General features: G+C 40.6%; 3 protein-coding genes across 5 annotated transcripts; 1 reads left to right on the plus strand and 2 right to left on the minus strand.

Annotated features, from left to right (window-relative positions):
• Positions 1–26,274: 26,274 nt before the first annotated feature.
• On the plus strand, positions 26,275–30,483 carry LOC122019925 (probably inactive leucine-rich repeat receptor-like protein kinase At3g28040). The gene is made up of 3 exons (XM_042577566.1): positions 26,275–27,927; positions 27,995–29,495; positions 29,940–30,483. The coding sequence occupies exons 1-2, from the start codon at positions 26,372–26,374 to the stop codon at positions 29,460–29,462; spliced, it is 3,024 nt and encodes a 1,007-aa protein (XP_042433500.1). The 5' UTR covers positions 26,275–26,371; the 3' UTR covers positions 29,463–29,495; positions 29,940–30,483.
• Positions 30,484–34,483: 4,000 nt separating this feature from the next.
• On the minus strand, positions 34,484–48,435 carry LOC122020913 (adenylyltransferase and sulfurtransferase MOCS3-2-like). Its single transcript, XM_042578954.1, has 11 exons — positions 47,993–48,435; positions 46,512–46,604; positions 46,191–46,246; positions 41,394–41,458; positions 41,175–41,249; positions 40,999–41,077; positions 37,962–38,000; positions 37,742–37,850; positions 36,295–36,413; positions 35,572–35,691; positions 34,484–35,044 (listed from the first exon to the last, which is right to left on the minus strand). Exons 1-11 carry the CDS (start codon positions 48,267–48,269, stop codon positions 34,664–34,666), a joined length of 1,413 nt encoding a protein of 470 aa, XP_042434888.1. The 5' UTR covers positions 48,270–48,435; the 3' UTR covers positions 34,484–34,663.
• Positions 48,436–48,620: 185 nt separating this feature from the next.
• On the minus strand, positions 48,621–53,870 carry LOC122020914 (probable sodium/metabolite cotransporter BASS3, chloroplastic). 3 transcript variants are annotated; one of them, XM_042578955.1, is made up of 5 exons: positions 53,393–53,869; positions 52,231–52,326; positions 51,844–52,150; positions 50,531–50,778; positions 48,621–49,224 (listed from the first exon to the last, which is right to left on the minus strand). In XM_042578955.1, the coding sequence occupies exons 1-5, from the start codon at positions 53,785–53,787 to the stop codon at positions 49,005–49,007; spliced, it is 1,266 nt and encodes a 421-aa protein (XP_042434889.1). In that variant the 5' UTR covers positions 53,788–53,869; the 3' UTR covers positions 48,621–49,004. The 3 variants fall into 3 exon arrangements, with proteins under 3 accessions (XP_042434889.1, XP_042434891.1, XP_042434890.1); XM_042578957.1 differs by lacking the exon at positions 52,231–52,326 and having other exon boundaries at positions 53,393–53,870; XM_042578956.1 differs by lacking the exon at positions 50,531–50,778.
• Between the last annotated feature and the right edge of the window lie 1,727 nt (positions 53,871–55,597).

Below are 55,597 nucleotides of genomic sequence, written 5' to 3' on the forward strand. Positions count from 1 at the left end.
CAGGCTTTTCCAGCCAAAATCATACTTAATCGATTAAAGTTTGGACTCAATCGATTGAAATCACTTCAATCGATCCATTGATCGATTCCGCAAGTTACTGCTCGTAGAAATTCCCTCTGAATCGATCGACTGATCGATCCAGACTGGGTCAATCGATCGGTTGATCGATTCACTACCCTTCTGTTCGCGGGAATTGACTTTCCAATCGATCGGCTGATCGATTGAACCCAATCCAATCGATCGGCTGATCAATTGGATTTCTGATTTCCTGAAATTCAATTTCAACGAACTTCAGAAACTCCCTAAAAATTCTACAAAAATCTAAAAATCATGAAAATTCATGTAGACACTACTTAGGGTATATACTATCAAGGAAAAATAGTTTTCTATGAAAATACTTCCTATTTTCAAAAATTGACATAAACTTTGAAACTTGTAAAAACTCTAGTGTTTTCTTCCAAGTTTGTGCTCAACTATTCAATGATGATTACTATCAAAGGATAACCTTCATCAAGGTTTTCTAAAGTACATTTAAAATCATTTTTAAAACCAATATCCAACCATGTTCTTTGGGCTCAATGCACATAACTTGTACATTAGCTTTCCCAATGATTGGAAGACACATAACTATGTATTTTGATGAACCTAAAACTCAACAAGATGCACTAAATCAACATCTTAAGTTTTGTTCACCATCCTAACATCTTACTTATATCTAATGCGTACTAAAGCACATACAAGTCACCTTATGATTCTTTGTGAGATGTATATTGTTGGAATGTATACTGAAATCCTAAGCTTTGTAAACATTTATTATGAATAAAGAATCACATTTGGTCTAATTGTCTACATTTGTTTGTAGTTGTTCATTTAATTTATATTGTAGATAACATAGTATGTGGTGTCACATACAGAAGATGATGTTATCAGTACCTTATAAATTATAAACAGTAGCTCACGACCAAAATGAAAAAGGAACAAACCATTAGAAGGTCGTAGTGTAATTAGATATTAGTTTATCTTGACTATATAATTACACTAGTACACTCAGAGTGTATTGAGTAGGACCATTTGAGGTCGTTTCTTTTATACTGACTTTATAAAGGAACAAAGACCTCAGTTATTATGGAAGTGTGTGCTCTTAATCCTAATATAATAACAAGCACATATATTTGATATTTATTTCTTTAATTTATCAATGGGTGAGATTTAGTTCGTTGAATCAATAAACCCGATAAGTTGGGAAATGGTATTACTTATAGTGTGTGTTGTTGATTATAGAAGGAAACTGTGTCCTAGAGATACTAGGTTGATAATGTCCTCAAGAGGAGCTCATAAAGATTGTCATGTTAAACCCTGCAGGTGGACTTAGTCCGACATGACAATAAGGTTGAGTGGTACTACTCTTGGACTTAGATATTAATTAAATGAGTTGTCAGTAACTCACTTAATTAGTGGACATTCGATATCTTAAACACAGGGAGACTAACACACTCATAATAAGAAGGAGCCCAAAAATGTAATTTGGGATTGGTGCGGTAGTTCAATGATAGTTCTCTAGTGGAATGAATTATCATTGATAAAATTAAGTTGTGTGTTCGGGGCGAACATGGGATGCTTAATTTTATCGGGAGACCAAAACTAATTCCTCCTCTCGGTCCCTATCGTAGCCTCTTATTTATAGAGTACTATACCCACATATACCCACCTTCTATACCCACCTAAAGGGGGCCGGCCAAGCTAGCTTGGGAACCAAGCTAGGGCCGGCCTAAGCTTGGGTTTAAGGTGGCCGGCCCTAGCTTGAACCCAAGCTAGTAGGGCCGGCCATAATTAATTAAAAAGAAAATTTAATTTTAATGTTTATAATTATGTGGAAGATTTAATTTAAAAGAGAATTAAAATTAAAATATCTCTCTTGTAAAAGATTTACAAAAGATTAAAGAAAGAGATTAGATCTCTTTCCTTATTTGTAGATTGGAGAGATGTTTTATTTTCTCTTTAAAATTATTCACATGTTAATAAAATTAAAATTATAGATATTTCCTTTTTTTAACCATGAAGAGATTTTAAAGAGAAATTTTATTTTTTAAAATTTTCGGAAACAAATAAGGAAAGTTTTAATTGTTGATTGAAACTTGTCCAATTTGCTTCCTATTGATTTGGCCGGCCATCATTGTTTAATTGGGGAAATATTATTTTATTTTTATCAATTAAATCATGTCAAGGAAATTAAGGAAAATTTATTGTAATTAAATTTCCTAATTTACCTAGGCCAAGGAATATAAAAGAAGGGGTGAGGGTGCCTTCACAAGACACAACATCTATTATTTCTCTCCCTCTTTTGTTACTTGGTGTGGCCGGCCATCATCTCCTTCTCTTCCTCTTGTGGTGGCCGAACCTCTCCCTCTCCCTTGGAGTTCTTGTGGTGGCCGGATACTACTCGGAGAAGAAGAAGAAGAAGGAGAAAGCTAGCATCTCTTGGAGCTTGGTTAGTATTTTGGTTTTTCTCCTTGGTAAAGCTTTTCTTTTGTGGCCGAACCTTGCTTGGAGGAGAAGAAGGTGGTTGGTGGTTTCTCATCTTGGAAGATCGTTGCCCACACAACGTCCGAGGTTAGAAGAGGAATACGGTAGAAGATCAAGAGGTTTTTTTCTACAAGGTATAACTAGTAATTTCTATTTCCGCATCATGCTAGTTATTTATGGAAATAATACCAAATACAAGAGGCTTACGTTCTAGTATTTCGAATATGTTTTTTCGAAGTTGTGTTCTTTTGTTTCTTTCTTTTCATTGTGATTTGATTGTTCTCTTTGGTTAACCTAAAGTTATTTTAGGAAATTAAATATTAGCTTTCTATTAAAGGTTTTGTCTAGTCGGTGGTGGTTGCTCCCATATCCAAGAAGGCCATGTGCCTCGCCACGTCAGTACTGGGAACCTTTTATAGAAATTAATATTTAATGGAATTAATAACTTAAGGAGACTTGGGTCGAACGTGTTAAGTTCCGCAGGAGATCCAAGTCAAAACCTAAAAGAACAAATAGATTAAGTTTTGGATCAAACGTGTTAAGTTCCGCAGGCGATCCAAAATTTAATTTAAAAGAACACATGGTAGCTAGGAAAAGGTTCAGACCTTTGTACAAAATTTTTGTACAGTGGAACCTATAGGTTTTCCGAGTAGCAACCAACATATATTTGGTTTTGCCCTAAACTAAGGAATCATGCATATCTATCTAGGCATTAAGAGACTTATGGTCATCCACCTAGGATGTCATTTGGTATAATCCCACTTGTTGGGATATTTACCATTCTTAATAAATGTCTTTTATCCTTAATTACAAGGAAATTAACTTAATGCATGATGTTACATGGCATACATCAAAATAAGTAATTTTCAAAAGAAAACCATGCTATAACTACATGATGTATGTATGACATGACATGATATTTTTATATTTTTCATAATAAACATGAATGCAACACATGTCATGACATATGAAGAGCAATCAATCATGGTATTTTAGCATAAATAAAATACACCTAAATAATCTATCTAAGTATCCTTAAACCTTAGCTAAGCCTTAAACTTTAATCCTAGATTGCCTATGCCTTCCTTAAGAGAATGTCAAAACCAACTTGACATTTCTTTTGCCTTTATTCTATTTGTGTCAATTGAAATTAAGGCTTCAATACTCAAGTATTTGTTTGGCACATATTACTCATTTTAAGGATTAAATGTTTAGATTGAGACTTAAATTTACTCTTAATCCCTTAAGAACATACTAATATCTCAACTAGACAATTCCTTATCCTATTTCCAAGTGTGCCAACTTACATTAGATGTGATTCCTCAAAGTTTGGCACAACTTACTCTTTCTAAGAGTGACAACTTGGATTAAGGTTTACATTTCCCTTAATTCCATAAGAAAATGTCAAATTCCCATTTGACATTTCTTTTGCTTCTCTCAAGTGTGTCAAATTAAATTAAAATCAACTCCTCAAATCTTTGACACATTTTACTCTTTCAAAGAGTAAAACTAATAATCCATTTCATTTTCAAAGGTTAACAATAACCTTGAAAATGCTCTCAAGTGTCAACTTTACCAAGGTTGGGTGACCTACCCTTCTAATTGAAGTTGACACTCTCTACACTCATCTAGTGTGTAGAGAATATGCTCCTAGGAACTCAAAATCTATTGGTGCTCCTTGGATGCTCTAGGTACTCACTAGGAATGATTTCCCTAGATACCTTTCTAAGGACCTTTCTAAGCTTCTTAGAAGCCTTGGTCACTTCTACTAGGTCACTTCTAGGGATAACTTCCCTTGTAACCTTCTTTGTGACTTTGTTTGACCTTTTTAGAGTCTTAGTCACCTTTACTAGGTCAACTTTAGGGATGACCTCCCTTGTGACCTTCTTTGTGGTTTGGTTAGACTTCTTAGAAGTCTTAGTCACATTGGTCTTGCCAGAAGTACTTTTAGGGATTCCTTCCCTAGTCTCTTTGACTTGATCTCTAAACCTAGGATTGGTCACATAACTATATGGAACCTTATGAAAGGAGGTCACATTCTCCTTAGCCTTAGACTTATATCCCAAACCTCTATGGCCATTGAATGACTCTTGCCTAGTTCTCCCTAATTTTTGCTCATTTTGACCCTTAAAAATATTATCCATTCTTGCTATGGTCCTTTCTAAATTATCAAGTCTTGACCTTAAGACTTGATTTTCTCTTATCAAATCCCTAGATTTCGGTTTCTCATTGAAACCTTGAGCATTTCTATTTTGGGACTTATATCTAAAGTCCTTACAGTTATTTCCTAAGTAGTTATCTACCTTATTAACCTTAGGCATGGTAGTTCTAGCATGAGGAGATATATATTTATCCCTAGTTTGATTATGCTTTCTATTTTCATTGTAAATAGCATTTGAATGATTTATCTTGTAACTAGCATGCTTTTTACCATTACTAGGAGGAATTGCACTGTTAAATATTACCTTGGGTTTGCTCTTCCAAGCTCCCCCTTGATTTGTGCTTCCTCTTATCACTTTGGTTGTCTTCTTCCCTTTAGGACATTGACTTCTATAATGTCTGTTGGTGCAACCTTAGGTCAAGGTTGACCTGGTTGACCCGACTCGAGTTGACGTGACTCGAGTTGTATTTTGATGTTTGACTTGGGGAGATTGTCGGTGCAACCTTAGGTCAAGGTTGACCTAGTTGTGTTGCATGTTGATGTTTGACACTCGTGAGAGAGTTCTATTCTTGATGTGGGACAAGAATAGATGTTTGGGAGATTATTGGTGCAACCGTAGGTCAGGGTTGACCTGGTTGACCTGATTCGGGAAAAGTCCAAGTATGGAGACTTGGCACGGAAAAGTCCAAGTAGGGAGCTTGGCACTGGAAAAGTCCAAGTATGGAGACTTGGCACGGAAAAGTCCAAGCAGGGAGCTTGGCACGCGAAAAGTCCAAGTATGGAGACTTGGGAAAAGTCCAAGTATGGAGACTTGGGAAAAGTCCAAGTATGGAGACTTGGCACGGGAAAGTCCTGGTGAGTGAAGCCAGCGGTGGGAAAGTCCTAACTGGGATGTTAGGCGGTTGGAAAGTCCCGTGAGTGAAGCGGTAGTGGGAAAGTCCTAACGGGATGTTAGGCGGTGTGGAAATCTGGTGAGTGAAGCCGGGAAAGTCCCGTGAGTAAAGCCGGCAAGGAAAATCCAGATGGATCGGGATGATCGGACTTGGTGTTGGAAAGTCCAAGTAGGTCAAAGGATTGACCGGACACTTGGAGTAGCAGTCAAGGAGTGACCGATGCTAGGGATGAAGTACCAATAGGTCAAGGTTGACCGGATATTGGTTGGAAGTCTTGGGACTTGGTTTGGGCAAAAACCAAGCTCGGATCGGTCACCGACCGATCCGGATGTCTATTTACTCGATCGGTCGGTGACCGATCGATCAACGAAAACTCTGTTGATTCTTGTCGATCGGTGACCGATCGCCAACGAGGCGAAAAGAAGGCGGTGATCGGTCCACGCCGATCGGTATCTGATCGATGCGGGGACCGATCAGAGACGATGTCGCGAAGCACGGCCAGAGTTGGGATCGGTGCGTGGACCGATCCAGTTGATCGGTCCACGCATCGATCAGTACGCATGTAAGGTTTGTGCACTAAGCGATCGGTGCGGGGACCGATCAAGACTGATCGGTCCGTGAACCGATCGAGTTCTAGCTGCTGCGCAGCGGCTAGTTTCTTCTTCTTCGCAGGTATAAAGGGGTCGAGGGCTGCTGCTGCGCGACAACTTCTTCTTCTTCCTTCCTGTTGCGAAGTGCTGTTGTGCTTGAGCTTTGTTGAGCTCCTCCTTGTCGAAGCTTCGCGTGAGCTTCATTCCACGACTGGATCAGCTGCTGCTGAGTTGCTTGTTGCATCTGTCCGTGAAGTTGCTACTTCATCCAGGACCCCAGTCGACGAGAAGGCAAGCTACTGTGTTTGCATTCCTGTTGTATTTTGTTCTTGCTATTCTCTTGTACTCTTAGCTTGCTGTTGCAAGTGATTGTGGCAAGGTTTCTCCACCCACAAGGAGTTTGATTTAGCCGGTTTTCTGGGGACTCATCCACCGACGGATTGATAGGCTTCGTCCACCTTACGGACACGCCGAGGAGTAGGAGTTTCATCTCCGAACCTCGTTACATCCTTGCGTAGAGGTTTGTCTTTCTTCTCCTGTTTTCTTTCTACGTTGTATTTCCGCTGCACTAACCTAATCGTAGGAAGAAACACGAAAGATTGGGGTCGTCTATTCACACCCCCCTCTCTAGCCGTACGAAGAGATCCCAACAAGTGGTATCAGAGCAAGGTTGCTCTTCATCGGATTCACACCCGTGGGAGCAAAGCTAGAGAATGGATCTCTATGGAGAAGACGTCACCATTCTACCCTTCTACGAATGCGGCGACTTCGCGTATTGGAAGGTAAGGATGAAGTACTTTCTTATGACTAACATAATGAATTGGTTTTGTGTACAAGAAGGTTTTACTCCTCCGGTGGATAAGGAAGGAAAACCACTTGAGAAGAAGGAGTGGACAAGAGAACAAATTCACAAATCCGAAATCAACGAAGAGGTAACGAGAATAATTGAATTTTCATTGCCTACTAACATCTTGTGTAAGATAGGTTACAACAATGCCAAGGAATTATGGGATAACTTGGCCAAGTTCCATGAGGGAAGCTCAAATTCAAGCCATGAAGAGGAGCTAAGTGAGCCAAGTAGCTCACATCATGGAGGAGAAGATTTAGAAGTTGAGGGCCACTCAACATCTAAAGAAGAAGAGGAGGTGAGTTCTTCTTCAAGATCGGAGCACGAAGAAGAAGCTTCTACCTCCGGGAGGGATGAAGAAGAGAGCATCCATCCATCCTCGACCCTAGGTAACTCAAACACTTTAAGTTCAAGTAAATTGCATATAATGTGTTTTGAGTGTAGGGAATTTGGACATTACAAGAGTAAATGTCCAAAGAAGACTAAGAAGACTCCACCGGCGCCAAAGATCAAGGAAGTCGGAGTCCCAAAACGCAAGGGCAAGGAGCACGTGGTGTGCTTCCAATGCAAGCAACGGGGACACTATAGGAGTCAATGTCCAAGGGGGAGGCAATCTCACAAGGACAAAAGATCAAGCACGTGTAAAGGGGGAGCGAAGGCAAACCCTAAGGTATCCTCTAAGGCTCATTCGTGCAATTCTAGTAGGATGCATGCTAGTAGTCTTATTGCCATTGTCAATAATGATAAGCATGTTAACACTAGAAATCGATACATGTGCTTAGGAGCCAAGCATGTTAGCCTAGATAAGAACAATTCTAGAAATGCTAACCCTAGAATTAACTCATCTAAGACTAAGGAAAATCTAGATAGAAATCCCAAATCATCTAGACACATGCCTAGGAATACCTCAAAGAAAAATGATAAATCAAAACTTGAGGTATTAGAGAAAGAAAATCAAGTCTTGAGGTCAAGACTTGACTCTCTAGAAAAGGCTCTTAAGGATTTGACTCTAGGGTCTAGGGGTCAAAAACCCAAGTCCAAGGACAAGAAAGGTTTGGGTCACAAACCTAAGTCCCAATTGGTCAAGCCCTCTTATCATAATGTTTCATTCGATTATGGAACAAAACCTAGGGCTAGGAAAACCACCACCAAGGTCACAAGGGGAGTCACCCCTAGAGTTGATCTTGATGAGTCTCAAATGACCAAGGCTTCAAAGCCTAAGAGGGTCATTAGGAGGGTTGCTAGGGAAGTTATCCCTAGTGAATATTTAGTGAACCCAATGAGCTCAAATAGGTATTGGGTTCCTAGGAGCATCTTCTCTACCCCATAGATGGGTTAGAGAGTGTCAACTCCGATAAGAAGGGTAGTTAACCCAACTTTGAGGAAATTGACACTCAAGGAGCATTTTCAAGGTTTTGTGAACCTTTGAAAATGAAATGGAATTATCATTTACTCCTTGGAAGAGTAAAATGTGTCATTATGAAAAAAAATGATTTTAATTGGCACAATTTGGGAAAATCTAGAGAACTCTCGAGGAAAAATGGAACATGCCAAGTTTTAAGGATAAACTTGATCTTTAAGTGGCATGAATCAATCTAGAGTTCAAGAAGTGTCAAAATTAGGATTTTGGCATTTTAGGGCAATCAAGGGTTAAATTTTAGGTTAGCAAAGTGGTTAAGGATACTTAGATAGGTAATCTAGGTATATTTATTTATGCTAAATCTTGACATGATTGTTTGCCCTCACATGTCATGACATCATGTTTAGTTTTATTATCATTTGAAATGTCATGATAATGCTTAGGCTAGTTTATATGTCATGTTTTATTTAAGTTTTCAAACTTTATGCCATGACATCATGACATTGGCACATGTTTTTACTTATGATATCATTATATGCCATGTCATCATCTCTTGCATTATAATCAATGAAATTGATTTAAGGACAAACATATAATTTGATATTGAGATCAAATTGGTGTTTAAAAAATGCATGAGAACTTAGCCTAAGTTGACCTTAACCCATATCTCACATCAAATTGACTTGAATGTGGTTTGATACACCTTAGATGTGTGTGAGATATTAGGATCATGAGTTAGGATCAAGGTGCATTGTCCTTGTACCTAGATGACTCTAATTCAAGAAATTAAGGATCATAGGGAAAGCTTGTGTACAAGTCATGTACATCTAGCCCTAAGATTATGGTCCTAAATTCAAATGGTTTTAAAAGCATTTTAAAATTGATTTGAAAAACCTTGATGAAGCTTTCCTAGTGATAGCATTCATCATTGAACATTGTGATACAAAGTTGAGTTAAACTTGAACTATTTCAAAGTTTTAGAACTTTGTATCAAGATTGAAAAATGGAAGTTATTTTCATAGAAAACTATTTTTCCATGATAGTATATGTTATGAGGAATGTATCCTCAAAATTTCACAATTTTTCGAATTTTCTGGAATTTTCTAGGAGTTTCTGAATTTCGGAAGGAAATTCTGAAATTCTGATATCAGAATTGTGGACCGATCCGGAGGTTGCCTGATCGATCCAGGGGTGCCTGGATCGGTCACCGTGACCGATCCAGGGAATCCCTGATCGGTCTGGTGATCGATCAGGGCGTGCGATTGGTGAAGGCCTGATCGGTCCGGGGACCGATCCATGGGGTTTCTGATCGGTCCCGAGACCGATCAGGGCGTGCCGAATTTCTGATTTTTCAGCTGTTGTCTGAAATTTCAGTTATGGAAATGGTGTTGTTTGTGGATCCCTAAAGGTTTGGAACTCACAAAGACATTGTTGGTGCAATGGTCAAGGGGAGTTAACCTTTAGGGGAGTTTTACCTAATGAGGAGTTGACTTTTAGGGGAGTTTGTACTCCTTAAGACTCTTGAGGATTAGTGATATGGGATTATCACTAAGTTGATTGTTGAGTTTAGTATCAAGGGGGAAATTAAGAGTTTCAATGAAAGGTATGAGACTTTCATTAGGAAGAAACTCTTGACCTTGATACTCTTTTTGATCTTTGATGTGTGTCAAAAAGGGAGAGTATTCATTGGAGAATTATTGGAGAACCCAAGTTAGGTTATCGGGTTAACCTAAGCTAGGGAAAGAATGTCAAGGAATGTTCAAGGAAGAACATTGGAATTCTTTTTGATGTGTGTCAAAAAGGGGGAGAATTATTGGAGAGCCCAAGTTAGGTTATTGGGTTAACCTAAGGGGAGAATGTCCAGAGAATGTTCAAGGAAAGAACATTGGACATTGGAAGATGATTGAAAACCTAAGTTAGGTTATCGGGTTAACCTAACTTGATTATGGTTTTGTCAAACATCAAAAAGGGGGAGATTGTTGGTGCAACCTTAGGTCAAGGTTGACCTGGTTGACCCGACTCGAGTTGACGTGACTCGAGTTGTATTTTGATGTTTGACTTGGGGAGATTGTCGGTGCAACCTTAGGTCAAGGTTGACCTAGTTGTGTTGCATGTTGATGTTTGACACTCGTGAGAGTTCTATTCTTGATGTGGGACAAGAATAGATGTTTGGGAGATTATTGGTGCAACCGTAGGTCGAGGTTGACTGGTGAACTGATTCGGAAAAGTCCAAGTATGGAGACTTGGCACGGAAAAGTCCAAGTAGGGAGCTTGGCATCGAAAAGTCCAAGTATGAAGACTTGGCGGAAAAGTCCAAGCGAGGAGCTTGGCGAAAAGTCCAAGTATGGAGACTTGGCTGGAAAAGTCAAGTATGGAGACTTGGCTGGAAAAGTCCAAGTATGGAGACTTGGCACGGGAAAGTCTGGTGAGTGAAGCCAGTGGGAAAGTCCTAACTGGGATGTTAGGCGGTTGGAAAGTCCCGTGAGTGAAGCGTAGTGGGAAAGTCCTAACTGGATGTTAGGCGGTGTGGAAATCTGGTGAGTGAAGCGGTGGAAAGTCCCGTGAGTAAAGCGGGCAAGGAAAATCCGATGGATCGGGGATGATCGGACTGGTGTTGGAAAGTCCAAGTAGGTCAAAGGATTGACCGGACACTGGTGGGGAGTTCTAGCAGTCGAGGGAGTGACCGGATGCTAGGATGAAGTACCAATAGGTCAAGGTTGACGGATATTGGGTTGGAAGTCTTGGGACTTGGTTTGGGCAAAAACCAAGCTCGATCGGTCCACGGACCGATCCGGTGTCTATGTTGCTCGATCGGTGCGGTGACCGATCGGATCAAACTCTGTTGATTCTTGATCGATCGGTGACCGATCAGCAACGAAAAAGGCGGTGATCGGTCCACGCATCGGGCCATCTGATCGATGCGGGACCGATCGAGAGACGATCGCGGAAGCACGGCGGAGTTGGGATCGATGCATGGACCGATCCGATCGGTCCAGACCGATCGAATGCACGAAGGTTACGTGCACTAACGGTCGATGCGGGGACCGATCGGCCTGATCGGTCCGTAGACCGATCGGGCTCGTTGCGACGCAACGGCTAGTTTCTTCGCTGTCTTCTTCGCAGGTATAAAGGGGTCGAGGGCTGCTGCTGCGCGACAACTTCTTCTTCTTCCTTCCTGTTGCGAAGTGCTGTTGTGCTTGAGCTTTGTTGAGCTCCTCCTTGTCGAAGCTTCGCGTGAGCTTCATTCCACGACTGGATCAGCTGCTGCTGAGTTGCTTGTTGCATCTGTCCGTGAAGTTGCTACTTCATCCAGGACCCCAGTCGACGAGAAGGCAAGCTACTGTGTTTGCATTCCTGTTGTATTTTGTTCTTGCTATTCTCTTGTACTCTTAGCTTGCTGTTGCAAGTGATTGTGGCGAGGTTTCTCCACCCACAAGGAGTTTGATTTAGCCGGTTTTCCGGGGACTCATCCACCGACGGATTGATAGGCTTCGTCCACCTTACGGACACGCCGAGGAGTAGGAGTTTCATCTCCGAACCTCGTTACATCCTTGCGTAGAGGTTTGTCTTTCTTCTCCTGTTTTCTTTCTACGTTGTATTTCCGCTGCACTAACCTAATCGTAGGAAGAAACGCGAAAGATTGGGGTCGGCTATTCACACCCCCCTCTCTAGCCGTACGAAGAGATCCCAACAATGTCCTCTTTGATTGCTCAAGAAACACACAATGTATTCCTTGCTCTTCTTTGTAGTGGGAATTATCTCTTTAGACTTCTCCTTGCCTTTGGATACTACTTGGCTCTTCTTCTTGGCCAATTTTGGACACTTGTTCTTATAGTGTCCATGCTCCCTACACTCAAAGCAAATGATATGGATTTTATTATTTACAATTGAATTTTCTATACCTTTGCTTGTAGGGATGATGTTTGATTCTCCATTTGATTTTTCTTGCAATGTAAAGATGACATCATCTTCTATTTCTTTCTCTTCACTTGAGGATGTGGACTCTTCCACTTCTTCATCTCTTGAGGATGTGGAAGATCTCTCCTCTTCCACTTCTTCCTTCTCTTTCTCTTCCTCCTCTTCCTTTTCCTCCTCGAATGTCTCTTCTTGGACCAATGAGCCCTTCTCCTTGGGCTCTTCCACTCCTTGGATTTGTGTAGGGTCTTCATGATAGGCAATGATCTTTTTCCAAAGATCACTTGCATTTGTGGTTTCACCTACACTCAACAAAATATTAGAAGGTAGTAAATTATGTAAAATTCTCGTTACCTCCTTGTCCGCCTCCGATTGCTCTCGTTGCTCTTCGGTCCAATGCTGAGGTTGGAGGCATTTACCCTTCTTGTCCGTAGGAGCTTCAAATGGGTCACTCAAGACAACCCATTGGTTCCAATCCATTTGGAACCATATCTCCAATCGCTTCCTCCAATAATTGAAGTCTTCTTTGTCGTACAGAGGTGGAATTCGGATATCTCATCCGAGAGGTCCTTCGGACTCCTTCTTCTTCTTCCTCTAGCTTCTTGCTCTCTTGGCGGTTAGTCCGTAGAAGAGCGACCTCGCTCTGATACCAATTGTAGGGACCTTGATGTCCGCTAGAGGGGGGGTGAATAGCATTTCGTCGTGCTTGTCGGCTGCTTCGTCTTGATAATATGCAGCGGAAATAAACACAAGACACACACAACGCTAACACTAAGGATTTACTTGGTATCCACCTCAAGAAGAGGTGACTAATCCAAGGATCCACACGACACGCTCACTCCACTAATGAAAACCTCCTTCTTGGTCGCAGCCGGAGGCGGAGAAGCCTCGTACAGTACTCACACACAAACACAAACACGAACACAAGAAGAAGAGACAAAAATACAATGTAATACACCCTTCTTCTTGCTTACTTGTGCTTGTCGTCGCCTCTTGAACCTTGGAGAAACTCCCCAAGTGCCTTCAAGAACTGGTGTGAGTAGATCAGAGAAGCTCGCTGTGAATCGCTGAAGAATGGCGCAAAAGATCGCAAGAGTTCTGCTGAGAAAAAGCTCCGCCTGGCTTTATACAGTAACTCCAATCGATTGAATTCATCCCCAATCGATCGTCACGTCACATCCGGACAATCTCAGCCGTCCACCACCTGCATCCTGCGCAACGGTCAAATCCCAATCGATCGACCGATCGATTGGGAACATCTGGATCGATCGGTGGATCGATCCAGAAGCATTCTGTGCTTCTCGCGATCGCGCGAGAACACCCCTGCCCAATCGATCGACCGATCGATTGGCAGCTCCTAATCGATCGCCCGATCGATTGGGAGAGCTTCTGTGCTCACGATTTCCTGACCCAATCGATGGGCTGATCGATTGGGTCATTCCAACAATCGCGCACACTCCAATCGATCGGCTGATCGATTGGAGCATGTTCAATCGATCGCCTGATCGATTGAACACCCTGGACTTGACTCAAACTCAAGTCCAGCTTCCCAAACCCAACCTCAGTCAACTGTGACCTATTGGATTTGCACGCCTAGCATTTGGCTACTCCCGACCAACCTCGAACTAGCCTTCTAGCCTCCTCCATCAGCCTTGCGTCCCTCGGATATCTCCCCATCCTTCACGCCTTAACTTCTGAAGCTTCCATCGACCTCATCCTAGTTGTCGGGTTCTCCTCGCCAAGTGACACTAGGACTTACCTTGTCAAGACCACATGCTTGGACTTATAACTTTTGCCAAGATCACACTTGGACTTTCCAATTGCCTGACTCCTCACCAGGACTTTCCTTTTGCCAAGATCACACTTGGACTTTCCAATTGCCTAGCTCCTTACCAGGACTTTCCTTTTGCCAAGATCACACTTGGACTTTCCAATTGCCTGGCTCCTCACTAGGACTTTCCCTTTGCCTAGCTATACTAGGACTTTCCAATTGTCTGATCTCACTTATCAGGACTTTCACCGCCAAGTCTGGTCAACACTGACCTACTTGGATTTTCACTCTTGCCAACCTTCCTATTGGACTTACCTTTGCCTAATCTCCAATTAGGACTTTCCCAGTCAAGTCTCCTATCAACCTTGACCTACTTGACTTCTCTCTTGCCTAACCTCCAGTTAGGAATTTCCCAGATGCCTAAGCTCCAGTTAGGACTTTCCCATTGCCTAAACTCCAGTTAGGACTTACCCGGTCAAGTCTCTGGTCAACACTAGCCCACTTGACTTGTCTTTTCATCAACCTGGTCAATCCCTTGACCATCTCCACAATCGGACGATTGCTCCAGCAATCTCCATACATTGTCAAACATCAAAACTCAATTACCGACTCAAGCTTGACTCAACTCAAGCTTAGTCAAACTGGTCAAACATGACCTAGGAAAATTGCCCCAACAGGATGCTCACCGCTGCTTCAAATTCATATTTGTATTTACTTCCACTTGCTAGAGAATTGTACTGATTGAACGTCATTGATTTGGTATCCACCATCAGCAAGTGGAAGTGTGCATTATCACTGCACAAAGGTATAAAAATATACCTAACCTCTTCATCTCTTTTATCTGTCTTTATTAGGTATTGGAAGGCAAACTTACTTGACGATTTCATTAATGACTACAAATATGCAAAGTCATACATACATAACCAAATAATAAAATGAATTCTAATTTGTACTATTCTCAAATAAATTCCTTACTGTGAATAATGTTGAGCAATATATAGACTTGTTGTATGCCCTTCCAGACGAGAATGCCCCCCTAAATAGAATTTTACAATACATGTTGATTACGTCCCCTCTTGTCAACATCTCTCCATTCACATCAGATAACAGAGAATACACATCTAAACAAAAGGGTGGTTCCTCCCAAACTAAATCATTTGTAAACCTACAAAGTAAACAAATCAATGATTATTTTTACAAATATAAATATGAGAACCATAGATCAACTATGTAATTAGAGAAGCATATAATTGTCTTTACTGATCAACTATGTATTTCACATACTTTAGTTTCTCCAACGCTTTTAACAAGTACGCCACCTCTTCGTCTTGTTTTTTTTTTCTTGGAAGTATTAAATTGCTTCTTCACATATTATGCGCATAAACATAAAAGGCATTTAGATAATCTATTAAATCAAAAAAATTACAATGAAATTTGCAGATATCGTCTTACATCAATGACTTGTTTCCTCATTTTGTCATATTTGCCAAACATATCTGCATCCTTCTCTGCCTCTTCATCAGATTTGTCTTCCATCAATTCTACAATATCTCTTTCTTCTTTCATTTCATCTACAACAATTTTTCCTTTCCCCCTTCCCCACAACATCAGGTTCTTTTTCAACTTTTTTCCATCTTGGACTTGAAACTTTCTCCGCAGGCTCACTTATATGTATATTTCTACGCTGCCTCTTAGGTAAAATTTTGAGCCACAATGGACTATCAATTGGAGTATCCCTGTAATCATAGCGACTTCTGTCACGTCCTCTCCTACTTCTTGTTGTAACACCTATAAGTTCAAATTGAGGATCATCTACAGGCTCGCTATATTGAGATTTCATGCCTTTATTTTCAACTATTTTAAGTAATTCTTTCACCCTCTCATTCAATTGCATGTTCTCCATTGTTAGCTCTTTAATTCTGTTTGCTTGAATAATGCAATTACAATACATTAATTTGGCTTCCTCCTTTAGTGACTTCAATTTATGATGTCTCCATTGCATGTGGACTGTCATCAAAGCCAACAAGGTTCTCAAACAATGAATTTTCATATTGGGTAGGGATTAGGTCAATCAAAACTTGTAACAATATTAAAACACATGTTAAAACAAGAATTTTTAACCAAACTATAATCAAAGTATTCAAAATTTACCTCTTCAGAGGAGACTTGATCAACCAATTCCCTCACCTTACTAATATGTGAAGGAATATTCCTCCACTTATTTATTCTTGCTCCTTTTACTTTGTATGGTTTTTGGATTGGAACATGCTCCAAAAACCATGCCTGATTCACCATCACAAGGGTTACCTATTCATAACTGTCCGTAAAATATTAATAAATTTCACATAAATTATAAACTTACTGCCAAAAGACCAGCAAATCCCTTTAGGTAAGGGAGGTTGGTGTTAGATTGTTTTGTCCCAGTTGATGAAAATATGCCCCCAATCTTAGGTAATTGTGGAGCCATAAATTTATGGATGGCTTCAACCCAGTTGAATCTAGCAAGATTCTCAAAATCATCTACTATATCTATAAGACATAAAGGGACCTTATATGTACTAGAAGAAAATAAGACACAAACAAATATATACAAAATATAGAATTTGCAAAATAATAAAACATCATCTTCTCCTTCAAAACGATTGTCATAAAATTTAAGCAACTCCTCAATTCTTAATCTAGTAGCTTCTTTTTTGTTTGAGAAGTATGTTAGAAAGAGGTCACCGGATGCTTTAGTTGAATTCATCGGAATTGAAGCTCCTCGATCTGCAATACCAAGCAGCAATGAAATATCTCTTCTTGGGAAGCCAACCGGAACACTTGACCAAGTTAAATGATTATTAGACTTCTACCAACAAATACAAAAGTATCATGCCCAACGTGGGCCTGATACGCTGCCATATGAAGCACACGTTAGGCCTGCTATTGTATCGTATCAGGCCCACGTTGGGCCTGATATGACATCATATCAGGCTTATGTTGGGCCTGATATGGCATCGTATCAGGCCCACTATGGCCCTGATGTGATATCGTATCAGGATCACGTTTAGCCAAAGATTTAATTTTACCATACAACTACTTTGTGATTAAAATACAAAATTATATATTGTACCTGAGAATCTAAAGGATTGACTACTTGAATCCCAATTTTGAAATATATTGACCAAAATCCCACGGATGTGCTGCATATCTTGTATGTCCAAAAAAATACTAAAGGGTGACTGTTTGATCAGCACTATGTGTCAGTCATGTAAAATAACAGACCCTTGATGCGTTCCTTTCTTCGTGGATGCTTCAAAAAAACTTTTAAAGCGACCTAGGACACTGTTCTAATGCAGTTTCTGTCCAATGTCAACTGAACTCTACACTTTATAAAAATTAAAACATTTTAATCATACTAGTTGAGCTTCTCAAAACCACAGAGTTTGTAAAATGATACCTTTACAGCTAATTGATGTTGAGAGGATGATGATACACTCGATCGACTTCTTTGGGTCATTATGAGACGAGATGATTGGCGTAAACCCTAGAACCCTTCACTGGCGCCTCGCGATCAGTCCTGGTTTTTCGCACCGAAATGCTTGATGCCGCTTGAGAAACACTCGAGGTCACTAAACTAGGTTTTCACAAGAGGGAAGATTTCTCCACAAAATTGGATCTGCACTTGCATGTTACGAAGGAGGGAGGTAGACAAATGATCGAAGTTATTTTTTTAAAATCAAAGTTATTCAAAAAGTGGTTCGGATGCCTCAGTACTTGACTACTGAACAGAGGAGATTGGCGGTAGGGTTATATTGAGTATTACACATCACTTACCTGCGCTTTTTGGTATATACAAAATGACGATGCGCTTTTTGATAAATATATTATACCACGTACATCTTTTGGTAAATTACCGTTATTACTTTCATTTATTTTAGTATACATTTTCCATTTCTTTGAAATTTAATATATATGATTATTTATAATTGAGAATAAATGCAATTTAAATATTTAATAAATTAAATATTTTGAAGTAAACTAAATATAGAATGTGTTTTTTTTTATTATGAAATCTTAAGTAGAAGGGAGGAAGAGTGTGAACTTCCCAAATTCTTTACAAGTTTCAAGTTTTAGAGTATTTCTTTGAAGTCTCTCTCTAAAGTCATGCTATGCTATACCAATATTTTCTAAATATCATAATAGAGGGATTTCATGTTTGAAATTTAATTAATTTTGGTTTATTTAGTAGTTTTGATAAAAAAAAAAATAGATAGTTTTTTAGACTCAAAAAGACCAAATAGAGGTTTTAAAAGACACAATAAAAGAGATTCATTTTCAAAAGTTGATCAATTTAGACATGAAATCCTAAATCCCTATACATTTTGCATTAAACTTTGACAACTAATTTAACATTTCAGTTGATTGTCTAACAAATTACTGATTGTGTATTAATTAGCTTGACAAAATCTTATCAGGTCGATGGTTAAAATAAGATCAATATTTCTAAGTAATGTCTAAGTGATGGAGTGTATGTCAATGGTCTTACTTATACTCTGTTAAGGTAAATGGTAGTTTCTATTCTTCAAGGAAAATTAGGGCTACGGTAAGACAATCCTTTATCATCAGCATGGAGTGGCCTATTCAAGGTGCTGAAGTTGTGGATTAAAAACTCTAAGTTGAACTATCATGCATCCAAAATATGACAAGTTGATTTTTATGCCTAGAGGAGACGTTACTTTAGTCGAGATCCTTCTTTAGGGGAAGTAGATTTTGGAACAACGTCGTCGGGGATGAATGTGAATGTCATGAAGTCCACCATATACTACGTACAGCAAGCATTGTGGGGGTTGGAGATGGACCAAATTCAGTCACTCACTCAAATTCCGATCGAGGGACATGTACACTTCCACTTCATAAGGATAGCTGGCCTTATGAATGCATGGACTAGTAAAATTGTATCTTACGTATGCGACTAGAGTTGAGTTGATTTGGGCTGGATTGTAAGGTATTTGATCTTGTCTGAGAATAGAGACGTATGACTTGTCGGTATGACACTGCTATTATGGGAGGTTAGGAGGGTGGTGAAGCTTCCATCCTAGGAGGAATAATGCTTAAAGAGAATGAATTAGAATGACAACCAGAGAAGTCCCTGCTGAGGCCACTTCGACGTTCAAATCAACCTTTGGTGAAGAAGGTTGTTTTGAAAATTAGGATTTGGAATGTTATATGATCATACCTTTGTTCATAATAGTTGACTACCTTTTAGAGGATTAGAACTCTCTTCCACGTTCTTCCCATGCCTCCTCGTTTCCTGCTATCGTGGGCATGTTCCTTGAAATAAATGACCATTACATCTCATTTATGTCGGGGTAAATAGCTATGTTTTTCGCCTTTCTCGCGATAACAGTTGCATTCAAAGAATGATGACTTGTTGTTTTAATTCTTGACAACTGGGTCATTTCAGCTTAGTTTGAGGAAACAAGAAATGTGAGCTGCTTGGAGTCAGGGGTCGGGAGTAATGGGAGTCGAGGAGTAATTGTGAGCTGGGAGTCAAGAGTCGAAAGTAACAAGAGTCAGAGAATAACTAGGAGCTGAGAGTCAGGAGTAACAGGAGTCGGGGAGTAGTTGGGAGCCGAGAGTCGGGAGTAATGAGAGTTGAGGAGTAGTTGGGAGTCGGAGTAACAAGAGTTGGGGAGTAGCCGGGAGCTTAGAGTCGGGAGTCAGGAGTTGGAGATCGGGAGTTAGAGCTCGTTGACCACACATGTCATCCTAACTTAATTATTGACTCTCTTGGCCACATGACCCTTGAGAAATACCCTTGCACTAGTATGGATTGTCTATTATACAGGAGGTAATTAGAGGGTACCACGTGGTTAAAAATGTCAATAGTTATGTTGAGGTGATGATTAAAGTCAATAGAGAGTCGAGTCACTCTCCGATTTTGCATACTTTGGTTATTTCATGATGCTCCGACTCCACATCGCTTTCGGGTCAAGATTATCTCTAGATTCAAGCATCCTCGACTCCATGTAGCTCCTACTTTGGGTGATTCCCAACTCTAGGTGATCTGCGGCCATTAAGGCGATAAACTGTGGTTTACTGAAGATACGGACAATGTAGCCGTTATTCCCCGAAGAACATGGAGAATGTAGCTGACAGGCAACATAGCTCCTATCGTAGAAAACGTGGGTAATGCCAATTGGGATTCCGGGACACAGGGAGCACAACCGCAGCCCTATAAAAGACAACCCACTCCGATAGATGGAGGTACACGCACACACGTATCCACAAACCCTAGTCTACTATTTATCTTCCCCTTCTTTCTTCCTCCTCTAGCGGAAAACCTTACCAGTCCTCGTTGTGCCAAGTTGAACAACGACAAAGTCAACATTGACATCAACTCATCGGTAGCTTGTTCATTGATGACCTAAGACAGAACCGTCTATATTCTCAATTATGACAATCAATATCATGATATTTTGCAAATTTTCCTATGGAGTCAAGGGAAGTCCTTGATGGCATGAAAAAAATGTGTTATTCTAAGGAGGGTCGGGGTCTCAACTATGAGGACTCTTACGAAGGTACTAGAAAGGTCGACGATACGCAGTGCACGAAGTGAATCAATGAAGTTTACCTCCAATCTCAATCGTGCGCGAGAGTTGCAACTGCGGAAGGAAGACTAACCTCTACTCAAGCAACTGTGGAAATTGGAAACTCAATTTTGGAGAGCACGAGTTCAGTTAGCTCAGCAACTCAAATTCCATCAAGTAGATGGGAGATCGAGCATATGCAACAAAGGCATATGACTTGTTTGGGTCAAACCTGTTGTATAAAGAGAGCACTAACACAGTAATAAATTGCACCAAAATAGTAAGCATGTAGTAAACAGGTAAATAAAAGAGAGACCGAGAAAATATATCTCCGGTTGAAGCGTCGGCGTGCCGACTGTGTTTAGAGAATTTATTACCGCCCACGGTGCAGAGACTCTCCGGCAAAATTCTCCCAAGATCCGACAACCACTCGCGTCGTCCGTAGGTGCACTGCAAGACGAACGTCGTACTCGGACTCAACCTCAGATCGCTATAAACCAAGCCTCTCTCGGCAAGGAAGAAGACAGAGAGAGGGAAGGAGAGAAAGCAGACTGCTTCGGTGTGTTGAATCAGGAATAGAGGCAGTGTATTTATACACTCTGAACCAAAGCATGCCTGCACACCCGGTTTATGAATTTCCGGCTCGAACCCCCGAAACCACTTGATTTGAGCTCGGCCCGCGCATGCGTGTAGGTCCCCTTAACTTTGCTAAGCAAGGATGGAAGAGATCCATATATAAGCTCTTCCAACCTTCTTGACTTAGCAATATGAAACTAAATACATACACATATGCATTACAAATAAAACTAACCAAGAAAAATATTTTAAATTAAACTCAAAACTCAACAAAACCGTCAAAAGGTAGACTACAATGTATGAGATCATGGACTCACTGAAGCACTCTTTCACTCTATGGTTGGCTCCGGACCGCAATTAAGAGCATCCACATCAGAATCCTCATCCAAAATCTATAATTTAGGGTAAAAGAACTACTTTATTAAATTTAGATATCCATTTTTCACTACATAATACATCAGCTTCCCTATAATTTATCATATATTTATTTTTTCTCTTTCCTTCATATTTTTTATTATTAGATGAGGAGAGAGATGGAGGAAAGAGAATTTTTTTATTATTAGTGGGAGGAGAGAGAAATAGTATTTTAATGTTTAGGGAATGAAATCCATTCCCTAAATTTAAAGAACTACTGTTCATAAAATGTATATTTAGGGAATGGGTAGGGTAGCTGATGCGGATGTTTTTTTAATGTAAAATGTAAAATTTAAGATAAAAGTTTAATTTAGGATAATTGATATGGATACTCTAACTTGAATAAAAATAAACGAGATTTGTGTCAATTCTATCTATCCTTGGGAGTTGGGATCCTTGGACCATGTGTTATTTGAGTGTCCGTAGACTAACAACTTTTGTAGATGTAGCATCGTACTCTATTTAATATTCATACTTAAAATAATATGTTGCTATGGCATCCTACCTAAACATATTCTCGATCCGTGTAATCCAACAACGAGATGCGACAAAATCGAACACATGACGATCACTTTTTCACTTTGAATTCCAATATCAATGATTATCCTTAATTTTCAAAATGACAGACTATTTTCAAGAGTTAGTTGATATTAATTTGTATGAATATTTACTTTGAGATCAATTTGTATGATTTAATTATATTTTATCGTGGAACCGTCACTCAGGATGAGCTCTAATATATACATGCACCAAGCTGAACACGGACGGTCGCATCATGTCTTCTCCCTCTCCATTCGTCTTGTCGTTTCATGGAGCAGCATCTTTCACATTCCATTCCACTGCAGCCATTTTCATGCAGAGGTCCAATTCAATTAATATTTTTGATCTCTTTTTGCAGACTTTTCATACTGTTGCTAGCTGCATGCAAATGCGTTTCAGATCTCTTGACCTTGTAAAAAAACAAAAACACTTCATCCCCTGGCTGTTCTCTCCGTCCATCCCCTGGCTGTTCTCTCCGTCCCTTGCTAGATGTCGAAGAAAGAGTTTGAATCCGTGAGATGGGCATAGTGTGGGTTCGACTGAGCAATAATGCACTGGGATGGTGTGGTTCACGGGGGAGCATGGGATTAGGGAACAGGACAGAGAAGCTAGCCTTTGCGTTGTGGGGCGGTTACCATGATCCTGACACACCTTTTAAATAAATTATATTGTATATTAGGTAGCTTCTTAAATATATTCAAATTTATTTATTTATTTATTAAATTATTTTATTTATTTATTTTTTATTATTATTATTTATCAAACTCGAACTGAATTTAAATTTGTACGGGAATATTCTTCAAGCTTTTAATTAAGCTCGACTCTCAATATTATTATTCTTATAATTTATATTATTTTTTTATTTATAAATTTTATGCTATTTTTTATTTTTAACATATTACGAATACTAATTTTAAAATAACAAAAAAATATATACAATATATTATTTTTAACAATTAAATTTGATATAAGTTTATATATATATATAGAATTAAATGAATATAAATGAGTTTTACTGAACATCATACTTGTTTATAAACTTCCGATTTCTTTACAATCCTATCTATCCGCCTCCTACTTATTATGTTAAGCACTCAATGAATGTATTAGACTATGTTTTTAGAGTTTGAGTTAATTATATTTTAAATTTTAGGGTCGAATAAATAGAAAAATATTTAGTGTATGTCTAATTTTATCTTGAGGAGAAGTTATTTTAATTATTAATTCAAATATCCTGTTATTCAAACTAATTAATTTTGGAGGTGATTAATCCAATCCTATAGAAGTTTTTCATCGACCATTAGAGTAAATCCGGACAACACAAATGAGTCTTGGTGGTCAGCTCAGTATCACAAGTGGTTCAAACACCACGAACGACATATAAATGTTAGTGCAATTATCCTCGGGTCAAGGTTGACTAATTTGACTAAACTCAAGTTGGCTTGAACTTAAGTTTTGATGTTTAACAATATATGAGAGATAAGCCAAGTAGGTCAAGGAAGGACTAGATACTTGTCTGGGAAAGTCTTGACTGGAGGTTAAGTAACGAGAAATCCTAACTGGAGGTTAGACAATGAAAAGTCTTAGTAAGTGAAGTTAAGCAGTGAAACTCTTAGCAGGACTAGACAGTGAAGACCTAATTAGAAACTAGACAACAAAAAAAATTCTAATGGAACTAGACAATGAAACCTAGTTGGGAACTAGGCAGTGGAAGTGTAGCAAGACTAGTCAAGTGAAAAGTTTGATTGGGTCAAAGATTGATGAATATTTGGTGATCAAAAGTTCAACAGGAGTTGACACTAGATAAAAAGTCTAAGTAGATCAAAAGTTAACCAAACATTTGGTGAAAAAGATCTAGTAAGTCAAGGTTGACCAGATATTGGGTAATAAAAGTTTTGGTAGATTAAGGTCAAGCGAATACCGAACAAGATGTGATTTCAGCCTCTAAAAGGTTGAAATTATGGTTAGTAATCGACTGTCAAAGAGTGGAATCGATTGACAAATCCTAACCCCGAATCTTAAGATTTTGGTGCTAGAATTAATTAAGAAGTATGAATCAATCAAGGGCAGGAGATGCAATTCAAATAGAATGTACTAAATTGATTAGGTAGATTACCTAATCGATTGGAAATTGTTCCAATCAATTAAGCCGATTGTTAATCAATTGGGGGTTATTTTCGTGAAACACATAAAGGTGTCAAATCAATTAGGTTAATCAATTAAATATAGTCCAATCAATTAGGATAGTCGATTAGCAATTTTGCCGTGACAACACAAAAGGTGTTGCGATTAAGCAATTAATTAATTAAGGTCAAATCAATCGATTGAAGGTCTTTTCATGACATCACAGAAGGCCTTGGAACCGATTGAGACAATCGATTAGAAGCTTCTTAATCGATTAGTATGACTCACGAATTAATTAAGCATTCGAAAAGAGTCATTCTACATATTTTCGAACTGCTTGACATGACAATCAATTGGGAATATAAGTCTATTTAATTAGGAGACGTTGAAGTAACCCTAGAAAAAGAGGTTTTCCGAGATTTGAAGAAGTTTTGTTTACACCAATTCTTAGGTGTTTGAAGAAGAAGAAGTGATGTTACATTTTCCACCACCAAAAGACAATCTAAAGTAAGAAAAGAGCAAATAACACAAGATTACTCATTGTAAAACTTAAAGTCATTCTTGATCATATTTTGTGTTTATGTTTTTGCTTTCTTATTGTATTCTCGTGTTTGATTTTTTACGAGATTTTTTCACTATGAGAATGAGGAGTGTACCCTTTGATTAGTAATCTCAAAGATGAATATCAAATAAAACGAATGTATTAATATTACTTTAAATTTTTTGATATAAATCATATTAAAAGAAGTGAACAAAACTATCCCCTCAAGCTTTCTACCTGTGCTAACAATGAGGTGTCCTGAGTCAGTTTAGAACCGCTAATGTCTTAACAATAAGGTGTCCTTAGTGAGTTTAGAGCTGGCATTGTATTGGAGTCGGTCATATCGCTTACCTAATTGAAGATTTATCAGGTAGACAAGTTGAGTGGACTTCACATCTACTAGTCCATCAATCGGTCCATACTAGACAACTGATATTTGAATTACAGTAAGCGCCAAGGGAGATTTTGCTGGATGGTTGGCATGCACCTAGATAAATTTTTTTCATTAGGAGACAAATTTTTATTCATTTTGGAAGTGAGATTCCTTTTTCTATCCATACAAAACCCATTCTATTTGAACATCAATTTTACACAAAAGTCCTAGAGATCCAAAATAATAATAATAAAAAAAGTTAAACATGCCATCTAAACATTGCTCTTAGTTTTACAAAAGAATCCTTGGCTTAATTCTAATCTACCTATATTGCCTCCTCCTCCTCCTCCTCCACCTTCGTCGGTAAGCTTTCTCTAGAACAACCCCTTCTCTATTGCCATTGCTCGCGAGCCCTTGATTAGCTCATGTGCATGTACAAAGATGGTCCTTACTTAGGACTATCTTGGACTATAACTCAGTCCATTTTTTTTATTACTTGTATAAATTTTTTATTTAGCCACTCCTTCCATCTCATTGACATCAAATTCTCAGTTCTTCTTCTGTCTTTCTTTCACCCTTATCATGATTCATAGAAGTCCGATTCTTTCAGAATAATCTAATGGTAACACATGAGGTGTTATAATCATGAAATTTGAGATTCAAATCTTGATATAATAGATAAATATTTCTCTCATACATTAATTATTATTTTAAAAATTAATAGCCATTCATAATTTATGACCGGTATTAATTTTGAGATAAATTCTTAGATGAATAAATCACTTTTTACCACCGCAGAAGCCCCATTCTCCGTCTTACCATTGGGTTCAGAAGTAAACAGAGCGTTTGATAAGCAACATGCACTCAACTAAACCCAACGGTTCGATTCCATATGCGAGACCTGTGACGCGTCAGAAATAGCCCTCTCTTCCTTTTCAGGCAGGACCAGCAGCGCGCCCCTTCCCCCCTCCCTTCCCGCCTTCCCTTCCCTTCCCTTCCTCGCAGGCGCAGCTACAAGACATGGACTCTACAGTCTCCCAGAACGTGACTCAATTTGTCTTTCCCTTTCCCTCCTTCCTAATTTGGAGTTATCTTCATGTCCAATCTCTCCCTCTTCCACGCCTAGACGCAATCCAAGCGCCGAGGCCGAGTAGCTGGTTTTGCAGGGGCGATGGCGGTGAGATCGGTGAGCGCTCTGCTGCTCCTCTTTTCCTTCTTCTGCTTCCTGCCGGCTTTCGCCGGCGCGCTGGAGCTTCCGGTGCCGGTGAGCGAGGAAGTCCTCGGCCTCGTCGTGTTCAAGGCGGCGCTGCAGGACCCGACGGCCGCTCTGGCGTCATGGAACGAGGCCGACGCCTCCCCCTGCGACTGGGCGCACGTCCGGTGCGACGCCGGGACCGGGCGCGTCGCCCGCCTCGCGCTCGATGCGCTCTCCCTCTCCGGCCCTCTCCCTCGCGGCCTCGACCGCCTCCCGGCGCTCGCCGCCCTCTCCCTCTCTGACAACAACCTCTCCGGCCCCATTCCGCCCGGGCTCTCCCTCCTCCCCAAGCTTCGCTTCCTCGACCTCAGCCGCAACGCCTTCTCCGGCCGCGTCCCGCAGGACCTCGCGCTCCTCCCCTCGCTCCTCTCCCTCGACCTCTCCTCCAACGCGTTCTCCGGTCCCCTCCCGGAGGCTCTCTTCTCGGCCGCCACATGCCGCTCGCTCCGCTTCCTCTCCCTCGCCGGCAACCGCCTCGATGGTCCCCTCCCCGTCGCCGCATTGTCCCGCTGCTCCCTCCTCCTCCACCTCAACCTCTCCTCCAACAGATTCTCCGGCTCGCCGGACTTCGCCTCCGGACTCTGGTCTCTCTCAAGGCTCCGCGTGCTCGACCTCTCCTTCAACGCTTTCTCCGGCGCAGTCCCCGAAGGCGTTGCCAATCTGCACAGCCTCAAGATCCTCCGGCTGAACTATAACCGCTTCTCGGGAGCCATTCCCTCCGGCGTTGGCCTTTGCCTGCATCTCACCGCCCTGGACTTGAGCCACAACTCATTCGACGGCTCCCTGCCGAGCTCCATGCGCTACCTCACTTCCTTAACATCTCTCAGGCTTTCCAACAACCAGTTGGTGGGCGACCTTCCCGAATGGCTTGGCAACCTGACGGCCATCCGGCAACTGCACTTATCCAACAACAAGCTCACCGGAACCCTCCCGACGTCACTCGGAAACCTAAAGGAGCTCAACTATCTCGGCCTCTCAAGCAATCACTTCGCCGGGTCGATCCCTGACAAGATTGCGGAGTGCACGAAGCTCACGGAGCTACATCTCAAGGAAAACAAATTGAACGGGAGCATCCCGCCAGGGATTTTCAATCTCAGCCTGCAAGTTCTCGACTTGGCGTCGAATGCTTTCACCGGGGCAGTGCCGGCGGGATCTTCGTGGATATCAGAGACCCTGCAATTTCTCGACCTGTCGGACAATAACCTCACCGGGACGATTCCGCCGGAGATGGCCTTGTTTTTCGGATTGAGATACCTGAACCTCTCTTGGAACGGATTCCGGTCGCAGCTGCCGCCGGAGCTGGGCTCATTCAGGAACTTGTCGGTGCTGGATCTTCGTCGAAACGCGTTGTATGGGTCGATTCCCGTCGATCTGTGCGAGTCCGGCAGTCTCTACGTCCTGCAATTGGATGGAAATTCTCTCAGCGGTCCAATTCCTGAGGAGATGGGGAATTGTTCCTCCTTGTATCTCCTGTGAGTACTCTGAATCCCCTTTTTTAAATACTTCAAGATCGATTCTGACATTGTTGATGGCTTTCAGGAGCTTATCGCACAATAACCTGAATGGTTCGATTCCGCCCTCCATTTCCCGTCTGAAGAAGCTCGAAATCCTAAATCTGGAGTTTAACAACCTAAGCGGCGAGATTCCGCCGCAGCTGGGCGGCCTGGACAACCTCCTCGCCGTGAACATCTCCCACAACCGGCTCATCGGCCGGCTCCCCGTCGACGGCGTGTTCCAGAGCCTGGACCAGAGCGCGCTTCAGGGCAATCTAGGCCTGTGCACCCCTCTCGTCACCGAGCCCTGCAAGATGAACGTACCCAAGCCCCTGGTGCTAGACCCCAACGCCTACCTCCCCGGCTTCGCCAACAATATGCCCAATTTATCCTACCCAGCATCGACGATGCCGGTCCGGCGCCGGCGGTTCCTCAGCGCGTCGTCCATCATCGCTATCTCCGCCGCGCTCATCATCGTGCTCGGCGTTCTGGTGGTCACGCTCCTCAATGTGTCGGCGAGGCGGAGAATGGGGCTCCCGGAGAAAGCCCCGGAGAGTACGTGCTCGAGCTCGAGTAGGTCAGCCGGACCGGCCGTAGGGCGGATGGTGGCGCTCGGCGCCGGATGCGCTCTGAAAATAGACGAACTCAACGGCGGCGCCGAGGCGTTGCTGGCCAAGGCAACGGAGCTCGGCAAGGGCGTGTTCGGCACGTCCTACAGAGCTATGGCCGCCGGCGACGGAAGCATTATGATGGTCAAGAGGCTGGTGACGGCCAACATAGTCCAGTACCACGAGGACTTCGACCGCGAGGTGCGGATTCTCGGCAAGGTAACGCACCCGAACGTGCTGTCGCCGAGGGGATACTACTGGACTCCGCATCTGCAGCTAGTGCTCTCCGACTACGCCCCCTGCGGAAGCTTGCACTCGAGGTTGCACGAGAGGGATGCATCGGTACCTCCCCTGTCATGGCCGGAGCGCTTTAAGGTCGTGCTCGGCACGGCGAAGGGCGTGGCGCACTTGCACCAGGCCTTCCGGCCGCCCATAATCCACTACGACCTGAAACCGACGAACATCCTCCTGGACGGAGACTGCGAGCCGAAGGTGTCGGACTTCGGGCTGGTGAGGCTGCTGCAGAAGCTGGACAAGCACGTGGCGAGCGGGCGGTTCCAGAGCTCGATGGGGTACATGGCGCCGGAACTGGCGTGCCAGAGCCTGAGGGTGAACGAGAAGTGCGACGTGTACGGGATGGGGGTGCTGATGCTGGAGGTGGTGACGGGGAGGAGGCCGGTGGAGTACGGGGAGGAGGACGTGGTGATACTGATCGACCAGGTGAGGGCGCTGCTGGAGCAGTGCAACGTGGCGGAGTGCGTGGACGTCAGCATGGGGGAGTTCCCGGAGGAGGAGGTGCTGCCGGTGCTGAAGCTGGGCTTGGTCTGCACCTCGCAGATTCCGTCGAGCCGGCCGTCCATGGCGGAGGTCGTGCAGATACTGGAGGTGATCAAGGCGCCGATTTAAGCAACAATTTTCTGCCGATTCTTCAATCGCATGGTTTGTATTTTGCATGATCCATCAGTCTCTGTAACTACAACGATCCGATTGAAAGTCCATATTTTGTATGGATTTCCGTTTTTTTTTCTTCTGCTTTTACTGATGGAATTTCTCATTGATTTCGTTCCCTAGGTGACACAGATATATGACAACAAAAAAAAATATTTTTTTTTAAAATAACACCCTTAATTATTTATATTGTGAAAAAATATTTTATTTATACTTTTCTACCCAACTTACTTTTTTTTTTTTTTTAACTGCAGGAATATAAAATGTTGCCTTGCTATTTTGGAACAGTTCTAAATTTGTGAAAGCAACTTTAAGATAAAGCAGTTTGATTAAGGCTGCTCTAATAAAATGCATATAAAGATTTTTTAGATAATAAATTATAAATGAAAAATTACTGTTAATTTTTTTAATAAAGGACATTTTTTTGTAATATAGATAAAGCTAGCGAAAGGAATTGCGGCGCGCGGTGGCTGCTAGCGAAAGAAATTGTGGTGCGTGGTGGCTGTAGGCCCTTGGTGACGGCAGAAAGGAGACGAGCCCTCTCCGGTGGCGACGACCCAACTGCAAAAGGAAGAAGGGGGCGGCACATGAGGAGAGAAGTGGTGGCGGGAGGCGTCTCCCAGCGAGCGGAGAGGGAGAGAAGAGAAGGAGAGACGGCGCGACGACGACGGCGAGAGATGCAGAAGAAGCTTTCTTCCCTGTTCGCGTCGACGGAGGAGGTGGCGTGAGGAGGCTGCGGTGCTGCTCGACGTCGTCCGCGTTGAGAAGGTTGGGGGCGTCTACCAGTGAGAGGAGAGGGAGGACCGCTGGCTCGCCGGCGACGAGAGAGGCGGCGGCGGCGGCGTGGTGCGACCAGGACCCCCCTTTTTTCCCTGGCAGTGGAGATGACGCAACCGACGTCCTCTGCTGCAACACATGAACCGTGCATCTTCAAGCCCTAAACAGTCAAATGACAAAAATGCCCTTTGTATCTCTATAATATCTCTTATGCCTCTATGATACATCCGCATCACAAGCTTCCTCCTCAAGTCTAGTTGAAGAAGGCGTGCGTCCGACTGACTGGACAGTCTATCGTAAATGCTGAATCACTTTTGATAACTGAATCAAATCGCTGAACTCATCGTATAATGCCACGCGAGCGGTCGCTATAGTAATGGTGTCGCATGAGATGGTAACGATGTCGAGCGGACTATGAAAAATAGTACCAAGTTGATAATCGAACAGATGCTGAGCAAGCGGCAAAACGTCAAGTGGGTGACGAGTAAAATGATAATCGACTGAGCGACAAGCGGGCTGCCGGGCGCACGATCGGGAGGATGTCGACCTGGCAATCAGAAGGATGCTGACCGAGCAATCGGAAGTACACCGATCAGGAGGAGAGACATAGGGCAAGCGATGCCGAGCACGCGACTGTGGAGATGTTGACCGATGGATCGGGAGAATGCCAAGAGGGCCCCCGAAAAACGTCAATCGAATAATCATAAAATGCGACCAGTCAACCCAAATGTCGACTGGGTGACCATAAAACTGGCGACTATGCGATCACAATGATGTCAGAAACTACAAGCGAGTGGCTAAGCAGACGGTCAGGAGATAGGGATCGGGCGGCGACGAAAGAGCTGATTGAGCGCCCGAGAGAATGTCGGCCAGTCGGTCATAAACTGTTGACCTAGTCATCTAGAGAATGTCGAGCGTTTGACCAAGTAGCTCAAGTGTGTGGCCAAACGGACAGCTGAGCGATACCGGTCGGACGACTACGAGAGTGTTGAACGAGCATCTTAGAGAATGTCGACCGGACAATCGTAAAATGATGGCCCGACAATCGAGTAGTACTGAGTGGGATGATGCTGAGTGGGATAGGATCGCGAGAGCGAAAATCATGGAGTCGGTGTCCCGAGTGGGTGCGAGACTCATGCGATCGAAGGGCATGGAACCCGCAGGATACCCTGATCCGAGACAAGTGAACATACTTCAGTCCTAAACCAGTGGCGATACGATAGTCCGAGATCAGTGGGGATACTCTTGTCCGAGATCATTGGAGATAGCTCGACCCTGAACTGGGGAGATGAATGCTCTGACAAGCTGGTTTGTGACCAGTGGAGACTGTTCGACCTCGAACAGGGGAGATAGGAGATCCGATATGTTGGTCCTTGACCAGTGAAAATCACTCGACCCCGAACGAGGGAGATAGGAGATCAGATATGCTAATCCACGACCAGTGAAGACCGCTCGATCCCGAACGGGGGAGATAAAAGAATCTACTAAGCTGGTCCCCGACCAGTGAAGGCCGCTCGACCACGAACGAGGGAGATAGGAGATCCGATATGCTGGTCCGCGACCAGTGAAGACTGCTCAACCCCAAACAGGAGAGATAGGGATTTAAAGTCGTCGCTTGACCGTCGGTGGAGACCTGAGTTTAATGTTGCCGCTCGACGGTTGGTGGACACCTGAGTTTAACGTCGCCGCTCGATGGTTGGTGGAGACTTGGGTTTATAGTCGTCACTCGACTTCTAGAGCTCGTGGCTCTAATATAAATCAAACCCGCCCGATTGACACGGGAGTCTCTGAATCAAGGGTTTATAGTCGTCGCTTGACTTCTAGAGCCCGTGGCTCTAATATAGTGTAAACCCGGTCGAGCGGCACATGAGTCTTCGACGATGAGCCTGTGGCTCAACTATAATATAAATCCGGTCGATCGACACATGAGTCTTTGACGTTGAGCCCGTGACTCTAATATAATATAAATCCGGCCGATCGGCACAGGAGTCTTCGACATTGAGCCCGTGGCTCTAATACAATATAAATTCGGGCGATCAGCATGAGAGTCTTCAATGTTGAACCCGTGGCTTAACTATAATATAAACCCGACCGATCTGCATGGGAGTCTTCGACATTGAGCTCGTGACTCTAATATAATATAAACTCGGCCAATCGGCACGGGAGTTTTCGACGTTGAACCCGTGACTCAACTATAATATAAATTCGGCCGATTGGCACAGGAGTCTTCGACATTGAGCTTGTGACTCTAATATAATATAAAGCCGGCTGATCGGCATGGGAGTCTTCGACATTGAGCCCGTGACTTTGATATAATATAAACCCGGTTGATCGGCATGGGAGTCTTCGACGTTGAACCCGTGGCTCAATTATAATATAAACCCGGCCAATCGGCACGAGAGTCTTCAACGTTGAGCCCGTGGCTCAACTATAATATAAATCCGGTCGATCGGCAAGGGAGTCTTCGACGTTGAGCTCGTGGCTCAACTATAATATAAACCCGACCGATCAGCATGGGAGTCTTCGACGTTGAGCCCGTGCCTCAACTATAATATAAACCCGACCGATCGGCACGGGAGTCTTCGACGTTAAGCCCGTGGCTCAACTATAATATAAACCCGACCGATCGGCACGGGAGTCTTCGACGTTGAACCCATGACTCAACTATAATATAAATCCGGCCGATCGGCACGGGAGTCTTCGATTGGCGAATTGTGACGGATCTTATGACAAAATGAGAAAATATAACGGAAAAACCGACCTGCCGACCAGCAGAAGATCTGACTCAGTTCCTCGACTCCCGTATACCCATGGAGTAAGGGGAATATGATATGTTCGTCGAAACCCACCGAGACCATGAGGATGGTAGAATTTTTCGGCATCTCCCATGTTCATGTTCCAGATCAGACGAAGTTCCCATAGACGGCGCCAATATCATCCCGTCGGGAATCTGAGAAGATAGAACTATCGGTGTGACGTGGTTGGAATGTTGACCGCATCTCCATGACCTGGATGATGAGTTGTCTTCGGTGTTGAGCAAGTCGTCAGAGGCCCTTTGGTCAACAGTACCTGCAGCAGTGACCAGGTTGCCCCGGTCCCTGGTATCTCGATGCTCGAGACGGGTCCCACGAATATGTAAGCAACCGAATAATAGTAGAATAACAAAATAAATACAGGATGAGTACAACGACGTACCCTGGCCCCGGGGGATGCCCTCGGATTGATCGGTGAGCTAGTCACGATGCTGATCGAGTCGCCGTAATCCGGAAGGGTAGATGAATGTGTCAACTTAGGAGCCGGATCTGCCTACCTAGAGCCGAGCGTGACCTGGATTCAGAAAACGACATATCAGCCGAGAGATAATGGCGGCACGCAGGTCGGGAGATGACATCGGCACGTAGGCCGGATATAATATCGACACACAAGCCGAAACACCACAAGGCGCGTAGGCCGAAACACAACAATAGGTTGCACTACGACTGTAGCTCGGGATACGACACACAAACTGGATCGGCACAGGGGTTGGAACACAATAGTGACACAAAATTGGAATTGAGGCGAAGTCGGCGAGTGGACTTCTACACATGGATTGTCGGTATGTGGAGGCTGCCGACAAGGGAGGTTGCGTCGTGCAGTGGCTGCCGGCGAAAGAGGCTGCGACACGCGGTGACTATCGACGAAAGAGGCTATGGGGCGCGGTGACTACTGGCGAAAGAGGATGTGGCGCGCGGTGGCTGCTGGCGAAGGGAACTGCGGCGCGTGGTGGCTGCTAGCGAAAGAAGATGCGACACGCGGTGACTGCTGGAGAAAGAAGCTGCGGCGTGCGGGGGTTGCCGACAAAAGAGGCTATGGAGCGTGATAGCTACCGGCGAAGGAAGCTACGACGCGTGGTGGTTATAGCCTTGTAGGCCCCTGGTGGCAGCGGAAAGGAGACGAGTCCTCTCCGGTGGTAACGACCCAACCGCAAAAGGAAGAAGGGGGTGGCACATGAGGAGAGAAGTGGTGGCCAGAGGCGTCCCCCCACCTCCTCTGCTGCAACACATGAACCGTATCTTCAAGCCCTAAGCAACCAAATGACAAAAATGTCTCTCTATATCTCTATACTCTCTCTTATGCACCTATGCTACAACCGCATCATATACCATTAGCCACCACCCATGCATCACTGAAGTCCTTAAAGCAACTATGACACAGCAGTCACAAAATCCAATAAACATCATCAGATTGTAAGACATACAATGGTGGGTACAACTTGAGACAACCATGATGAAATGATCCATTCCATGTCACTTGAGTCTAACCAATCACAACCAATAATAATTTATAGAAACACAAAATTTTCATACTATATATGCAGTCATATCTTAATAAACAATTGTTCCTTAATAAGTTGGAAATGTGGGATCAACATCTTGTGCCCAAGACTGAAGCCCCCCAACAATGTCCTTGGCAAGAGGAAAACCATTTTTGCTGAGAAAGTGAACAGCCCTCTGGGAATCGTTGCCTCTCCTACAAACTAAATACAAGCCAGCACATTTAGCGGAATCTTGCCCTGCTTCCTTCATAATTGAATCGATTGTAGAAAGCTTATCTTCTAGAGTGGACAGAGGTATGTTAATTGACTTGGGAATAGCTGTAATTTTGAAGTGATGCGCTGGCCTTACATCCACCAATACATGCGGCTCGCCATTGTTAACAATTTCATTATACTCTTTACTGCTGATCCGTGAAGTCTCAGGAATCAGGCTCAGTGTGTTGCTTGCCTGCAAGATAAATAATTATACCAGAAATATTGAGCTCTTCCCAACCATGTTGTCATATTGTCATGTGCCTTAGACTAATTAAAACTTTTCCTGAACTCATTCAACAAAATTCACCATTGTATTAATTCTCATTAAGAAAATTTAGAACGTTTCCTCTTTCCCCTAGTAACCTTCTTCCCTCTAAAAATTAAAAGAATAAAATTTGGCCTTGCCACATGAAATGGAGGGAAATACTTCCGTTTTAAATATATTTTAAACAATTTAACAGCGTTCATCATTTGCAAATGATAGTTGTTTATATATCATTATACTTCTATAGGAGCAGATATTAAGAATCATGCAAGACAACTATCTACAAGAATTGATAAAATAAAGCAACCAAACTACATCAGATGGAGAAGTAAACCGACACAAGTTGAAAACTTAAAAGTAACTCAATTAACTGAGATAATTAAATCCTACAACTTGCTAAATGTTATATTAACAATACAAAACATCATACATTACTGTGTAAATAGCAAGCTTACCTTGTCAGACATAGGGGATTGAGTGAAGTTCTCATAATCAAAACTTTCAAAAATTTCTGAAGTAAACACAGCATTTTCACCACAAACAGGACAAAGTGGAGATCTTCGTCTAATCTTGACCTAGAAAAAGTAGTGCAGCTTTGTGAGTATCAAATAATTCTATAAAGATTACCAATCTCATATATTAGAGAAGACTATGGAAAAAAAATAATTTGTAAATGTCCTTAGTGACCTCCAACTTTTATTTAAATTAGAAGCTGTAAATATCTTAGAGGATAAAAGATAATTTGTAAATGTCCTAATCTTTTATTCTCTAGTAAATGTCCTTTGGTTTTTAGGTAGATGATGAAAACACGTTTGAAAAAATGTCCAGTAATGCAATATAGTGACAGCTACAAAGAAGATTCAGAGCTTCATCACCTGCACAGTGGGTATTTTCCATATGCAAAATACAAGATCAAACTGCCAAATTGCGAATATCTTTACATCTTAGGAGTGAAGCATCAAGCACCAAGGAAAAGGTTCACGGTATACTAAATAATCCAAATCCAAAAAGAAAATTCAGTCAATAAGATTATTCATAATGCTCAAGTTGTTGATATGCATGCCCAGTTACATGTCTATCATAACATTACAAATAGTATACAAATAAAAATGAATTTGAAAAAACAAAAAAATGAGAGACAAGCTAAGTGGAATTTTTACTAGAGTCAAGTAACATACAGTGCGGAATCGAGAAGATAATGCATCAAAAAGAAGCATTCTTCCAGAGAGAGCTTCACCAACATTGCAGACAACTTTTATAGCCTCTAAAGCTTGGAGACAACCAATCACTCCCGGAACTAATTAGCCAATATAGACATGTTGCACCAGACCACCAAAAAAGTTCAGAACAATAAATAGATTATTCATAATTATAGAGAAAAAGACAACAAAAAGTCTAAGCCACTTCAGAGGCATATCAATTACATTGGCAAATAGAAGAGAATTTCACCAACTAATAGTACTCTTTCGGTGATAATTACAAAGAAAAAAAATCTACATGGTTTCATAAGCATATCAATTGCATAAGAAAAAACACAATCAAAGAATTTTATCAACTAATGGTAGAAAGAAATAGTTGTACCACCGTACATCCAGTGTCATGTTGCAGTGATTCACACAACTGGTATTTGATCCGATAAAACTCATTTATGAACAAAGTTAATGAACTGCACATTCGAAGAAGCTTGGTTTGTTAACGTTCATGAACAATTTATGAATAAGCTTTCTTATTAATTTGTGTAAAATTTAATTGTAAATTTTATTTCTTAATTTTTTATTCCAAAAAATAAAAATATAGTAATTTATAAATTTTTATAATCTTAAATTATTCATAATATGTTAAAATAAAAAATATATAATTTTCATGTATTAGATAACCGTTTAACCTAATTTATAAGGACAACAATTCTATTAATTAAGCTCGATAAATAGGGCTCGAGCTTGACTCGAGCTTTATAAGATTTTTATTAAATAAGCTTGAACAGAGCTAAAGCTCGGTTTGTTTACACCCACACCTTTTTCTCCAACCTCCCTCCCTCCAAGCACATAGAGAATAAAGAAAGGATGTTACAAAATCTCAAGTCATTTCGATATTGTGTTGATATTTCGATGCATGGTGTCGATAATGGATTAGAGTTGAAAAAGAAATCAGACATTATCTGTGCCAAGTATGGTTTTAAATATTGTACCATGACGGGAGAAACAATTGAAACATATCATTCCACTAAATTACCGAAACTCAATACCACTCAGCAAAGACAATGTATCCTCCTTTGCTTCATCTCTTTCCTCCTTCAACCTCTAATCTATCACCTACACTATACATCAGAGCGTCAACATGATACTGGAATAGTATCTTTCCGATTAAAGATTGAAACTACCTGACACAACTTGAGATTTTGAACTTTGGTATCGAGTGGTATCGAGTTTCAATGATTTATTAGAACGATATGTTTCGACCGTTTCGCCCAACACAGTATGAGATTTCAAACCATGATTTTGATTGCCAATGATACAACAGGACGTACTCGAACTAAGCAGATCTTTATGAAACTAAGCATGGATGGAAATTTGTGAGAGGTAAGAAAATCACTGGCAGAAACTGATTATATGATTTGCAACTCACCTATCCCAAGAACACCACTATCAGAACATCTTTGACATGCCGCAGCAGGTGGTGGGGTGGGAAAAAGACACCGGTAACAAGGACCTCCATTATGATGATAAACAGTGAGCTACATAAAAGTGTACTATCTTAGTAATAACAGTTTGGAACTCAAATCTTTTAGGTTCTATACAATACAGCAATGCCATCCAAAGGAAGCAGATTTTTAGTATAAGACTACCTGACCTTCCAAGCCCAATGCTGCACCTGATATTAGAGGCTGCAAGGAAGAGCAAGCAACCAGTCATGAAGGATGCCATAACAAATTCAATGTCATATATATATATAAATATATATATATATATATATATATATATATATATATATATATATATATATATATAGACGAAGCCGTGTTCAACACCTGTCTTCTCTAATATTTGCTGGTTAAGCTTTTTCTTTTATTTTGAATAACTGACCAGAAATTGCCATCTGTTTTCTAATTCTCGTATCATATTTTGACAGTTGCATTATTAATTTTATACATTCAAAATATCAAAAACAAATGCAAGCTTCAAATGGTATATTATCATCTGTTTGGGGGAATTATCCATTGAAAATTATGCAATTAACTGCCTTGAATAAAGGTTTCAATTGAATAGTCCTCATTCAAGATGGTTTGTAATAGATTTTGAATATTAACCATATGAAACTATGCAACTAATTACATAAAATGGAAATATTATTTCCCATTAATTAGTTCCTACTTCATCTCTAAAATTCACTTGATCACTGATCGAATTACTCTGCTCAAGCTTGCAGCTTCTCCTTCTGAACAATCCCATTCAACAATTGCCATGAAAACATTTCTAATATGTTCAATTGCCTATTTACTTTCTATGTTTCTTCTCCCTCAACCTTCAATCTTCCTGCGACCCCAAGATGTGTAGAACCCTTGCCTTTGCTTGCAAATCCACAAGCCACTTTAATGTGTCATTTGTATATTCCCATCACAACCTCTTCAATCTCTTATTTTCCATTTTGTGGATGTAGGCACCTCGTTGTAGTTGTCACCTACAATGTTTCATAGCTCTCTGAGATGCTCTAGCCCATGGGAAAATGGGTTTTGGCAGTGACCACACAAGTGACACTGACAAGAAAAAGAAGCTACATAAGGTGACCCTGCTCTTTTAGGGGCTTATAAATTATGTCATGGTTATAGTGAAGAAGATGACTTATTCAGGCTCACAACCTGCGTTAGCTACAAGGTGATTCTAATAGTATTAATTCTTAAATTCTTTATGCCCTAATCAATATATATAGATTCAATGCAAATATTTATTACATATCAGGGTTTAAAATATCACTTTGTGTCAGTTGGCACAAACAAAATTCATCTTCCACCCATCCATCAGCACACAATAACCTCTTGAGACACTAATGCCTTGTTTACTCCTAAGAATGGAAGAGGGAAAGGATGTATCGCATGAGTCGAGATTCCCTCGTTTACTTAATGAAACCCAAGGTTCTCTCATTTTTTGTCCACCCAAAAGGCGACTACCGCAACTTCTTCTCTGTGTGCCCCCAACAACATGCCAATATGACTGTATGAGGTGACAGACAAGGTCGTTAGTTCATGATGGCCAGGCCAAGTCGCCAACCCCAACAACCCAACCCGAGTCAACCCGAAAAAAATCAGGTTCAGGTTGAGAATTTTCAGGTTCAGGTCCGGTTCGGGTTGGAGGGTTTCAAGTTTAAAATTTTCGGATCGGGTTGAGTCAACCTAAATTTAGGGTTTAGTGCGTGTTTTGGGGTTAAATCAAATTTTATTTTGAAAATTAAGATACTTTTATGTATATTAATATCAATGTTAGTACAATAATGTTGATGTATTTAGATAAAAATAAATACTTATATGAAAAATAGCCAAAAAAAAAAAAGTCGTTTTGAATCAGGTTTATCGGGTTATTCGGGTCGGGTTCAAGTTTAGGGGTTTCAAGTTGAATTTGGGTTCTGATCGGATTTGGGTTGAGATTTAAAAAAAAAAAAATTGACCTGACGAACCTGACCCGCCCCACCTGAATTGACACCCCTAGGCCTCACAGAAGCCAGACCAGGTCAAGAAGTCTCCACAAGGCCACCTTAAGCTCAAGGCTGCAGAAGTTGGCCTAGCCGTAAGCTCGCAGCAGCCTCATGGCAGCTAGGCTTTGTCAAGAACTTCCGACAGCCACACAATTGTAAGGCCTAATCATGAGCTCACAGTGGCCAAGCTCATGGCCTGGTGAGTTTCTCTTACTCACTGCTGATCCTTTCTCACTGATCTTTCCTTCCCACGGTTGCTGATCCACTGCTAATCCTTTCCTTTTCCACTGCATAAGTTTTGGGCCAAGACCTCAATTGTATTAAGATTATTCTATGAAATTGGATGTTCATGGAAAGCTCTACTTCTTTCCAGGTAATACAAACATGAGATACAATTTGAGAAAGAGCAGAAATCAAGCTTAATTTTCAAAATATCAACCTCCACAAAAGAACTGATATTGCATCATAAAGCAAATATATTTTAATTTGCTTATAGAGGTAAGTAAGAATAAGATAATTGAGACCATTGATTTCAAGGCCTAAATTTGGATTACTCATGAGGACAATTTGCATCAGTCATTTTGATCTCATAACCTAAGAAAATGGCTTATTAGAGAATCAAACTCAAAGATGGACTGCTACATACCATAGGTATAGTATGGCATGAACCTTGATGACTGTTATATGTCAACAACACTATAAAGGTATAAACGATGTTGTTCATCACCTCACAGGACAACAGTACAGTACCCAAGCGGATGGATAAATATTAATAGGTAGGCTGCCCTATGGTATTCATAGCAAATTGTGAATTTAGACACTCAAATATTGACACTTCAGAAAATGTTTGATTTGAAACTTCAATTTTTCAACTGTCGTATTGATCCCCAATCAGAAGATAACAAAGGCTAACTCCCATATGCATGAACAGCAAGTGTCAAAGACAACAATGTTGTAAATTGAATAAACACCAATAAGAATCCATCATATTTGGCTACACTGTAGCCGGAAACCAAGGTGTTGTAGTATCTTTATTTTGAACTTAGGCTTGAAGTTAAGAGTTTTATCCATCAATTTCTAGGTGGCATCAATTCTGTAATCACCATGAACTGCTGGCAAGTGATGAAATCTGAGTCTGATAGAACTAACAGCAAAACTTTGAAGGTTTCTTAGGAATTAGATTAACCAAACATTACCTTATCTAAAAAAACACAGCAATCACTGATCATGTAACGACTTGGAAGGTTATCTGTTGCATCAACAACAACATCATATCTTTGGAAATAACAGTAGCCTTGGAAAGCAAGATAATTTAGCCACTATTGAATGGAGAGGTGAAGTTTGAAAAATATATAGACTTTGTTAAGGATACTGTCTCACTATATCCAATGCATTCGCTGTCTTCAAAGCATCTTGGTGTTCAACCACCTTCACAGAGGAATTAATCCTGGAATCATATAACTCAATCTGATAAAGTCCTCAAATATAATTCGACACAGAGAAATTGGAAACTATTCATTGTGTTTATCGTGCGCACACGAAAAAAAGATATTCTCATATTAAAGAGATCGAGAAAAGGGCATCTACATACGCGCGACAAGCAGAAGCTGCTGATTTCACTTTTGATTCACCCACATATGCTTCTTTGTGAATAATCTGAAATCAGAGTATCAGCAAGAATACAAACTCTAATAATGAAAATAAGAATCTAGTCATACGTGAAGTAAATAACAATAACAACCAAACCTTATCCCACTAGGTGGAATCGGCTATATAGATCCTTTTACACCATTGAGCTCTATCTCTTACTATATCATCATCTATACTTAAATAAATTTTATCTTGTTTTATTGTTGCTAACCAAGTCTTTCTTGGTCTTCCTCGTTTGATATACATGTTTGTCATTTCACATCGCCTAACTGGAGTATTTATTGGTCGTCTAAGTACATGCCTATACCATCTTAAACGTGTCTCTCGAAGTTTTTCCTCGATAGATGCAACTTTCTCTCTAATGCTTTCATTTCTTATTCTGTTCATTTTCATATGTCCACACATCCACCTTAACATCCTCATCTCGACAACTCTCATCTTTTGCTCATGTGCCCAACATTCAGCTCCATAAAACATAGTTGGTCTAACTGCAGTTTTGTAGAATTTTCCTTTAAGTTTTAGAGATATTTTACAATCACATAAAACACCCGACGCTCTCCTCTATTTTAACCATCCTGTTTGTATTCTATATAAGACATCTCTCTCAATCCTTCCATCATTTTATAAAAATGATCCTAAATATCTAAAGCTTTCGGTTCTGAGTAACTTGTCATCTCCTATCTTAACAATTCTCATTATGTCTAATATAGCTAAACTTAAATTCCATATATTCTGTCTTTATTCTACTAAGCCTAAAACCTTTCCCTTCTAGTGTTTCCCACCAAGATTCTAGTTTAGCATTTACTCCTCCACGTATTTCATTTACCAAAATAATATCATCTGCAAACAACATACATCACGATACTGTGTCTTGAATGTGTGTAGTGAGTTCGTCTATAATTAGTGTAAAAAGATAGGAACTTAGAGTTAATCATTGATGCAACCCCATCTTTATTGAAAATGCTTCGGTTACTCCGCCTAAAATTTTTACTCTAGTCGTTACATCCTCGTGCATACCCTTAATTAGTTTAATATATGTTACGATAACACCTCTCTTTTCTAAAATTCTCTCTATAATTTCTCTTAGAACTCTATGATAAACTTTTTTTAAGTCAATGAATACCATGTGTAAATATTATTTTTGTTCTCAATATTTTTCAATTAATTGTTTAAGAAGATGTATAGCTTCTATTGTCAACCTTCTAGGCATGAACTCAAATTGATTTTCGGTCACCGTGGTCTCCTTAATATTTTTTCTATTATTTTTTTTCCAAAGTTTCATAGTATGGCTCATTAATTTAATACCCTATAGTTTGCACAATTTTATATATCTCCTTTGTTCTTATATAAGGGAACTAGAATACTTATCTTCTATTAATTAAGGATTTTTTTCGTTTTTAATATCATGTTAAATAATTTTGTAAGTCACTAAATACATTGTTTCCTTAGGCACTTCCATACCTTTATCGGAATATCATCTGGTCAAACCGCTTTTCCATTATGCATCTCATTTAAAGCTTGTTCTACTTCTAAAGTTTGAATTCTACGATAAAAATTCAAATTTTTATACTCATTTGACCTACTTAAATTACCTAAGTTAAGTTGGTCGCCTAAACCTTCATTAAAAAATTGATAAAAATACCTCTTCCATCGTTTTTTTATTTCTCTAACGTTTACTAGTAACCTATTACATTCATCTTTAGTACATTTTATTTGGATAAAATCTCTTGTCTTTCTTTCTCTCACTTTAACTATTCTATAAATGTCTCTTTCTCCTTCTTTTGTATCCAATTTTTGATATAATCGTTCAAAAGTTTTATTTTTTGCTTCATTCACTACTCTTTTAGCTTCTTTCTTGGCTATTGTATATTTTTTTAAGTTTTCTTCGTTCTTACAATTATATAATTCTTTATAAGCTATTCATTTTTCTTTTACTTTCTCTTGTACTTTCTCATTCCACCATCAAGATTCCTTACTTAGTGGTACATGTCCCTTTGACTCACCGAGTACACTCTTAGAATCACTATATATTTCACCTAATGCTTGTACTCCTACCTTCTCCTTAAATATATTTTGCTTCTCATCCTTTAACTTCCACCACTTAATTCTAGAAGTTGTATATATATATTTTTTATTAATACTATGTTTGAGGCAAATATTCAACATTACTAACCTAAGTTGGGTAGTTAAGCTTTCTTCAGGGATGACCTTACAATCTTTACAAATCTTTCTATCCTTCTTCCTAACCATAAGAAAGTAAATTTGTGATTTATTATTCCCACTTTTGAATGTGACTAAGTATTTTTTTTTTAAAACATATTAGCTAATATAAGGGCATATGTTATTGCAGAATCTAATATAGTTTTTGTTGGTGCAATTTGCACTAACGGTCTAATCCGGATTTTGATGAATGACAAGTAAGTTAAGTTAGATTCTGTTGTGATCTAACCACATTAAGTGTGCAGGAAATTCAACTAGGTTGACCGGATAGTTGGTACAAAATCCAACTAGGCCGACGGGCCGACCAGATAGCTGGCGCGACGTCCAGATAGGTCGACCGGCTGACCTGATATTTGGCAAGAAGTCCAGCTAGGTCAACGGGCCGACCGAATAGCTAGCATGAAGTCTAGGCAGGTCGACGGACTAACCGGATGTCTGGCAAACTGGTAAATTAAAGATAAATCACTAGAGGAGAGTGACCAACCGGATGTCTGGCAAACTGGCGTCGGTCCAGTTTAGGTTCATTTGAGATCCCTAAGTTGAGACCTTAACTAGTTCTTGGTCCAGGGAGGATAGGAACTAATTACTACTCTTTAATTATAATTATGCTAACACTTGTCTTGCAGGTTTATTGGACTAACATTGTTTTGCAGGACAAAAAAAAAAAATTACCTTCGGGTGAACAGTGCCCCAAGGTACCTTCCATGGCTATGGAAGGCGCCTTCGCACTGTTCATAGAAGGCGCCTTCCGCAGGATAAACTTGGACGTCATCGCAGATAAGAGCCAAGTCGTTCAAGATAGAGTTTGACCAGTTGAAGGCGCCTTCCACGCCTATGGAAGGCACCTTTCATAGCCTATATAAGACATGCTCAACCAAGCAACCATCAACAACACATATTCGAGCTACTACGCGTTCTTTTGAGATTTCGATTGCTCCGGGCTCCTGCTATGACTCTACTGCAAAGCTGTTACGCTTGACGACTGCTCTGAGAACTTCCGATCGCGTTGACATCGACACAAGCACTCCCACTTTAATCTCTAAGTGTCGATAATTTACTTTTGTAATTAATTACTGCAAAAAGGACAAGTGCAGTGTGTTGCACTTGTTCAACTTTCTTTATACTCAATTTTCTCTTCCGGAGGTACCGGAAGAGACCTTTAGTGGATTACCCATCGATAGGTCCGTAGGATCTGGGTCTTGGAGTAGGAGTCGTCAAAGGCTCTGAACCAAGTAAATTGTCTGTGTCTTCTTGTATTCTCATTCTTTTTAGTTTTTCCGCTACATTCGTATACTTTGATTTCAAAACGAGAAAACGAGTTTTTGAAAACCACGTGATTCACCCCCCCTTTCCTTTTCTCACGTGCGATCGATCTAATAGTTTTCCTTCCTCATTTCTCGTTCCAAACCTACAACCCCTATGTACCTTCTCATATCCCTCATTTTTCACTCCGACATGTCCATTTAGATTGTCTCCTATTAAAATCATTTCATTTAGCGGAATGTTTTATAATATTTCATCTAAGTTGTCCCAAAACCTTAATTTGATAACTTCATCTAATTCTACTTGCGGTGCATTTACGCTAATTATGTTCATAATTTTTTTGCCACTAGTATCTTAAGGGCTATAATTCTATCATCTTTTTTAACTACTCCTGCAACCTCATCCTTGAACGAACTATCTACAACAATACCCACTCCATTTCTTGCTTTACTCTTTCTTGTATATCATAACTTAAAACCCAAGTTCTCTACTAGTTTTGCCTTCTCGCCTACCCATTTTATCTCTTGTACACAAAATACTAATTTTTCTACTAATCATCGTATCTACTACCTCCATTGATTTACCAATGAGGGTTCCTATATTCCATGTTCCAAATCTTATATTATTGATTTTCCTATCATATTTATTCTTATCCAACCTATGGTGTGAGAACTCTTGCCTACTTAACACTACACCCAAGTTCTCGTGGAGGGGTAGCGGTCCTTGCCGATACGTTACAGTCGGACCTTGCAATGCAAACTTTTACATATTTATACTACACCTGAGTTCTGGAGATGTAGCGGTCCTTGCCGAGACGTTACAATCGGATCTTCAACGTGTTCCTTACAGGGAACAACCTAGTACAATAGTTTAATGGATTCATTTATTGAATATTTGTCATAGTTTTAACATTGACAAGCATTCTAACGCAACCCTCCTCCTTTATCCAGGATTGAGACCGACCATGACTGTCAGCCTAACGCAACCCTCCTCCTTTATTCGAACTTGGGATCGACCATGACTGGTTCGTCACGAGCTTCATACGTGAAGTAGCATAGCATAAAAAATATAAAATTTTATATCATTAAATTTCTTACAAATAAATAATTATTAACAAGATGAGGAATTTCCTAATATGTTCTTCATTTGTCCTATAATAGCACTATGATGAAGCCTAAGTAGAATAGTGTATGGTAAGAGATATACATGTTCGCAGAGGGAAACTAAAGAGGAAATGCAAAGAGGATATACATACTTGCCGATGTAGATTGTTTAACTCCACAATGTCGCCATCCACAATACCTAAGCAACCTACAGAAAACGAGATCAAGTCTAAACACAAGACACAAGCCATAGAAGTTAAGAAGATGCCTTTAAAGGAAAGCAAAATGGAAGTGGATGCAAATTTAGTGGAGGCATTTGAAAAAAAATAAAATGTTGTAGCCTGCAAATCAATCTTTTTCTGAAATATAAACATTGGCTTAACCTGTAAAAACCAATGAGGAGAAAATGCAGCATTAGATCAATGCAACAGCTGCATGCATGTTGTGCAGAAAATTTTCAAAAACCTACATACCAACACCACATGCGGCAAGGTACATAGCCGCAGGTGATCCCAACCCTCCAGCGCCAACCACCAAGATTGAAGACCTTGATAGTTTCAATTGCCCTGCATAGTATCACTGGAAAAGATCAATGTTCCTCACCAAACTCCAAAATAAGCTACTAGATATTTTAAATATTCAAGAAAAAGGCACTAACTATTTCTTTTACAGCATGTTATCCACTATAGAATTATCAAGGTGAATATCATAAAAGAAAATTACCAATTGGTGGAAAGGTCAATGTTCCTCATTCGATGCCAAACAAGCCACTAGCTATGTCAAATATTTAACAAAAAGGTTACTGCCTAGTTCTTTTTTACTATAAAATTATCAAGATGAATACCAAAAAACAAAAACATCAATTTGTGATCTCCTCAATCCTAATACAGGCTAGGGATTAGGGAGTCGGACATGGTTTAAAATTTTGACCCGTATTGGAGTTTCAGTTTATGACAAGAACAACAAGGTTTCAGTACTGTGTCGTGTCTGGTTTCGATATTTTTTAAATATAAAATATATTAATTAAAAATAAAAAAAATAACCTAAATGTTAAAAAAATTAAAAATACAAATAAAATAATTTTAAAAGAAAAAAAAATGAGGGATCGTAGCAAACCCCGTGGAGGTCACCGTGGCATCACGAAGCCTCCACAACCCCACAGTGGCCCGTGCTGAGCGGTGGATGGAACAGCAAATTTTGCCCGTTTCGCCCAACGCAGTATGAAATTTTAATCCATGAGTTGGGGCACATTAACTGATAGTCACCAATATTAAATGTGATTCTATATGAACCAACATCTGAACATAATGTAAAGCAGTTATACAGACTAAGGTAAAACACACAATAGGAAATAAAAAATGTCACATACTTTGATTACTTTTCTATCAAGCATGGGATAAATAGACAACAAGAATTTAGATTTTGAGGTCACGATCACTGGACATGAATGAATTTCTGCAAACAACCAAAAATTATCAATGTGAACCGTATCATCGGGTTTACAGCTGAAGCGAAGACCAGTGCAGATCCAGCTTTGCAAAATTACAACACATGGGGAAAACAATGAAATTTTATGATCTCAGGTTCTCGACTGACTGAAAAACAAGAGGAAACGTCGAGAATCAGTTCCTCTGGTTCCACAGACGGATCATTTAACTGGAACTCTGATGGGAGGAAAGGTTCAGCAAAAAAAAGGTGGAGAATCCTTTTCTCCCAGCCCTTCTAAACCATTAAGAATCGTAACATGCTACACACCCACGATTTTTATAGCATTGAGAAATTCAAATTAAGAAGTTTTGGAAATAAAAAAAGATTCCTTTGAGCAGAGAAAAATTATTACACTACTCACCAATGGTCCTAGTGATAACATAATATATCTCCTAGGAATCTGCCTTTTCAGGGAAAAAATAGGATAGCATTCAATCCAGATAATTAAACCAAACGTCTAACCGACCTTCCACGCCAAAATCAGAAAGCAAGAGATGGCGGCTATATCTTTGGATCATCTCAGGGCTAAGGGCGCTGAGCGAATTGCCATTGATTTGAGGGCACAAAAAAGGGTTCAAACCGCAGTACGCGTTCTGGCTCTCCGGCGTGGCGTCCTGGGGTTCGAGCTCCGCCTCGAGAAGACGGATTCGGTTATCAAGTTCCTCTCTCTCGGCGCGGAGCCTCTCGATCTCACGGGGGAGATCAGTGCCGGATGATCCGCTACCATTACTCATCGGCTCCATGTCCAGCCAGCCACGAGAGTAGCCGGAGAGTGGCTTGGAACACTTGCTTTCTCGGCAGCTTCTCCGCTCGCGTTTAGGGTTTCAGCAATTTGAATCTCGAAACCTCATGGGAAAAGTTAGTTTCACCCCCATAATTTACCCCTTTTTTTTGTCGAAGTGGCCCTGCTACTCAACTTATCCCTTCTCTGAAAACCCCCACTCAAGATCAACCGACTGGCAAACGCGCCGCACGTGACCTAGAAACAGGTGGCCAATTTCTATTGGGTCAAGCTGATTTAAAAATCAATAGATAGGTTTTTTGTGTCTACATATCAGAGAATACATTATTTAACGCTGCATCGGACGATACAATAGAAAAAGATATATACGTTTATTTTCTTTGTATATATCGGACGATACAATTCAAAGGACTACCGACAAAAGATGTAATAATTTTCATCTTAGCGCTATTCATAATGAATGACGTTAAATTAATAGACAGTCGAGATGCCACTTTTAACTCCCTCAAATGTAGCTTCTCAACCTTGTCTTGTGTAAATATCAACCAACTTTCGATCAGTAGTGTGTACTACTATGCTACAGCTTCCGCTTTGTATATGCAACTGGATCTTGGAAATTTAGAAGCTCTCTGATGGTGGTACCGTCGATGTTTCTGCCATGCTTCCCTGCCGAGACGAGAAGCTAAAAGGATAGCCGGTTTTGGAGAGGGCCCATGATTACCATCCCATGAGTCTCTCAGGAGTCGGGCAGAACCAGTAAAGGGATGTCTCTGATTCTGTATCCAGTGCCCCAAAAGGATGCAAGGCTTAAACCCATTATCGCCATCACCACGACTGAGCAAGCTGCGGGAACTGCATGGCTGCCTCCTAGAAATTGTGTCGCAAGAAGCCCTGCGAGTGTGGAGCTCTGCATTCCGGTGCACAGTGAAATTGTTCTGCAAGCTGACTCCTCTTGCCTGGAAGAAGAGATTGAAAAAAGGTTTAAGGATTGAGGATAATTTCAACACCAAATGCAGTTCACAGACTAGAACTCAAGCGAAATGATGTCACAAGATGTCACAAGTAGTAGATGCCAGCAATTGCTCGAGTAGAAAATTAAAAAAAAAATGCTGCTGTCGTGGTATATGTTTCAAACATCACACAGAATATGAGTAAATGGCAAATCCAGATACAAAGGAAGAATATGTATGAGCTTGGATGGAAGTTTCTGAAAGTCTATGATCAAAGAAAAGTGTGTATGAGTTTGTTTCATGAATATGTACGTCGAAGTTTGCTACACAGCTATAGAGTATTCAGTCCAACTCAATAGACTATTTGATATTTGTCCTCTCAATACAACAAAATGCTAAGTAGATATTGCAAAAATAGTAACCAGCCAACTATTAACACACAGGACAAATCCTAGTATGTCTTACACAACCAACAATAACAATAACAATCAAGCCTTATCCCACTAGGTGGGGTCAGCTATATGAATCCTTCTATGTCATTGGGCTCTATCCCCTCCTATATCTTCATTTATATTTAAATAATTTTTTTCTTGTTTTATTGTTATTAACCAAAACTTTTTATTTTTTCGTTTGATAGAGACATTTGTCATAGTTTCACATCCCCTAACTCAAGCATTTACTAGTCGTCTAAATACATGTTTGTATCATCTTAAACATGTCTCCTGAGTTTTCTCTCAATAAGTGCAACTCAACTTTCTCCTTAATATTTTCATTTTTTATTCTATCCATCCTGTATGTCCGCACATTCACCTTAACATCCTCACTTTTGCAACTCTCATCTTCTATTCATGTGCTCACGATAGGGAGAAAGCACAACCCCACCTCAACTAATTGACCAATGTAGCTCCATGAATATTGGAGTTTGGGAATCCCTCCCTTCACAAGGAGGTACGCATAAACAGCTTCCTTTGGAGCAAATAAATGCAAATGCACCCGGAAGGTCAAGTTTTCTTTTTTCAGAATTTTTTCCCTTGTAACAATTGGGAAAGTACTTTTCTTTAAGAGTGACTTCCTTGCCATAATGGCAAGGAAAGAGCATGTTTGGAATCATTTCCATCATGGGGAAAATACTTTTCTTATGAGGGATGGGCTTTTCCCCTCCCCCTTACCAATACTTAACTCTAAGCCTAAGGAAATTATATCACATGCTGCAAAAAGCAAATGCGAATAAACAAGTTACCTCAGATAGAATGAATGATTAATAAAAAAAATGAAAGGACTAAATGTATCAAACACTAAGAATGAAGTTTACCTAAGCATGGGAAATTTAGCAAACCAGTAGCCCACCATGAAAGCAACAAGATGAAATGTTATAATTGGAAAAAGTAACATAAGTCCATTTGAAGACAGGATCTGACTCCGATTGATGGAAAGAGGGCTTCCAATGCACAATGATGTACAAAACATAGCAATGAAGGGCATTATAGGTCTGATGAGGTTCACAAAGGGCTTTGCGTAAGTGTTGAGAAGAAGTCCCAAGGCAACAGGAAGTAGAACCACCTAGAAAACCAACACTAATATAGTCAGTAATACATTGGTTCTAACTGAACAATCAAAATGGTGGTATCAGAGATTCTAGAATTTGCATGTCGATATGGATATGCATAGACGAAAATATCTGTATAAGCACCTAGAATGCAACGGCTAGTAATCTAGACAGCGAGAAAAAAATTAACCCGCATGGTAATGAACAAGGGACGCATTAAATATATCAAAAGTTGAAAATAACAAGCACATCCAATGACCCAAACATGGCAGAAGAAATATGTACCATAAAATGGTTTTTCCATGTGTCATGAAAACCATAATACTCTTGATTAGTGGAAGGTTGAAACAGATTATCTTCAAAACAGGCATGGATTCAGGAACAATTGCTTAAGGCCTAGAGTTTCTGGTCAAGCCGGTGTTTTTCAAAGTTGCTGAATGCATCAAGGCCCTTACATTATTAGAATGAACATTCAGGTGCTACATCAGATGTCATTTCCTGCAGATGCTGAAAGGAAGCTACAATGAAAATTTTCTGGTTAAGGGCCTGAGGCTTATAGCTGAACTGTCATTTCTAGACCAGACCCAGAAGTGTTAGATTTCTTAAGAGCAGTGAAAATGAAGAAAGCTCATGTTTTAGGAAACAAATTTCAAATGATGAGATTATACATTTAGCAGCACAGAGCACAGAAAAAAAAGGAGCTCATGATGTGGTTTTAATCCACAGAAACGAAGAGATTTAAATTGTATTTTGTTCTCTAAGTCCTCGCATGTTAGATAACAATAGCTCTGAAACAATCATGAGCTTTCATCAATTGACAAAATGTCCAAGATTTCTTTAATTTCGCACAACAAAGCAAAAAAGGTATCGTTTCTACTTTCTAAAGTTGGCTAATTTTGCACAACAAAAAAGCATCATTTCTACTTAAAGAAAAGGTGGGCTAAGTACTGTATCTTCTTAACATCTATTGGGGATGTATGCCATCATACTCCAGAGATAAGCAACAAACTTATTTTAATAAGACCAATGGAAAAATGATTCTGTAATCTCCATAGTTATGAAAAAATCTGTCTTTTTACCTGCAAAATGGACTTTGACATAGCAATTCCATCTACTGGAATCACAGAACCAATCAAAAGACCAGTGAGAAGAGGTGTAACAAGTACTGAGGAGATTGTTGTCGAGCTAGTAAGTAGAATGCTCAAAGCTACATCACTCTTACTCAAGAAGCTAGCATAACTAGAAAGCTGAGCGCCAGCAACACAGCAAGTAAGGATAAAGCCAGCATAGAACATAGTTGGAGTTCTGAATGCTTTTGCAATCAACAAACCTAAAAGTGGCTTAAGAGCATACTGTGCAATATATCCAACAGAGAGAGCTAAAGGCCTGCAACAGATGAGCCACAATGAAATACACAAGCAAGATTATTAATTGTACTATAACAGAAAGGGAAAAAGAAGAAGAACCTCTTAAAAGCAAGAGCAAAATCATCAATGGACAGCCTGATACCAATGGATAGCATAATTCCACCAAGAGCAGGTGCATAATATTCTTTTGAAACCCTATTAAAAATTAGAAAGACATCACTTCTCAATGATCATAAGCTTTAAATGAATGCGACTGTACAATGTCCATCTATCCAGAGTTTATTGTTTTCTAAAGCACATTACCCTAAGCCAATGATGAGGAAACAAACATTTTCTTTTTTGTGTGTGCGCAAAAACTTCAATAGAAGTTTGAGTAAATTCTCAAATCTAGTACATTGGTTTAACACCCATAATCCTTCTATCCATTGTGCCAAAGGTTCATGAAGCTTCACTTAAGGACTCACTGAAAGACAATATATTATGCATCATAAATATACATTTTGTTAAACATGATTGGCTGATAATTTATCCCCAAAACCTTAACTTTTAGAAAATAGATAGATCTATGTATTATTATTCTTAACCACTCCCTCTTCACAAGTGAGCGGGTTCATAAGCCTCACAAGATTCCTCTGACTCAAACCCAACACATTTAACTGATGGAGAACCAAGGAGGATTAAAAAACAAGACCTGCTCATGTATCGTGTTAAATTCATTGACCTCAGATTAATCACACATCTTCCCATTTTTTTCAAGCTTTGAATTGAAAAACAGCAGTCATTGATCGAATTGGCATGCACATGAAAAAGGCTAGACTTCATCATATACATATTTGCTAAAGATTCATATCAGTTTAAATCCACCGCAAAAGATTTACCCCTCTCCCCCTCTCATGAAATATTTTACCTCAAACACAGTCATTGGCTAATGCTACGTTTACAAAGAACAGAAAGAAAGAAAAATAAATTGATTTATTTCTTTCGTTTAGTTTGGAAAGAAATACAGAAAGGAAGAAATTTAATTGTATTCATTTTCTATTATTTTGTTTCCGCCAAATTAAACTAAATTTGCGTATTTTGTTCGTAAATGAGACGATTTTTCTCCCTTCAATTCGATCTAAGCAAATAAGATAAATGTAAAAATATAGTTCTTCGCTTTACTTCCTCTTTTGTTTCGTCTTCACCGAGTAAATATAGCACGAGTCCTCGCAAACCAACACTTCACAGCAAACCCAAAAGAGTAGCGAAATTATCAACGCACCAGGAAAACGTGGCCGGGTTGACTAAGGCAGAGACTGCAGTAGCAGCGACGACAAAGGGGAGAAGCGCCGAGAGGGCCTGCGATAGGTCATCTGAGGCCTGGTTGCCTCCGCCACCGGCGAGGAGCTCCCCGGGCGCTGCCCCAAACGAGAGGAGCGAGGCGCTTCCCTCCCTGCGGTGCCACCCGACCCTCCCCAGCCTCGGGAACGACGTCGAGCACGCCGTCCAACCCCACCTAGTCCGCCGGCGGGCAGCCCTTAGTTTCAGGGATGGGGTCGTCGACAGCGCCGTCAGCACCAAAGAAGGCAGAGGAAGCACCTTTACCTGTACATGATACCGGGAACAGCGGCCGGCGCCGATGCCACCACGGCAGGCGGAGGGGGGCAGAGCGGCCATGTGTGGTGGTGGCGAGCAGTCCGTGAACGTCGGATAGATCAAAGGTGTTCGATCGAACAATCGAGGATTTTAAATTTTAAATTTAAGGAAAAATCAAACAATTGGTACGATATTTATTTCGTGAGGCCGATAAGTAAAGAAGTAGAGCATCATCGCGTGATTCGCGAACCGGCCACATGTAAATCATCACGCCGAACATACCCACAACTTCACCGGCATCTATGTTAGAGAAATGGGCGGGGCCCAACTCGCCATCTCCTGAGAGCGGGGGAAGGATTTGGGCTGCGTATGTTGTTGTTTCTTACAGAAAGGCTGGATTTCTATATCCGGTAGAGTCGGTTCTGCGTACGCTGACCCGCGGAGCATCAGACGTCAGATGAAGATTCTGGAGCTAGGCGTAATTGCGCCGGCATTTGTATTAGGACACCTTGTTTTAATAATGCTATTATATATATATATATATATATATATATATATATATATATATATATTTTGCCAATTATTGTTCATTTTGTGTGTGTATATATATATATATATATATTGCCAATTATTGTCCATTTTTTGTTTTTTACTTTCTAACCTAAAAAAAAAATTTAAACATGATTTTTTAAAAGCACTTGTTTATTATTTTATAAAAAATAAAGCAAATCATAAATCAAATAAAGTGGGTAAGCGGTCCTTAATCTTAAACCCTAAACCTTAGTCAATCAGAATAGTGGATTTGCCATAAGTTGGGCCAGAGCGGGTGCTTACCGCGGTGTCGGAGCGCCACCTGGCGAGGAGGCTACGAAGGTGCTCGTCGGAGAGCGGTGGGAAGGAAGGAGAGACGGGTTACGAGACGATGGGTGGGTGGTCACAAATGACGAAGCGGATCGCGGAGATGGGGTTCAACGCCGGCGGCGGGGTCATCAACTGGTTCCCCGGGCATATGGCGGCCGCCACTCGAGCCATCCGCGAACGCCTCCGGCTCGCCGACCTCGTTATCGAAGTCCGCGATGCCCGAGTGAGTGTTTCTTTTTTTTCCTTCAGTTGTTTAGGGTTTCTTTTGACCCATTGCGATGTTGAGTTTTCGCAATCGAGTGAATTTTTTTAAAAGAAGAGCTGCCCACCGTCTGTTTGATAGAAAGACTAAGCAGTGAAGGTTAGAATTTTTGGTGTTTCAAGGATACTATACTATTTGGCGAATATTTATTGTTGTCGTTGGATTTAATCAATAGGGCATAATCTCATTTTTGCATGATTTGCGAGATGGCACTTCGATGCTACTGAGAAACCGTGCGGGTGGAGTTTAGGAACTAGTGTGACCTTGGCAATTTGTGATATTCTTTTTCTGTCAAAACTTAGTCTTTGTTTCTCCTTACTGTTTTTTTCGAGTTGATCATTGAGTTGCGTCGAATTGAAACATCTCATCTGTATTGCCTTATGAAATCAGATATTGCTGCAGAATTGCAGCAACTCTTCATTCTATTTATGTTTCTTTAAGCTTATATACCTTATAAAACCTAGTGTTATAAATCTGCTACACAATCTCCTAAATCACGTGATATATGATATATTGCCACACAATCTGCTAAATCATGTTATATATGATATACAACTATCGCATTGTCTCGTTCCACTTTGTTTGCTTGAGAGAATTGCTGCATTTGTCAGGCAAAGGCTATGAGGATGAAAGGACCATGATGCATGCCGTTGCCTTACTTCATTATACTTCTATGTGAAGAAGTATATTTGGCTTACTATTTTTTTTTTCCTTTTCCAGTGCTTGTTTTCAAACTTTTATTCTTTTTCTTTCTTTTCTTACATTTTG

Source organism: Zingiber officinale, chromosome 9A, assembly GCF_018446385.1.
Source record: "Zingiber officinale cultivar Zhangliang chromosome 9A, Zo_v1.1, whole genome shotgun sequence".
Taxonomy (NCBI): domain Eukaryota; kingdom Viridiplantae; phylum Streptophyta; class Magnoliopsida; order Zingiberales; family Zingiberaceae; genus Zingiber; species Zingiber officinale.

Coding starts and splice junctions, on each gene's coding strand:
- LOC122019925 (XM_042577566.1), top strand. CDS start 26,372: ATGGCGGTGAGATCGGTGAGCGCTCTGCTGCTCCTCTTTTCCTTCTTC. Junction 27,928..27,994: donor TGTTCCTCCTTGTATCTCCT/GTGAGTACTCTG, acceptor GATGGCTTTCAG/GAGCTTATCGCACAATAACC.
- LOC122020913 (XM_042578954.1), bottom strand. CDS start 48,269: ATGGAGCCGATGAGTAATGGTAGCGGATCATCCGGCACTGATCTCCCC. Junction 46,605..47,992: donor TTCTGATTTTGGCGTGGAAG/GTCGGTTAGACG, acceptor GATACTATGCAG/GGCAATTGAAACTATCAAGG. Junction 35,045..35,571: donor AATCCCCTATGTCTGACAAG/GTAAGCTTGCTA, acceptor TTTATCTTGCAG/GCAAGCAACACACTGAGCCT.
- LOC122020914 (XM_042578955.1), bottom strand. CDS start 53,787: ATGGCCGCTCTGCCCCCCTCCGCCTGCCGTGGTGGCATCGGCGCCGGC. Junction 52,327..53,392: donor AACCCGGCCACGTTTTCCTG/GTGCGTTGATAA, acceptor AATTTTTAATAG/GGTTTCAAAAGAATATTATG. Junction 52,151..52,230: donor TTTGCTCTTGCTTTTAAGAG/GTTCTTCTTCTT, acceptor CATCTGTTGCAG/GCCTTTAGCTCTCTCTGTTG.